This window comes from Phyllostomus hastatus, unplaced genomic scaffold (genome assembly GCF_019186645.2).
Source record: "Phyllostomus hastatus isolate PE091 unplaced genomic scaffold, TTU_PhHast_1.1 phas_contig_40, whole genome shotgun sequence".
NCBI classification, from domain to species: domain Eukaryota; kingdom Metazoa; phylum Chordata; class Mammalia; order Chiroptera; family Phyllostomidae; genus Phyllostomus; species Phyllostomus hastatus.
The window spans coordinates 573,020-644,763 of NW_025333872.1; the positions used below are offsets into that span (position 1 = coordinate 573,020).

General features: G+C 44.7%; 1 protein-coding gene across 3 annotated transcripts; it reads left to right on the plus strand.

Annotated features, from left to right (window-relative positions):
- Positions 1–18,473: 18,473 nt before the first annotated feature.
- BRPF3 (bromodomain and PHD finger containing 3) lies at positions 18,474–52,030 on the plus strand. Of its 3 annotated transcripts, none has more exons than XM_045843001.1 (13): positions 18,474–18,727; positions 21,611–23,091; positions 25,873–26,029; positions 28,379–28,510; positions 30,831–30,959; positions 31,254–31,566; positions 32,299–32,601; positions 34,209–34,715; positions 37,603–37,696; positions 41,184–41,281; positions 44,070–44,167; positions 48,234–48,388; positions 49,677–52,030. In XM_045843001.1, the coding sequence occupies exons 2-13, from the start codon at positions 21,641–21,643 to the stop codon at positions 49,858–49,860; spliced, it is 3,621 nt and encodes a 1,206-aa protein (XP_045698957.1). In that variant the 5' UTR covers positions 18,474–18,727; positions 21,611–21,640; the 3' UTR covers positions 49,861–52,030. The 3 variants fall into 3 exon arrangements, with proteins under 3 accessions (XP_045698957.1, XP_045698956.1, XP_045698958.1); XM_045843000.1 differs by having other exon boundaries at positions 18,591–18,727; positions 21,636–23,091; XM_045843002.1 differs by lacking the exon at positions 44,070–44,167 and having other exon boundaries at positions 18,596–18,727; positions 49,677–49,815.
- The last annotated feature ends 19,714 nt before the right edge of the window (positions 52,031–71,744 follow it).

The following is a 71,744-nucleotide window of genomic DNA, read 5'->3' on the forward strand; positions in this document are numbered from 1 at the left end:
GTAGGTCTCTCCAACGCACTCTCCAGTGAGGCTGGGAGTCTCTCCCTGCACCTTAACCCCAATAGGTGTTTTCAATCAGTGTCCCAAGGTTCTATTTCCCGGCGCTGGGGCCCTGGGCTGCACAGTCTGTCTCACTGCCCAATTTCACCTGCATGCGAATGTGGCCTGGACAGCCAGGTGCCTTGAACACAGTGCTTAACTTCACAGTCACCGCCTCGCTGGGTCTACCAGCCACCTGTGTGCTCGGGATGCCTTACGCGCCCGGTCCCACCACTCTTTGTGCCGACCCCTCACCCCCTGGCTGCCCAACTCCGCCCCTCCTACCAGTCTGGATGAATGTGTATATTTTAACTCCTTGGTTGTCTGACTTCCATACAGTTCAATTTTCTGTCAGATCTGGTTGTTATCTTGTTTCTAAATTGTTGCTGACCTTATTTTGGTTGTGCGAGAAGGCACAGTGTGTCTACCTACACCTCCATCTTGGCCAGAAGTCCCCAATAGAATTTTTTATTGTGATGGAAATTACATATATAAGTGAGTATATCTTCTAATGTGGTAGCTTCTAGTCATATGCAGCTGTTGAGCTCATAAAATGTGGCTAATACAACTGAAAGATTAAATTCTTAATTTAAATTTTAATTAATTAAATGGCCACGTACAGCCAGGGGCTACCACACTGGACAGCACAGGGTTAGAGGGAGCTGGCAGATGCAGAGGACAGGCAGGGGAACACTGGCCCACACAGAACGGGAACCCCTGAAGAAGAAAACCAAACCAATGGAACATCTAAGTATTTATGAATTAGTTCAAGATATATTACAGATATAAATGTTAAAATTTTCCAGAAATAAAAGAAGACTTGAATCTTCTTTTCAAGTCAAAGGACATAGTATGAACCAGGGAAAACTGATTCAAACATATCATAGTAAAAGTATTGGACCATAGAAATAAAGAGCTGATTAGGCAACCAGATATCTCAACCTAAAATAAAGTTATTTATGAAAGAAAAACAATCATGCTGCCTTCAAATTTCTTAACAGCAATAATCAGTGCCAGGAGAACGTAGGGCACTACCTGAAAGGTATTTAAGTAAAGACAGCGTAAGCCATGGGTTTATCCTCCAGGCAAGCTGGCTTTCAGGCATAAAGACTACAGACACACACAAACGAAGAGAATATGGTCCCCATGAGCTCTCTCCAAGAAAACATCTAAAGAAAGAATAAATTGATTGGACTAAGAAAAAATGAGAGGAGAAAGGAAAATACATTAAATTGGATAATTGCCTCATCTGTAACGTCTGGGGATCAAATATTACCATTCAAAGTTGACAAATCAAGTAATAGAAATAGAACCATATTGAACACTTCAAAGGTAAACACAAAGAAAGATCATTTTGTTTACTAATATCGGATTGTAGAAGAAAAGGAGGGTAATGGGAAGGAAGACAAAACACATTGATTGTAACATTAGTCACAGTAGGAAATTCATGCTATCTAAAGAAATAGAGAATGAAGGATGTTATATAAGATTACAATCATAAAAGGTAGCATTGGAACAAAAATAAAGGCCCTCCTAAGTATCAGAAGAGCTACACAACAGAAAGCAAAGCATGGTGAACACACTAAAAGACTTAAACAGCCCTGGACAGTGTTGCTCAGTGGGTTAGAGCATCATCCCATAAACCTCAAGGTCACGGGTTTCAATTCCCAGTCAGGGCACATTCCTAGTTTGTGGGTTTAGTCCCAGTCAGAGACTGAAACACTAAAAATGCACACAAGAGGCAACTGATTGATGTTTTGGGGAAAAATTTAAAAAAATAAAAGACAAAGAGAAAAATATAATATAAAATATGTGACAACTCAAACCAAATACACCTGTTATATCAGCTAATATAAATGAGCTTAAATCATCCATTAAAAGAAAATGACTTACCCAAACAATAATTCAGAAAGGTAAAATATTAAAAAAATATTAAAAGGTAAGTGTAAAAAAATAATATAGGTAAATTCACATTTTTAGAGAGTGGGGGTCTTGCTCTTAATGTCAAGAAGGTGGAATTCAGGCACTCCAAAATTAAATAAAGCAAAGAAGATTGCTCATAATTTTAAAAGGCATAATTCACAATAAAGATACAATTTTGAATATTGATGTAAATAAAGTGATACAGTGAAATGATACTATGTAGTACAGTGAAATTAATAAAGATATGTCAGGAGATATAAGAAGAAATGGAAAGAAATGTACTAGCAGGGTGATACCTTAATTTACTCTTCAGTACTTGTAAGATCACCTGGACAGAAACAAGGCTAAGACATACACACACACCCAGTACATGCACACACATATTTTATATTCTGATATTGAGAATATACTTTCTCTTGAAGGAGCCATGGGTACTTAACACACCCACACTCACACTCACCACACTTTACTGAATTCTCAAAAATAAAGAGAACATAGACTACATTCTTTGAATTCAAATATAAGAATTAACAAAAAAATAAGAAACAAAAGCTCTTTCTTCCCACCAACTTAGAAACATTCAGACAACCTTTCAAAGAGGAACTCAAAACTGATGTTGTAGAATTCCTAAAAAGCAATAATATAAAACTCTATGTTAGAACTTGTGGGATATATCTAAAGTACTGCTGAATGCAAGTACTAGTTGTCTGCTGCCGTGTGATGAATTCATAGCTTTAAATACTTCTGTCAGTAAAAAAGAATGAAAATAAATAAATTATGCATCCCAGTCAGAGACAGAAAATGAACAAAATAATAAATTAAGAAACAGAGAAGGAAAAATAAAAGTAAAAACAGGAATTAATAAGTTAGAAAACAAAAACAAAAGAGCCAATAAATAAATTTAAAAGTTGTTGGGGGAAAAATAAGACAATCCTAACTTAACCCAATGAAGAAAATATGGAAGAAAGAGCAAATACACAATATTTGAAATCACTATGGGGGGAGGGGGAGGAATCCCTTGAGAATAATTTTAAAATTACTTTAACTGTATGCAAGCAATTTTGAAAACCTAAATAAAATACATTATTTTTCAAAATTATAAAAAAAATATAATTTATTAAAACAAACTCTCAAATAGTAAGAAAATCAAAACATGACAGTTCTAAAAGAACACTCCTCCCCAGAAAAGCCAATCCCAGATTTCATAAGGGAATTCTACCACACCTTTAAAAAGCAGACAGATGTCTGGTGCTTCTTTCCCAAACATTTTTTGAACTATTTCAAGGCACTGAAACATGAAGAAAATGTCCAGATTATTTCTATAAATCAAATATAACATTAATGCCAAAAGCTGACAAGGAAGAAAGAAAATTATAGGCCAGTTTCATTTCTGAGAACTGATGAAAAAATGGCACTAGTTGTCTGCTGCCGTGTGATAAATTACCATAAACCGCGTGGACTGGTGTGACTCAGTTGGTCATCGTCCTGCAAACCAAAAGGTTGCAGGTTCTGTCCCCTGACAGAGCCTGGGGCTGCACACAAGAGACAACCAATGTTTCTCTCCCTTTCTCCCTCTTCCCCTCTCTCTGAAAATAAATAAAATCCTTTTAAAAATTACCATAAACATAGCAGCTTAAAACAATATACATTTATTATCTCACAGTTTCCATAGATCAGGAACAGTTTACCTGGGGCACAGTTTAGCTGGGTCCTCTTCCCGGAGTCCCACAGGACTACAGTCCAGGTTTCAGCCAGACTGCAATCTCGTCTGAAGCTCATATCCTCTCTCAGGCTCACATGGTTGTTGGCAGAACTCACTTCTCTGCAGCTGTAAAACTCAGGGCAGTGGACATCTTCAAAGCCAGCAGGTAAACTTCTCTTGAGTTCAAGGAAGGTCCTAAACCCTCTTTTAAGGGCTTGCCTGATCAGGTCAGGCTCATCCAAGGTAATCTCCCTTTCATTAAATCAAAGTCAACAGATTAGGAGTTTTAATTGTATCAGCAAAATCCCTTCTCCTTTGCCACTAACAGGACCTGCCCATATGCAATTACCATATGACTCAGAGATTGTGCTCCAGGGCATATATCCCAGAGAAATGAAGATGTGTGTTTACAAAGACCTGGACATGAATGTTCACAGCAGCATAATCCATAAAAGCCCCAAACTAGAAACAACTCAGAAACTAGATGTCCTTCAATAGGTGAATGGTTAAACAAACTGTGATATATCCACATTATGGATTATTGCTTAGCAATAATAAGGAACAAATTATTGAGGCAAAAATCTGGATGAATCTCCAAAGAATTACGCTTAGTGAAAAAAGCTAATCCCAAAAGGTTATACACTATATGATTCCATTCACATAACATCCTAGAGATGACAAAACAGCAGATCAGTGGCTGCCAGGACTGAAGAGGGCTACTAGGAAAGGAATTAGGTGTGACTCTGATAGGACCACAGGAGGGGTCCTCGTGTGACGGGATTGTTTTTTATCTTCACTGTGTCAATGTCAACATGATAGGGGCCACTTCTAAAATGTTGGAGAAAGGACCTGCAAGAATTTGCTCCTCCATAAAAACAATGAGATAATGAGTAAAAATTGGCAAAATCAATATTTCCTGAACTCTGGAAATTAACCAAAGGCTCCAAACAGCTAGAGGAGCATTTATTCATAAAGGAAAAAGGCTGAATCTCAGTAAACAGTGAACTTTGTGGCATTTTAACTGCTCCTGTTCTCACCCCTCTCTCCTCACCTCCGTGGTGCCTGGAGCCGGCAGGTGCAATCATGGCGCCATGGAAACCAGCAGCCTCGCTGTCATCACAGGCAAAGTGGGTGTGCAGCTTCTCAAAGGCCCTGTTCTTAAAGAATTGTCATTTGAACCGTCTGGCAGTTCCCGGTAAACAATCACTCTCAGGACTTGCATTTATTTGAACTACCTCAGAGCTCACTCACTGTGCATACCCTTTCCTGTGAGTATTTATTCAAAACAACCAGTGGCAAATGCTTAACATCACAGGTACCGTAGGTGATAACAACTGGATGAGGCAAAGAAAAGGGACAAAAAGCCAAAAAGCAAAAACTTTGAAATAACATGTCTATAGTGGTCTTTGAAAAGTTCTAACATATTCCTTAAAATCTAGAAGGTCATATACATGTGCAGGACTGTGGACACATAAAGTCTGAGAAGACTCTAATCTCTCTCACCACAGACAGACCTTAAAGATCTGCATAAGCAGGAAGTAAAAACTAAAGCAGAGCTGTCCACCATGTGTTATAGTCGCAAAGACATATCTAACACACACACACACCCTTGGCAAAGGCTGGGAGAGTTGATTTAAGGAATGTAAGGGAATATCTGTCCATTCATTATCTGCTCATCGAGCTAATAAAGCAGAGACTACAGTGTTGACACATGTCAATGCAGGCTGCAAAGTGAGTTCAGCAAAGTCACTTAACAAACAGCTACAGCAGCAGTAACAACAAACAGCAACATCAACAAACCCTGGGGAAACAATGGAAAAATAAACAAATAAGACAACACCAAACTAAAAAGGTTTTACACAGCAAAGGAAGGCAACAAAATGAAAATGCAACCTATGGATTGGGAGAAGATAAAGAGTCAATACCCAAAATTTATAAAGAACACATACAACTTAACACCAAAAGAGCAAACAACCCAATTTTAAAGAATGGGCAAAGGACCTGAATGGACACTTCTCCAAGTAGGGTGTACGGACAGTCAGTATATTGACATACGAAAAGATGCTCAATGTCACTACCCATCAGAGAGATGCAAATGAAAACCTCAGTGAGACACAGCTTACACCTGTCAGGAAGGCTATCATCAATAAATCAACAAAGAACAAGTGTTGGCGAGAATGTGGAGAAAGAAAACCTCATGCACTGTTGGCGGGAATGCAAAGTTGTACAGCCACTGTGGAAAGCAGATGAAGTTACCTCAAAAAATTAAAAATGTAACTGTCTTATGACTTAGCAATTCCACATCTGGGATTCATCTGAAGAAACCCAAAACACTAACTTGAAAAGATACATTCATCCCTATGTTCATTGCAGCACTATTAACAATAGCCAAGATATGGCAACAACCAAGTGCCACTGACAGAGGATTGGATAAAGAAGATGTGACACATATATATGACTGAATATTATTCTGCCATAAAAGAATGAAGTCACAGATGACATGATACTGTGTATAGAGAACCCTAAAGATTCCACCAAAAAAAACTATTAGAACTGATGAGTGAATTCAGTAAAGTAGCAGAATACAAAATAAATGTCCAGAACTCAGTTGTATTTTTATACACCAATAATGAACTATCAGAAAGGGAAACTAAGAAAACAATCCCATTTAGAGTCACATCAAAAGAAAAAACACCTAGGAATAAATTTAACCAATAGCATAGAAGACCTGTACTCAGAAAATTATAAGACGTCGAAGAAAGAATCTGAAGAGGATACAAATAAGTGGAAGCACACACTGTGTTCATGGAGAGGATGAACCACTATCATTAAAACGTCCACACAACCCAAAGCAATCTATAGAGTCAACACAATTCCTATTGAGATGTCAATGGAGTATTTCACAGAGCTAGAACTAATATTCAAAAAGTTTATATGGAACCACACAAGACCCCCAAACAGCTACAGCAATCCTAAGAAAGAAGAATAAAGTTGGAGAAAACATGGAACCTGATATCCAACTATACTACAAGGCCATAGCAATCAAAACACCATGGTGGTGGCATGAAAACAGACACACAGAGCAACTGAACAGAATACAGAGCCCAGAAATCCACGTCTTATGGTTAAATAATATTTGACAACAGAGAGAAGAACATACCTTGGGGTAAAGATAGTCTATTCAATAAATGATATTGGGAAAATTGGACAGATGTGCAAAAAAAGAAAAAGGAAAAATAGACCACCTTTTTATACCATACACAAGAATAAAAAATGGATTAAAGACTTGAATGCTAGATTTGAAACCATAAAACACCTACAAGATGTCATAGGCAATAAAATTCTATACATTTCTCATATATCACCTTGGGGAGGAACTAAAAGAAAATATAAACAAATGGGACTACATCAGACTAAAAAGTTTTTGCACAGCAAAGGAAACCATCAACGAAATGAAAAGACGACCTACTGAACGGGGGAACATATTTACCAATGAAACGTGGTAAGGGGTTAATATCCAAAATTTATAATTAGCTTATAAAACTCAACACCAAAAAATCCCCCAAAACAAATAGCCCAATTAAAAAATGGGCAAAGGATCTAAATAGACACTTCTCCAAAGAGGACACACAGGTAGATGGCCAATGACATATGAAAAGATGCTCAATGGGACTAATATTCAGGGAAATGCAAATTAAAGTCACAATGAGATATCACCCTACACCTGTCAGAATAGCTGTTATCAATAAATCGACAAAGAACAAGTGAGAATGCTTTCTGCTGGTGAGAATGCAGAAAGAAGAGAACCCTAGTGCACTGTTGGTGAAAATGAATACCAGTGCAGTTGCTGTGGAAAGCAGTACGGAGTTACCTTAAAAAATTTAAAAATAGAACTGCCTAATGACCCAGCAATTCCACTTCTTGGAATATATCTGAAGAAACCCAAAACACTAATTTGAAAGACTATCCACACCCCTATGTTCACTGCAGCATTATTTACAATAGCCAAGATTTAGAAACAGCACAAGTACCCATCAGTAGATGAGTAGATACAAAAGCTGTGGTACATTTACACAATGGAATATTAATCTGCTGTAAAAAAGTAGGATGCCTTACCTTTTGCAACCAAATGGACAGACCTTAAGAATATTATACCAAGTGAAATAAACCAGTCAGAGAAAGACAAGTACCATATGATTTCATTTAGATGTGGAACCTAGTGAATAAAATGAACTAACACACAAGACTGAAACAGACTCACAGGTACAGAGAACAGACTGGCAGCTGTCAGAGGAAAGGCGGTTTGGGGGTGCTGGGTGAAAAAGGTTGAAGGGATTAAACAAACAGACAAAAAAAAACTCAAAGACACAGACAACAGTGTGGTGATGGCCAGAGGGAAGGGGGGCAGGGGAGGTAGAAGAGGGTGAAGAGGGGATACATGGTGGTGGGAGGAGACTTGACTTGGGGTGGTGAACACATAATAAAATATACAGACGATGTATGATAGAATTGTACACCTGAAACCTACATAATTTTATTAACTAATGTCACCCCCAATAAATTCAATTAAAAAAGAATGAAATCTTACCATTTGCAACATTGATGGACCTAGAAGGCATTATGCTAAGTGAAATAAGTGAAACAAAGAAAGACAAATACCATATGATTTCACTTATATGTGAAATCTAAAGAACAAAATAAATGAACAAACAAAATAGAAACAGATTCATAGATACAGAGGACAAACTGATGGTTGCCAAACTAGGGGGAGGGAAGTGGGGGGCTAGGTGAGAAAGCTAAAGGGGTTAAAAAGCTAAAATTTTCAGTTACAAAACAGTCACAGGGATGTAAAGTACAGCCTAGGGAATATAGGCAATAATGTTGTGATAACCATGTACTATATAGTGCCAGGTGGGTATTAGACTTATTTGGGGTATCACTTCATAAGTTATACAAATGTCTAACTAATCACTTGCTCTGCACCTAAAACTAATATAAAATAACATTTGATGTCAACTGTTATTGAAAAAAACAAAACCCTGGGAAAACTTATGAGACATGGAAAAAATAAGAAAATGTGACATAGGCGGGGTGGGGTGAAGGAAGCAGTTAATAGAAACTGTCTCTCAGGAGCCCAGATGAATAGAATTTATTAGACTAAGACTTTAAATCAGCTAATACAAATATGTTCAAAGAAATGTTAAAAAGTAACAAATAGCCCAAAATGGAGTCTACATCCTACACCAGCATTCAAGACTTAATACTTAGCCTAATTGCAGTTTCAGCCTCTTCACGAAATGTAACTTTTAACCAGTCAACCTGGAATTACCTGGTCAGCATTAGAGACGTAATCCCTGATAAGGCCCCATCTGTGCCCCAGAGCCAGGTTACCTAAACCTGAAACACTCTACTTTCTGCTAGTAAACTTCCTTTTCATTCTTTCCTGACTTTAAAGATCTTTCCTTTGCTGTACCCCTTTGAAATATCTTTCTATTTGCTAGATGAGATGCTGCCTGATATATGACTCATTGAATAAAGCCAATTTAATCTTTAATATACATTAGTTGAATTTTTGTTATTTAAGAGAACTAAAGGGACATCATGTCTAAATAACCAAACGATTATTATTATTTCTTTTGTTTCACCAAATAGAGAATATGGTGAGTATGGGAACGTCTCACCAAACAGAGAATATCAATAGAGAGATAAAATTAGTGTTTTTTTTGAGAGATAAAATTATTAAAGAGAACCCAGTAAAAATTCTTTAGTTCAAAGGTATAGTAACTGAAATTTAAAAAATTGTACCAGAGAAGCACAACTGTAGATTCAAGCTGGCAGAGAGAAGAATTAGCAAACTTGACAAGTCACTTGAGATTCTTCAGTTTGAGGAATAGAGAGAGAAAAAAATGAGTAAAGAAAAATGAACAGACCCTCAGCGAACTGTGAAACACCACAAAGTGTACAACAACATACACATACACAGTGGAGGTTCCAGGAGGAGAGGAGAGAAAGGAACAGAAAGAATGTTTGAAGAAATAATCACCAAAAACTTCCCAAACTGGGTGAAAACCATTAATCGACACACTAAAGGAGTTCAACACACTCCAAATAAGATAAACTCAAAGAAATCCATACCTAGACACATCATAATCAAACTGTTGAAAGCCAAGTACAAAGAGAGAATCTCAAAAGCAACAAGAGAGAAATAACTCATCATGTATAAGGGATCCTCAGTCAGATGAATAGTTGAATTCTCATCAATGTCAATACCCTGGTTGTAGTACTTTCTATCATTTTGCAAGATGTTCCTACTGGGGGAAACTGGATAGAGTGTATATGGAATATCTTTGTATCATTTCTTAAAACTGCATGTGAATCTATAATTATCTTAAAACAGAAAAATTAATTAAACACATACTTCAAAAGCAGCACTTGGGTCCAAGATGAAATCATAATACTAGTGCAAAGTATTTAGAACCGAGCAATGATAAAAATACTATGTATCAAGACTTGAGAAACAAACAACAGTGGTAATTCAATGTAAACTTATAGACTTAAATGCTTATATTAGAAATGAATAAAGTCTGAAAATTAAAGAACTAAACACCCAACTTAAGTTAGAGAAGTAACAGAGTAAATTGAAAGACAGTGGAAGGAAGCAGATTAAAAGCTATTAGAACACCAATCAAGAAATAGAATAGGGAGGATCAACAAAGCCAAAAGCTAGTTATCTGTGGACGGGGTGTGGGGTGTGGGGGAAAGAAGAACTAGTAAAATTGAGAGGGGAGAAAAGAGAAGATATATTAGTCATGCAAAGGAGGATATAACTACAGATACAACAGAGATTTGAAAGATAATATTTTACAAAACTTAGATGAACAGATCCTAGAAAAATATAAATCAATAAATAAAGATCTCATATAATCCTATGCCCATTAAAGAAACTGAAGATAGTTAAAACTTCTTACAAAGAAACCATCAGGATTAAACAGTTTATTAGGTGAATGCTATCAACTTTTCAAGAAACAGTTTATTTCAATCTTATACAAACTCTTCCAGAAAACAGAAAAAGGGGAAATGTTCTTAAGTTATTGTGTGAGACTAAACCATAATTCCCAAAGCAAATCAACTACAGTCAGTCTCACTTGTGAGCCTTGATGCAAATATATTAAAGTATTAGCAAAGCAAATCAGTGATGTATAAAAGAGGCAATAAGTTGTGACAAAGTCAGGCTGATCCCAGGGATACAAGACTGGTTTAATATTAGAGAACCAATTCTCTAACAGTAAAGGAGAAAATCAATTGTCTTAATAGATGCAGAAAAAGCATTTAATGCAATTCAACTTTCATCATGATAAAACTTTTAAGAATGAAATGATCTTTCTTAATCTGTTAAAGGGTGTCTAAATACTCCTAAAGCAAACATCACTCTTAATAGGTAAATGTCAGAGGCATTCCCTTGAAACTGACTAACAAGGCAGGGATGTCTATCTACTATAACTACTTCTACCCAACATTGTGCTGAGGTAAGAAAGAAAGGAAAGGAGGGAGGAAGGGAAGAAGGAGCCTAATGTTTGAAAGGGGAGGATCAAAACTATTATTCACACCCTAACTGGTATGACTCAGTTAGTAGGGCATCAAACCTTAAAGCAAAAAGGTCACCAATCTGATTCCTGGTCAGGGCATATGCCTAGGTTGCAAGTTTGGTCCCCAGTTAGGGTGCTTATGAGAGGCAACAGATCAATGTTTCTCTCTCACATCAATGTTTCTCTCTCTTTCTCTCTCCCTTCCTCTCTCTCTCTAAAAATAAACAAAATATTTTTAAAATTATTCACAAATAATATAATTATCTACAGAGAAAGCCCTTAAGAAGCTATAAAATCCCCCAGCTGGTGTGGCTCAGTGGATTTAGCACCAGCCTGCAAACCAAAGGGTTACTGGTTCCATTCCCAGTCAGGGAACATGCCAGGGTTGCAGGCCAGGTCCCCAGTAGGGGGCACGTGAGAAGGAGCCACACATTGATGTTTCCCTCCCTCTCCTTTTCCTCCCCTTCCCTTCTGTCTAAAAATAAATACATAAAATCTTTTTTAAAAAAGAACCTATAAAATTGTTAGAAATAGGAAGTTTAGCAAGTTAGTTAAATATTAAATATGAATATGAAACAATAAATTATACTTCCAATATTAGCAACTAATAGAAAAAAATTTTAAATACTATTAACAGTATAGAACCTAGTGGCAATGACCTGGCTACATTATATTTGATTTTTAGATTCTCTAGAAGAAATCAAGAACTCAACATGCAGCCATCTTTATGGCTATGATTTATTACAGTGAAAGAATACAGAGCAAAATCAGCAAAGAGAAAAGTCACAGAGGGTGAAGTTTGGAGGAAATCAGGCCCAACCTTCCATGAATCCTCTCCCAGTGGAGTCACAGAACACACTTAATTCCCTCAGCAATGAGGTGTAACGGCACATGCGACATGTAGTCTACCAGAGGAGCTCATTAGGAACTATGCTTAGGGTTTTTATTGGGGGCTGGTACTTAGGCTCCCTCTGTCTAGCGTATACCCAAATTCCACCCTTCCAGAAGGAAAGCATGGTGTTCGACATAAACCATATTGTTTGCACAAGGCCCGGGAGCCACTCTTATCAGTTAGTGCAGTGAGAGCTTCCTGAAATTCAAGTTCCCAGATACCAGCCACAGGCCAACCTTGTAAGCAGGCACATCAAAGGTTAGCAGTCGGGTCCACTATGTTAACTCTTCCCTTTTGGCATTCTTTCTGCCATATTGAAATGGAAAGCGAATTTATCATAGTCACTTTTCATTCACTTAGTTCTGGAATAATACCATTTAACTTTAGAAATTTTTTATATTAACTTTTATGAAATTACCTAGTCTTAAAAAGTCAATAAAATCATGAGGTGTAGAAATAAAACAAGAGATCTCCTGTTTCATCCTAATTCAGCTCTCCCAATCTGAAAGCAACTATTACCAACTCTTCAGTAGTTTCTTCCAGCATTTCTTTCATGTCTAAATAACATGCATTTACTGCTAGCTCTTGATTTTTCAATTTTATCTATTATCTTTCAACTATAATGAGGATTTAATTTATATTGCTCACCACTTCATATTCCCAATATTGTTTTATCATAATTACTAGTTAAATATCTACTGTTTTTCATTTTTACGATTATATATTATAAATGTCTGCAAATGAGCCACATAGGTTCAACCAAAATTATACTTCTTTTTCATCTTTTTCAAGATGAATATGAAATAATAAATTATATTTCCAATATTAGCAACTAACAGAAAAATTTTTTCAAATACTGTTTACAGTATAGAACCTAGTGGCAATGACCTGGCTACATTATATTGGATTTTTAGCTTGCTCCTCCAGTCTTCTGTCAATCTGTGAGCCCTTCTTAAACCCTTCCAATAAATTCTCTTTTTCCCTGAGACAGCTAGAATTGGGTAATTGCCTTGCCTAGAATTAATAGCTGCTTGTTTTAATATTTTCATTTTCTTTGTATATATTATTAAATTCATCTGTAAACCCTCCATCAGTACTGAAAAACCTACTTTCATACAGTGAAATGTATCTGGTAATCTATCCAATCCAATTTTTTTTTAATATAAACTTGGCTCTCAGTATTCTGAAATGTTGAGGGAAGGGGAGGGGAAGGGGAGGGGAAGGGCCACTGAAGGGCCACTGAAGATTTTGATCTCATGAAAACATTTTTTTCAGTTCCCTACTGAAAGGATGAACGGGCTAAAAATGTTTTCATTGGATTTTTCTCTGATCCTCCTCTGGACCACCAGTTTCCAGCAATTTGTACCAGCTTCCCCCTTCCTCTTCTTCCATCCTGAGAAGGGAAATGGTGTGTCCGTACAGTATGTAGAGTTACATTTTAATTCCTATTTTCAGCTTGGTCTCTGCCCTTACTGGTGCCTGACATGCCCAAGTCCAAGATCTCCTTATTTCAATTTCTTGAGATGGTAAACTTCCAAGGAGTATTGAGGAGCTCTGACAAGATCCAACAGCTCTTTTACAGATTTTTCAGCCAATCCAACTTTCAGGAGTACCTGCAGCCTCCTACTTCTAAGCCTTTTTAGCTTTCTAATGTGAATCAGTTGGTTTTTATGGCTCTTTCTGCAGACTTGTTTTAGCTTTCTCTGATTTGTTCATCCATCTACTTTCATTCTCCAAAACTTTACTGACAATTCTTTGTTCTCGTGGATCTTTTTGTAAAAAAAAAATTCTTTACTAAATATTAGTGAAGTTTGGGTGATAAATGCATGCTTAATCCACATGTTTTAACCATCTGTCATCAAACTTTCCCCAAATGTCCCTCTCATTATAGACTACTACAGTGTAGAGTGTGGATTAAGTTTAAATCTGCCATCATTTCATTGCCTATTTGTTCCAGCTTTACAAGTTCCTTTTTCTTTCCTTGTCTTCTGATTTATTATTCCTTTTTTTGTGTTACAGCTTTTTTTCATTCTCTTAATGATCAGTCTAAAAATTACAATAGATATTCTCTTTTCATCAGCTTAATTGTAGTATAATTTACATAAAACAAATTACAGCTATCCAGTAGGTCAGTGACTTTTAACAAACATATTGACACCTGTGTTTCTCCATTCAAAACTAACTGACAGAACATTTCCACCATTCCAAAAAGTTCCCTCATGCCCCTTAAGTCAGTCCTCTCCAACTCCAGGCAACAACCAATCTATTCTCTGTCACTACATATTACTTTGCATTTTCAAGAATAAAAATGGAATTATAGATTATGTTACAGCAGGTTTTCTTGACTAATCAAAACCCAAAATTATCCCTACAACTTTACCCTTTTCCCAGAAAATACAAGGATCTTATTAATCCAAGAATTCTCTAATTATCCTCTAATCCACCACTTTTTAACTTTAATATGGATATTGTATTTGTCAGGGTTCTCCAAAGAAACATCTGTTATAGTTAAAATGTGTGGATTAAGCATGTGCATTTATTTCCCAAACTTCATTATCTATATAGTGTTTATTTTAGGAATTGATTCAAGCAATCATGGAGGCCAAGAAGTCCCATGACCTATTGTCTGGAAGCTGGAGGACGGGGAAGGCAGGTGGTAAAATTCAGTCCAAGTCTAAAGACCTGGGAACCAGAAGCACCAATGCCCAAGAGAGGAAAATGGATGTCCTTGCTCAAACAGAGAGCAAATTCGATCCTCCTCTACCTTTTTGTCCTATTCATGCCCTCAATGGACTGAGTGACGCCCATCCACATTGGTGAGGGACATCTTCTTTACTCAGTCTACCCATGCCAATGCTAATTTCTTCCTGAAACATGCTTACAGACACATCCAAAATGTTTTACCAGCTTTCTGGGTATCTCCTAGTCTGTTCAAGGTGAGATATAAAATTGACCATCATACATATGAATCACCTAGGGGGATCTTGTTAAAAATGCAGTTTTTTTGTTTTGGGAGGTGCTATTATTTTGTGTATTTTTTCTTTCTTTAGTAAAATTATATCAAATAGATGGCTACTTACAGGGTTGTTCTTTTGCTAAAACATGGAAATAACATTTGTTTATGGTGCCCTAACTTCATTCATGATTTAGAGTTTAGAATTTCATTGAAATGCTAATTGATAGTAGAAATAAAAAGACATCAACTCAGTTTGAGCAATTTATACTTGCCACACTGCCATATTTTGCCATGTATAATGTACAGTTTTTGCCCAAATTTTTGAGGGTAAAATAAGGATGTGCATTATGCTTGGGTAGTACTAATTCTGTCTCTATATAAATGTTTTTAATTCTTTTATTTATACTTATGTGTTAAAAGTGTAACTGTAGAAAGCAATAATGATATCCGTATACAAAATAATACCTTCTATAATACAAAAACCCCCCAAATATCTAAATATTAATAAATAAATAATTGAATTAAAAGAGCTTTTCCCTTGAAAGTTTGGGCCAAAAACATTAGTGCCCATTATACACAGCAAAAATATTGTATTTACTTTGAAGCATGTGGTATGTCTAACTACAATTCAAGTCCAAAGAGGTTAATGCAAGTCATACTAGACAGATAATTTAAACCATATTAATTTGTGCTCTCTTGCCTCACTAAAGCCTAGAGTGAGGAACTATGCAGGCCATTTACCTCTTCCAAAAATCATCAGGGACTACTGCCTCTCTCCCATTTTTTACCCACCATTTCCTGAATGTATCTAAAATGGTGTTACAGCTTTCTCTGCTGGTGTTTGGCCATCTAGCTGGGGGAGGGGGTTGTTTGTTTGTTTGTATTTTTGCCCCAAACCGTAGCCAACTCCCCCACATCTGCATCTGACCCCTCAGAGGTTTCTTGCCTTGGTAAACTAATAACATGTTGTAAAGAGTTGACAAAGATATCCTGGGATGCTGGGGGAAAAATGGAAGGGGAGGCTCTTTGTATTCACATTTCCATTTTTAAATCTAAGTGGTGAGAACATTCTCCTACTCCAATTAAGTTAGTTTCTACTTAGAAATGCAGGATTTTAAAACTACTATTTGGAATCAAAGGTCACTGCCTCTGTTTGTTGAACTTAATTACTGTATGGTTCAATGGAAAGGCCAGGGACTGGTGAATTTAAACTCTTTAAAAGTAGCCAAAGATTAAAGTGAATTAAATTTCGTGCCTCTGGGATTTTTGATACATGTCCCAAATTTGTTTTTATGAACATAATTGTCCCATGTTACATTTAAGATTACATCATAGTGAACTGGTTATTTGTGCTATTACACAAACAGAACACAATCCCAAATGTCAAAAATAAGTGAGATCAACTATAATGTTACCATTAAGAAACTGGAAGTTGCAAATGGAAGAGAAACACTTAGATTGAATGTCTTCTATGAAACCTTTAAACAGAAAAACCCAGAAATTAAATATATTAGGTAACAACACATTTTCAATAGCATTAAAATCATTATTTTATTTACTGTTACAAGTGGAAACCAATGCATTTTCTCAAGGTAATTAATGATACAAATGGAATTGTGCTAAATAAAATTTAAGAACATCCATCAAAAAATGTTACAAATCATAAGTATAAATGGTTTTATCTTACATTTTAAAAGAACAAGAAATGAAATTCAGTATCTTTGTTTCCATTCATCTTCAGTTTTTTGTTTTTCTTAACTAAAAGAAATTGTAAAAATCTTTTGCCCCTGGGACTTTTCCTTCCTCAATAAATCATCTTTTATTTCACACCATCCCTCCAAATGATTATTCCCCTTAGTCTTAGAAGACGACATTAATTCATACTATTTCATCTTCAGTTTTAAAATATTACCCTGCCCTTGCTTAGCTCCACAAGCCACTCCTAAAAAAAAAGTGGTTAACAGAAGTATTTTTGCTATCACTTTGTCAGAAGGTGCTACCCTGTAAAACAGGAAAACATCGTTGAATACAAATTAGTTTCCTTTTATCAAACTTGCAAATTCAAACACAATGTATTTAAATTCCTTGGGATAATGAGCATCTATACTTCAAAAGTAGCAGTACGTTTCAGTTTAAACATGTGGGAGACTTGGGTCCTAACACTTGATCCTCCTTCATCCTCTGATTCCAGAATCTGTATCCTTGATTTTCAGAACCAACCAAGAAGTTGTGAAAGTTTCACTAAGCTACACCACCAGCGTGGGCAGAGGAAACTCTCTCAAAATACGTCACTCATCTTCATACTTAAAGGCAGTTTATCCATACGTTCTCTATAAACATCATTAAATATTGGTGCTTGGGACTTCAGTCGTGCGAGGTAAACTTTCCAATTAAAAAGTGGGCGGCAAAGGAGCCGTCTTCTTTTGATTACATCTGAAAGCCTGAAGTTGTCATTTGTCAAGCATCTTTTAGAAAGCCAATTATTGCCTTAAATTAACGGACTCCTAGCCCAATCTGGTTTAAGGAGAGAATGTTTCTCGTGTCTACAGTGATAAAAACCAGTTACCAGACGTCCCTAAGTAGACTGACAAACTTTGATGTTTATTTACTCTTTTTAAACCCAGAGGGTAGAGGTGGCACAATGAAAAGTCAGGTCTGTTTCCTAGGGGTGTCTCGTGAGCAACAAGATGCTAACCTGTAGACAACAGAGGCAGATCTTTCCTAGTTGTCCGCACTGGGGGAGGGGATGGACGTCACTGAGACCTTTGTCCTCCGACCGAGCGGGAGGGTAGGGGGTGGGGGATGACTTTCTGGGAAAAGTGCAGGCACCTGCACCTCAAGAAACTACAGACCGGTTTTGACTTTACTGACTGCTCTGGCTTAACCTTTGAAGGGGCCCTCGAAATGCAAGGCGGCGGAGGGGGGGGGGGTTGTGCCCCAAACCTCAGTCAACACCCCGCGGGCATATGGGGAGGAGACTGCCCATTCTAGTTAGGGATCCCCGTCTTTCCCGACGAGACCCTAATGTCCCAGTCTCTCGTCTGGCTCGCCGACGCAGGGCTGGGCCTGAGTGACTCGGGGCTGCAGCGGGCGTAGACCCCGTTTCTGCTCCGCGCCCCTGCCGCGTCCGCATCGCCACCGTGAGGCCGAGCCGGGGACCGTGCCCCGTGGCGGCGGCGGCGGCGGCTCCGCGCTCCTCAGCGCCGCCCCGGCCGCCGCTGCGCCCGACACGGGCGGGGGGATATTTTCCCGTTTCCCCCTCTTTCGCGCTCTCGCTCCCGTTCAGCGGGAGAGCCCGCGGAGCCAGGGAGGGAGCGAGAGAAGGGGTGGAGGTGGCGGGGGGAGGCCGGAGGGGCGGATCCTGCCTGGGGGCTGATCCCTCCCTCCCTTCGGCCGGGCTCCGTGGCGGTAGCGGCGGCGGCGGCGGCTGCTCCATTCCCCCTCCTCCCCCGGGAGCGGTGGTGGCGGCCGGGCTGGGGCCCAGCGCGGGCCGGGAGGGGGCACGACTGTGCCCACGGAGGCCAGCGCGGGAGGCCGTGCTCCGCTCCCCGGGCCGCGCCGACCTGCTTGACCGCCGGCCTGTCCGCGCCCAGGGTCCCCCGAACGTTGGGGCCGGGCGGGCGGCTGAGGTAATGGGGGCGTCTGCGGGGCCGGACAGAGCGGGGGCGGGGGCAGCGGGGCCTACGGGACCAGGGACTGCGCGGGCTGGGGAGGGAAGCGGGGGGCTTTCCGAGCGGGGCGAGAGCAGTGCGAAAGCCTTCTCCCATAGCGCGAGTGGCGGCGGGGAAGAGGAAGGCGGGTGAGGGGGGAGCAGAAAAGCGAGGACCCCCTCCTGCAGCCGCCATCTTGTTTTTCCCCCCGGGCTCTGGAAGCTCAGCCGCCGAGCCCCGCCCCCGCCACGCTCTCCAATTGGTCATGCCTGAGGAGAGTTCCACCCCCTGAGTGTCCCTTAGCCCTCCGGGGTTTTTTAACGGGCAGGTGAGACGACCAATGGGCGCTCGCTTGTATGCCCCGCTGTTTCGCTTGTGCTAGCTTTCTGTCCGAGGGTCGGGCTTTGAGTCAGTCGGTGTGGCGCGCTCGCCCCTGCCCCTGAGGTGGAGGTATTATTTCCTTGCTCCTCTGAAGGGTCAAGATTCTTCTGGAAATGGTGCCCCTTTAAAGGGGCAAGAGGCTTGGCCGCGGTCCTCGTCTCATGAGTATCTCTTGTGGGGCGCAGGGGTACAGACTAATTGCAGAAACTCTTCTTTTTGGGGGTCCTGGGTGGTATGGGTCAGCGAGGTCTCAGGGAATGCGCAGTACACCTCTGGGGGGGTGTTCGAGTTATTGGGAGGTGTGTATGTGGGGAGGGTTGTATGGGATGAGAAACTCCCGCCAAAAAATAGACTGTAAGCTCCTTGTGGGTGAACTCATTTCATTTTCCTCAGCAGCAGCCCTTTTCCCTCTAGAGTATGACCACCAGTGTCTAGAGGCTTGGGCGGGACCAAAGAGGTCTCCCTAGCCACTTGCTGCTTGGTGGAGAGATACCTGAGCTGCCGGGGAGGGAGGAAGGATAGAGTTGCATTAACAAAGGGGCCACAGCCTCTCTGAACTATTTCACGCTAGAAGTGAGGTAGGTTTTCACACCTGTGTAAGGGTCTCCATACCCTTGAGGGGGAGGAGGCAATAAGGCAGTCTACTGTCACAGGCTACCCTCAAGGAGTTGGCCTTTATAAGATGTATAGTGGCCAAGGGCCTTGGGAACCTGGACAGAGTTGCTGTGATGATCGTTTCCTTTGGCTCCAAATAGGATGGGTGCCCTTCTGGCACTATTGCTCAGCCACTTTGTTTTTTTATTGTTTCAGTCACACTTCAGGATTGGAAGACCTTTTAAATGATCTTAATCATACCTTACTGACAAATAGCAATCTTTAAGAGGTAGATTTTATTGATTTCATTTTACTGATGGGAGTATAGACGCACAGAGAGTTTAAGTGACTCTTTAGGTCATTTAGGGCCAAGAATAAAACCTAGATTGCCCCAGAGGCTCTCTTTTGCCAGACCAGGGCATCTCTGTGGTGTTCTTTCCTCCTAGTAAGATGAGTTGAGTAGGTTAAAGATCTGGGTTTGAATTGGAGCTTTATCACTTGGGTGTAGTGACACCTTTCTGAACTTTTTATTTATTCATCTGTAAAATGGAGGTGATGATCATCATTGTCATCATCTCCGCTTTATAGATAGAGATGGTAGGCTTTTCAACCCAGGTGTCGAACTTTTTCTCCTTGAAATCCTCTTCCTGTTCATACCCTTTCAAGTCTCTACCCACACCTCAGGGCAACATATCCCCAAAGATCTTTCCTGGTAGTGATGGCCTAAGTGACTGCTTACCACAGATCCTTTGAGCTTGTCATAGTTCTGACCATCCAGAGAATGAGGTAGAAAACTTCTGGGCTTACTCTTTGCTGCATAAGACTAGACTAGATACAAGTATTTTGAAAAAAAGGGCCTTTTTGAAACAGAATACATTGAGAGTTTACCACAGGTATTGCCCCATTCACCTTGGCCTTAATAATGAGGGCCTCAGGTCAGCTTACAACTCCAGTGACACTTGGGGCCACTTCCAGAGCTTTTGCTTTGAGATGTACTAGCCAGTGTCTCCTGAATGCTGCTTTTTGCAGATAAAACCCTGAATACTATAGTCTGAAATCCTTAGACTGCATGAGATAGATAATTTGTGTGCTTTCACCCCTTTAGCCCTGGGCATGTTCAGGGGGATAGGGTTTCTGATCATGGTAAGATGGTTTGGAAGAAGACTCCAGACCTGTGAATTTGCGATCCTTTGATGGGACCACTCTTCATGTCCAGAGCTTAAAAATTGATGCTGTTCTTGTTTTCTTATCTGAAGCCTTAACCACCGCCCCCCTTTCCATAGTTAGCAGTCCCACAGCCTTATGTTTGTATCGTTTGGATCTATTTATTTGTCTGTCCCTTTAATCAGATATAACTAGAGGGCAGGTATCATGCATGTTTTATTTCTCCTTTCATTCAATTAGTACTTATACACTCAAGTTGAATTATTAGTTGAGAGGAGAAATACTTATACAATAAATATTTTAGTACTTATGGGAGCCAGGCACCATTCCAGGTGCTGGGGATATACTGAACAAGACAGGTACAAATCTCTCCCCTCATAGAGCTTATATTCTAGTAGAAGGAAGCAAACATACGTGATAAAGAATAAATTCCACAGCACAGTAAAAGATGGTGAGTGTTACAGTGAAAAATAAAGCAAGATAATAGATTGCTGGTAGGGTAAAAGGGATTTTCAATTTTAGATAAAGAGGTCAGGGAAGGTCTCACTGAGAAGTAGTGTTTGTGGAAAAACTTGTAGGAGGCAAAGGAGCAAGCCATGGGGACATCTGGGGGGCAGAATGTTCAGAGGGGACATTCAGTCCTATTTCTTGGTTGGCTGCTTGATCAGACGGAAGGGTGAATAAGTATATCCACTTCAATGTCTCCTGGCCTTTTCTCCTTAGGCCTGCCTGTTCCCTTGTTTCCCAGGTGCCATGAGGAAGCCTCAACAGAAATCACGGCAGAATGCCGAGGGCCGGCGTTCCCCATCCCCCTACAGTCTCAAGTGCTCACCTACCCGGGAGACCCTGACATATGCCCAGGCCCAACGGATTGTTGAGGTGGACATTGATGGACGCCTGCATCGTATCAGCATCTATGACCCACTGAAGATCATCACAGAGGATGAGCTGACTGCCCAGGATATCACTGAATGTAATAGTAACAAGGAAAATAGTGAGCAGCCTCAGTTCCCCGGCAAGTCCAAAAAACCCTCATCCAAGGGCAAGAAGAAGGATTCCTGTTCCAAGCATGCACCCGGCACTTCCTTCCACCTCCCACAGCCCAGCTTCCGCTTGGTGGACTCAGGCAGTCAGCCAGAAGCACCCCCATTGCCTGCTGCTTACTACCGTTACATTGAGAAACCACCTGAAGACCTGGATGCAGAGGTAGAGTATGACATGGATGAGGAGGACTTTGCCTGGTTGGACATGGTGAATGAGAAGCGGCGAGTAGATGGGCACAGTTTGGTGTCAGCAGATACTTTTGAGCTGCTGGTAGACCGGCTTGAGAAGGAGTCATACTTGGAGAGTCGTAGCAGTGGGGCCCAACAGTCACTCATTGATGAAGATGCCTTCTGTTGTGTGTGCCTGGATGACGAATGCCACAATAGCAATGTCATTCTTTTCTGTGACATCTGTAACCTAGCTGTACACCAGGAGTGCTATGGCGTCCCCTACATCCCTGAGGGTCAGTGGCTATGCCGCTGCTGCTTGCAGTCTCCCTCCCGGCCTGTGGATTGTGTCCTCTGCCCCAATAAAGGTGGTGCCTTCAAACAGACCAGCGATGGGCACTGGGCCCACGTGGTGTGTGCCATCTGGATCCCTGAAGTCTGTTTCGCTAACACCGTGTTCCTGGAGCCCATTGAGGGCATTGACAACATCCCACCTGCCCGTTGGAAACTGACCTGCTATATCTGCAAGCAGAAGGGGCTGGGTGCAGCCATCCAGTGCCATAAGATGAACTGCTACACAGCCTTCCATGTGACATGTGCACAGCGGGCTGGGCTTTTCTTGAAGATTGAGCCCATGCGTGAGACCAGCCTCAATGGCACCATCTTCACAGTGCGCAAGACTGCCTACTGTGAGGCCCACTCACCGCCAGGTGCTGTCACTGCTAGAAGGAAGGGTGACTCCCCTGAAAGCCTCAGTGAGGCTGGGGATGAGGAAGGGCTGAAGGAAGGCTGTGGGGTGGAGGAAGAGAAGGAAGAGGTGGAAGAAGAGGAGGAAGATGAAGGCCAGGGGGGAATAGGTGGCCCTGTTAAGGGAGTGCCTAAGAAGAACAAGATGACTTTGAAGCAAAAGATCAAGAAAGAGCCAGAAGAAGTGGGTCGAGACACACCCTCCACTGTCCCATTGGTCACCGTCCCACAGATACCCTCTTATAGGTGAGCCTGCCCAGGAAGGTACCCTAGAGACTCATGGTTTCTTCTTGGGCTGGTGTTGGCCCTGAGCCAGGCCTCCTTCCCCAAGCACTGTTGGTGAATGTCTGTTCTCTTGTGGGCCCTCAAATTTCTCCTTTGGACCCTGGGCTTGCCTAGTCCAGTTTGTAGTTTTGATTATGTCCTCAGAACAATGTATATCCTTTGGTTCAAGGTGAGACAAACACTCAAGTTGCTTAGAATCTCAGGCGACAGGATGTCTAAGGCAGTATCTTTCAACAGGGAGGGGTACAGGTGGCACTTTGGACAGGATAATTCTTCATTATTAGGACTGTCCCAGGTGTTTCTAGATGCTTAGCATCTGTGGTCTCTGTAAATGCCAGTTGAATCCCATCCTTCATTGCCTGGTTTTTGTGACACTTAAAATCCTCCCCACATATTTCCACAACTGGAAGTGATACAGCTACTTCCAGTTTACTGGGTCAGTATGGATTTCTGCTCTCCAGAAAGCTTGGTCCTGGGAATGATGGGGATTTTCAGGAGGGGTGGAGGTAGTGTGGGGAGCTCCTCTTAAAAAGCTTTTGGATTTAGGATCACTCAGTTCAGCTGTGTAACTAAGCTCACTGAGTGTGGAGAGACCAATGTACTTGTTAAACTACCAGGGAGGTAGCTGGAGCTGTTGGAGGGATGGGAGATTTTCTAGCAGAGGCTCATCTCAAGGGTGATATTCATGAAAAAGTATACAGTGTTAGAGCAGGAAGGAGCCTTGGAGATAATTTATCTAATGTAGTCCTTGCACCTTCTCCCACACCCCCAGATGAAGAAACCGTGGGCCACAGGAGGTAAAGTTGTTCACTCCTTTATTTATTCAATGAGATATTTATTGAGCACTTACTATATGCCAAGTCCTGTTCTAAGGGCTGGGACCAGGTGGAAAGTGGCAGACTCTAGACCACAAGCTGGAGCTCATGATGCCTGTAGGTTCTGTACCTGCTGTCTGTCTCACTTGATGAGAAGAATTGGGAGGAGTACTAGAGGGTAGTGAGAATGACTTCTATGAGGAAAATAGGCAACCAAACTTGTCAGTTGGGAAGAAGACACAAGAGTGTGGAAGGTTAGGGGAAAGAGGCTCTTGTTGCAAGCCATGGCTTGAGTTATAATTCTATCGACTAGAAATATATCTTCTAGTCACAGCACTGTTCCAGGCTACCCTCTTCCTTGAGATGAATGGGTGAATGCTTAGTCCCCTTCCACAGGGTGGTTGTGTCCTGGGATCAGACTTTTTGTTGTGTCTGCTCTCATAGATATTTCTTGCAGGCTGGCTAAGAACCAGACAGACCTACATTTGAATGTTGTTTTTATCACTACCGACCTTTGGCAAGTTACTTAACTTCTTTAAGACCTAGGATATTTATTTGTAAATGAACCTACTTCCTAGAGTTGTGAGAAATAAATAATACAAGTAAAGCACTTAGCACAGTGCCTGGCAAATAGTAAGCACTCAATAAATGGTGGCTGCTGCTGCTGCTATTTTATTATTGTTATTCTTTTTTCTATCTGCACAAATGCTATTGGGACCCTCCAGAGCCAAGAGGTTGTAGAGGGAGGGGGCTGCCTGCATCAGGGCAGGTGTGCTTGGCATGGGCGTTGGTGGGGGATCTGTTCTTCGGGGAAAAGTTTAGGCCCTGATTTTGTAAGCTTGGCTTTGGGGCAGGAATGTCTGACCCAGGAAAGGTGCAAGGCCTAGGTGAGTGATATCAAGTCCAATATGCCCATCCTTCTTAGGTCTTACCTTCTTGTTCAGCCATGCTTATCTTCCTTTCAGTGGAGTGGGATGAAGACAAAGCAGTGGAAACACCACAGGAGCTCTGAGGCCTTGCTTACCTGGTGGATAACCAATTATGGAACACAGCATGGTATAGCAAAGAGATTGTGGATTCGGATCCCACCCTAGCTCCATCATCTTATTAACTGCATTAGGAACTTTGACATTTATTCAACCTCTGTTCCTAAGCTGCCTTTCCATCTTTTGTAACATGGGAATCATGTTACCCATCTTTCAGTATGGGTGTTAGGATAGAGATTGTAGGCTTTCGTGAATTCTCTTTCTGCCCCTTTCCCTTCCCTCCACTTGTTACTGGCTTAAACTCTAAACTTAAGACTTCTCTTTTAGGGTAGTTTAGCCAGCCAAGTTTTCAGATTCTCCATCCTCTTATACCTTTAGATCCATATAAATATACAGTTTGGTTAAACATTAGACATTTTTAGGCTGCTGAGGTTTTTAATGAAAAACCAGAGGTAAGACAACTCAAGGGGTTGCACTTGGGCTCAGGAAGGAGTAGCCTGCTGTACTTCTACTAGTTTTCCTTCTAGCTTGGCCATGGACTAACTCCCTCGTCTGGTGGGACCCACAGCCACAGGAAATAGAGACCACATTGCCCATAGCTTACTCAAGTTCCTGTTCTCTTTTGCTACCTTTATCAAGAGAAGGCTAGGGTTTTTGGGCTACAGGCCTGTTTCTTAGGAGTTCAGGACTGCAGGAAGCAGGGTTTCTGGGAGAGGGTCATTTTGGAGGTTTAGGGTTATGATGCAGGAGGTGGAAATTCAGGTGAATCTGAGCTGCTTAACTTGGCTGTCCTTTTCAAGCCTTTCTCTGAGGTGAGGCATTTGGCCACTTTATTCTGTGTTTCTTTATAAGCTTCAGAAATGAAGTAGGGTCTGGAGAGGAGGCTATAATCTGCGTTACCCACTGATCCTGCATTTCACTTCCCTGTGCCTCTACTCAAGGTTGAACAAGATCTGTAGTGGTCTCTCCTTTCAGAGGAAAACCCAGTTTATGCAGCGGCTTCACAACTATTGGCTGTTGAAGCGGCAGGCACGGAATGGTGTCCCCCTCATCCGGCGCTTGCACTCCCACCTGCAGTCCCAAAGAAACGCTGAACAGGTAGGTGACATGGTGATTTGGAGGTGGAGGGGTAAAGGAGGTGGAGAGTAGAGGAGAAGGAATGATGGCTGGGGCTCCCCCTTCCCTCAGCCCTCTGTGTATCCTTTGCCTTTATGTGATCACCTCTCTAGGTGGTCTCTCCCAGGAACAAACTCCAGCACTATAGAGCTCTTCAGACCAGACAGCAGCTCCTTCTGGATGGGAGAAGTTTGACTTTGGAGCATATTTCAGGGGATAGTGGAGAGCAAGCCCAACTTTCTGTATATATGGAGAAACCTTTAGATGTGGCAGAAAGGAAGAATTAGGATGAATGAGAGCCAGGCAGTCACATGGCACAAATTAGGAAAAGTTGCACTTTCGTCAAGACACTATATGCCATCTGCCAAAAAACTTTTCATAGAAAAAGCAAGATTTACCATCTAAGCTGTAGTGCATAGCCTGCTCAATTGTCATGGCCTTTTAGCCACTAGCAACTGAAGTTGCTATATATTTAGTGTTTTCTGCAAGCGTAGAGGCCTCCTGAGAAACTTTTAACATTTTGTTCTCTTTCCCTCTTCACTTGCTCCATTACTTCTGCCTTTAAATGTTCCCACACTGCTACTCCAGAGATGAAGCAGCCCTTCACATGACTGTGGTGCCCTCTGCATTCTGTCTGATTCCACTTTTGCCTTTTGTAACTAGAGTCCTGAGGTGCACGTTTATATCCGATCCCTCCTCAAAATGATCCACATACTCCCCTGGAACATCAGTGACCTCCTCCCAGCCCAGCAAGTCTTTTCTCAGATTCTCACTTTAGTGACTGTTAGGCCACATTTGACACCTGTCTTAGACGTTCTCTGTGACACCATTTCCCACCTCCTCTACGCCACAGACTGCATCCATCCCTGTGCCCATCCACTTCTTACTCCTTGATGGTAACATTTCCAGGGGCTTAGCTGCCTGCCTGTCTGCTTGGAGAACTTGTCTGCTCACATAGTTGTAAATAACTGTGGCAGTCACTCCAGGTTTCTCGTCTTGTCCTCACCCTTGTTTTCTGCCCTTAGTCCCTCTAGGGCACAGGAACTATAGATGTCCATGTAGATGTTATTTCCTATAACTCAGGTATTAGAAGCTGATTTCATTATCTTCCTCTTAGTAAATATATTTCCTCATTATTGTCATGAAACCACCCTTCTGACCTCAGATGTTCCCTACCTTATAGTTACTCCTGACTTTTCCCTCTATAATGAGCCACATTTAATCACCCCCTAAACTCTTTGGGAGATTTATCAGTATATAGCCCTTTGTCTCTATTCTCCTGCTACACTGTTCATCTATGTACCTTGTATTATCAGTTTCAGCAGTAGCTTTCTAGGTGGTCACCAATCTCTAATTCTGTCTTTGCTCTACAACTGGTAATGACTTACGTTCCATTTTCCATCCTGTCACTTCCTTTTCCAGAATATATTTCCTCTCTCCAGGCAGGCCATGTCCAGGCTTCAGGCTATCTTTCCTGGCATTTGAGGCTTCTTGTCAGCTGGATCCTGGATCTTCCTTGGCTTTTGTGGTTTTTCCAGTTCCTCTGCTCTGGCCAGCCCGTTTTTTTTACCAAGCAAAGAATCACTAATTCTGCCTCCATGCTTTTGCTCTGTGTTTCCTTCAGTTCCAAAAGAGACCCTCCTTACTGCTTTAGTCATGTATGTTCATCACTATGTGAAAACCTAGAAAGATTGCCTCCCCCAGGAAGCCTTCCCTGACCTAACCTCAACCCACTCAGACCCTCTCTATTTTATATTCTCTCAGCATTTTATATTTAGTCTATCTGATCAGTTTTTGTTGTCTTTTTGCTACTGTGCCTTTGTGTGTCAAATCCTGAGCCTCTTCCTTCCCCTTATTACACTATAACTTCTTCTAGGTCTGGAATCATGTATGTGGTGGTAGTGTTCTAAAGTCAGTTAGTACAATTTTTAGTGAGAACACTTTGTTTTCTAGCCCAAAGTCAAAGCTCTAGGCCCTAGAATCTAGGGTGAAATTCTTTCCACCCTGAGATGTGTATTAGTTTCCTTCTGAAATTCTTTCCAGCCTTGAGGGGCACAGCTGCTCTCTGGTGTCCCCAAAGGTAGGTGAAACAGTCCCAGTTCTCACCCCAACAATTATTGTGCTACAGTGAAGAGACATTATTACGAGGTCAGGGAAGCACACAGGAGGAAGGAATGGGGTGGAGAGGGTGTGGGAGGCCTTTGAGGAACACGGTTCAAGGAAGGGGTTGGGACTCTTACTTGCGAAGGCCTCATGAGGTTTGAATTGGGAGAGGACTTTGAGTAGGAAGAAGGCCTCTAGCTCCTCCTTCCTTTCTCTTCCCTGCTGCAGCGAGAACAGGATGAGAAAACGAGTGCAGTGAAGGAAGAGCTGAAATACTGGCAGAAGCTCCGGCATGACCTGGAGCGAGCCCGGCTGCTGATTGAGCTGATTCGGAAGAGAGAGAAGCTCAAGCGGGAGCAGGTGAGGAGGAGCTCTGAGCCCCATGGCTCTTGTTCAAGAACTTTTTCTCCCACTTTGAGTGTGTTACCAGGAGACCTGGAGCCCCTGCCTGGTGTAAACTTTCTGCCCTTCTTGCTGCAAGGCTGCCTCCTCTGTTGTGCTGCTGATAGCTTCTCATTGGGAGTTCAACTTCTGGTGACCTCAAGCACAACCTTAATATATACTTGGGCCAATCACTGGAGTTTCTTACCTGGACTCTCAAGGGGAGCCTGGCCTTAAGTATTTTGAAAAGCTTCTGAGGCCATTCTGATAGACGTCATCTCTGGCCTGGGAGCTTCTGCGGGTGCTCACTAGGCCCTTAAACACTTATGGTCTTGATCATTTAAATTTTCCAACCTCTATTCAAGGGTATTTTAAGCCTCTAAGTGTGTGGAATGTTGAGGTTGGTAGTTAATATGAACTATGGCACCAGACTGCCTGGGTTTTAAATCCTGACTCTGCCACTTATTACTTGGGTGACATTGAGTAAGTTACTAAATCTCCTTACACCTCAGTGAAATGAAAGTAATGATAGAACCTACCTCATGAGGTTGTTGTGAGGATTAGATGACTTACATATTTAAAGAGCATAGAACAGTGCCTCACATAGATTAGGGGCCGTAGAGTCAGCTGCTGTCATCATCATTATTGATATTCTTTGCCTCCCTGAAGTGTCTACTGCAGTGCTCTGCACATGGCAAAGAGCAAATACTATTGAATGAATGATAAGCCCAAGCTGTTTTCTCTGGTCCAGGTCTAGTAGCTATTACTTTCAGGCTTCATAGGCCTGGGTTAAAGATGTTCTTTCTCTCTTTCTCCAAACTCCCACTTCACTGTTCAGCCCCAGCGCAAGGCCTGAGTTTCCACCTCTGAGACTGGGCAGCTCTTGCCATACCTAGGTGGATGGCCACGGAGGATATCTCAGGACCTTCTCCATGGATTCAAACTGTCTGCTATACCAGGCCTGGTTCTGTAGCTGAGCTTTTTTCCTGCCTCTGGTTCATAGAAATGAAAGGGAAAAGGAAGCAAGCAGACCTGTTTTGATAGAGCCAAGAGGCAAGACTTTTCATAGTCTGATCTATGGCTTCCCAACCTTTGCACAATAGGCACACATAGAAAATAACATTTCCCAGCATACTACTGTAAATACGTGAGGCTGCTTGCTGCTTGGGGGGTAAGCTTGGAGGCCCCAGTCACTCCAGGCCAACCCAGACTTCCAAAGGCCAGTGGGATCAATATCTCAGCACGGTAGGTGGGAATTTGGGCTCAAGGCACATTTTATGTCATCACTGTGCTCCTTGGGCGAGTTCAAACTCCTGCAGATCTGGATTCAAATCTTGTCTCTGTTCTTTTCTAGCCAAGTGACCTTTGGTTAGTAAGGACTCATCATATTCCTCCCAAACCTCAGGTTTCAGATTTATAAAATGGGGATAAGTTGCTCCTTCAGGGTTATTGTGATAACTAACATAAATATTGAGGCAGTGTAGCAAAGCCATCAAAAGCACACACTGTAGAATCAGGCTGCCTGGGACGAGTCCCAGCTCTGTCCCTTATTAGCTTGTGACCTTGGGCCAGTCAGTCTCAGTTTCCTCTTTGTAAAATATCTCATCTGCACCTAACTCATATATTCACTTATGTTACGTAAAATGCTTAGAATGTTACTTGGCACTTAGAAAGGACCATAAAAGTATTAATTATTCTTATAGTTGACTCTTGAAAATTATGAGCATTAGTGGCTCTGGCCCCCTACTTAATTTAAAATCCACATATAACTTTTGACTCCTGAAAGATTTAACTACTAATTTCTTACTGTTGACCAGAAGCTTACTGCTAATATAAATAGTTGATTGGCATATTTTGTATATTATACGTATTATGTGCTGTATTCTTACGATAAAGTAAGCTAGAGAAAAGGAAATGTTAAAATCATAAGGAAAATAAAATACATTTACAGCATTTATTGGAAAAAAACAATGTATGGATGGACTTGCTCAGTTCAAACCTGTGCTATTCAATTGTCAACTGTATAATTATCGTTACGCCAAATTTTGGTGTGGTGTTTGGTACATAGGAAACATCCACATAGTGGTAGCTGTTAGTTTCTTTATTTCTAGGCTATAAGTTAAGTGTTAGCTTCTTATAAACTGGTCAACTTAATAATAGCATGTGAAAATTTAATTATAAAAAATTTTTATAAAATTTGTTACACAAAAAGTCCAGTTGTCAAGAAAAAGTTCAGTGCCTCTTTGTGGCAAGATGGGGGGAGGCGGGTGTGTCCTGATTTCTGCCCACCTCCCCACAGATCAAGGTCCAGCAGGCCGCCATGGAGCTAGAGCTGATGCCATTCAATGTTCTGCTGAGGACAACACTGGACTTGCTGCAGGAGAAGGATCCTGCACACATCTTCGCTGAACCTGTCAACCTGAGTGAGGCAAGTCCCTCTACCCCACTTCCTAAGTGGTGAGCCCCTCCTAAACTGGCAACAGGATCTGAGTAGGCCAGGAGGGTGTTGGGTGACAGAGTGTACAAAACCTGGGGGTGTCTGGTAAGGCTAGCACACTTGCCCATGGCAGGGGTCAGCAGGCCAGGGTGGGCCAGGGCTCTGAGGCTCTGAGCTAGCCCAGAATGGCCAAACCACAAAACGGGGAGGCAAAAGTGCCTGTGAAGGGTGCATCTGTTTGGCTAGTAAATGGTTGTTGTAAATGTACAGGTTTTATATGTTTAGGTTCCAGATTACCTGGAATTCATATCCAAGCCAATGGATTTTTCTACTATGAGGAGGAAGCTGGAATCCCATCTGTACTGCACCTTGGAGGAATTTGAGGAGGACTTTAACCTTATAGTTACCAACTGCATGAAGTATAATGCTAAAGACACAATTTTCCACCGAGCAGCTGTCCGCCTGCGGGACCTGGGAGGGGCCATCCTGCGGCACGCCCGGCGGCAGGCAGAGAACATCGGCTATGACCCCGAGAGGGGCACCCACCTGCCCGAGTCACCCAAATTGGAGGACTTTTACCGCTTCTCCTGGGAAGATGGTGAGAAGCCTGGGTGGGTGGAGAGGAGAGGGGCCAGAAAGAGGCACAAGGACAGATCCCAGAGTGCCAGAAATCCGGGTGGGTCTTGGGGCCATAGGGTAGACTCTAGGAGCAAAGCTTGGGGTAGGCACAGGCTGGAATACACCTGCTTGTGGCTGGGACAGTTCCAAGGATTGAAGTTTAACTAATTCACTGAGCACTTCCTGAATGGTAGACAAGGGAGATCAGGTACTAGCTGTCTGCTTGAAAAGCTAAGGCCTCAACTGGGGTCTTCCTCTCCTGGACCCTTCTGTATGGCATTGGAGCCATGGGGGAGGGAAGTGCAATGCTGCTGTATGTCATATTCAGATGGAAGAGTGCAGGTACAGGACTAAAAAATGGAATTGCCTCTGAGCCCCGCTCTCTGCCTGCCCCTACGCTCTCCTTCTTGATAGCAGCAGCCAAACAGTCACTGAGGCCAGGGGATTGCCAAAGTGCCTCGTGCCTTCTCCATGGAGCCCATAGATGTGACTGTGGACTGCTCCCTGCAGATGTTTTCCAGATTCTGATTTTGTCCCTGTGGCTGCCTTGTGAGCAGCAGTGGTGCCAGGGCCAAGGCCCCAGAGTGATGTTGGTGGAAGCCAATGGCCCAGGCATTCCAGAATATTTTGCATCTGAAGGGTTCAGCCCCTTCCCCTTGCCCTGGGCTGAGCAGGTCCTTCAGTCCCTTCTGTGCTTCCTTCTCCCTGGCAGTGGACAACATCCTCATCCCAGAGAACCGGGCCCATTTGTCCCCGGAGGTGCAGCTGAAGGAGCTGCTGGAGAAATTGGACCTGGTGAGTGCCATGAGGTCCAGTGGGGCCCGGACTCGCCGTGTCCGCATGCTGCGCCGGGAGATCAATGCTCTTCGGCAGAAGCTGGCCCAGCCGCTGCCACCACAGCCACCCTCAGTGAACAAGACTGTGTCCAATGGAGAGCTGCCAGCAGGGCTTCAGGGGGATGAGGCTGTGCTGGATCAGGCCCCGCAGGAGGAGCCAGAAGATGATGGGGACAGAGGTGAGAGACAGGCATGGGCAGGCAGGGTAAAGGAGCAAGAATTAAGCTGAAATCCCATAATAGAAGCATCTTTCCTTGAATCTAGGTCTGACCTTTGTGGGCAAGCGGAAGCCATCAGAGGGGTCACACACTCTTCCATGTATACCCAAGGATGATATTCAAAATACTTAACAATCAGTAGAGACCACAGTTTATCAGTCAGAATAGATGTTGACTGTTGTATTGGAGCGTACCTCTGGTGGCCACTGATGGAGATATTTAGTCACTGGGTTGTGGGCAGGCAGGTCAGGGAGTGTCAGATGCTGGGGCCCAGCAGCTGTTATTAACCAGTAAAGAAGTATTTCTGTATTTTGTACCTGATAATGGTTATGTTGCACATACCAGTTAAATATCAACTCACCTTATACCATTATATAGAGAGGCTTTTAGAGCAGCTCTGGTTGTGGTGTGGGGGATAGAAAAGAGAGACTCTAAAGACAGTCCGGGCTCTCAGACTACTTCATGGCTTTGAGCCTAGCTGGCCAAGTCTATAGGCTCATCCCAAGCAGAAAGTCCAAATTAAAAAAAGACAGCTGGGGAAGTAACTCTCAGAGACTCAGGCTTGAAATCTGAGCTGTTTCCCATTCTTTCCACTTCACTGGGGACAGAATTGTCCCATCTACCTGTCCTTGGATCTGAGCCTGTGTCTGGGGTGGGCCTGTCATCCATACATTCAAAAAGTTGGGAATTATTTCCAGAGGGAAATGTGCAGCAAATGGCCCATTTTATTTTAGGTTGGAAGAGAATGGGGACATGGCTGAGAGGACATATTTGGCTCCAGAGGGCTTTGTGTTCATTGTGATTCTTCCTGACTCCCCATGGGGAGTCCTCATGCCCCTAGTGTCCCCACTCCCGGGCTGTGGCAGCACAGTCACGCCCAGTGGCCCAACTGCAACAGCTGCTCCTGGAGGGTTTCAAACAAAGGTCTCAGGATTCAGATTAGGGAAGTCTTGGCTGTGGTTTAGAAGTCTCAGTTTTAAAAGTTTCAAGGTGGTAGGTAAATGGACATGTTTGGGAACCACCAATTTAACTTGGCCTCCTTTTTCCCTATCTGTAAACTTATTCTTTCTGCTTGTCCCATTTGCTTCACTTGGGTGACATAAAACAAAATACATTGAAAGATGGAAAAACACTGGAGCCTAATGAGAATTGTAGACCCCCAATCTGTGTAGCTGAGACTTACCTAATTATTGATTAAACAGGGGGCTTTCGACTCTCTCGGATATAGAGTAATGGTCTGTAGCCTTCGCTTCATCAGACTCACCTAGTCAGCTTAAAGAAAATACCCCACCTTTAGAAGTTTGGTTTCACTTGGTCTGGAATGGGACCTTGGCATTGAAATTTTTAAGAAACTTACTAGGTGATCTTAATTCATATTCAGGGTTGAGGACTACTAGAGTCAATAACACTGAGACCCACATTCTCTTTGCCTCAGACTGAGACCTGGGATGCTTCTCAAACCTTGTAATAGCCAGTCCTTTTGGTTCTTGGCTGTAAGTGTCAGTATCTGGCATGTAGGGACAGACTTTTTCTAAAATGTTCAAGCAGGTTCTCTTTTTCTCTAACAGATGACTCCAAACTGCCTCCCCCACCAACCCTGGAGCCCACTGGGCCTGCACCTTCCTTGTCTGAGCAAGAATCCCCTCCAGATCCCCCCACTCTAAAACCAATCAATGATAGCAAAACTCCAAGCCGATTCCTAAAACCCAGAAAGGTGGAAGAAGATGAGCTTTTGGAAAAGTCACCTCTGCAGCTAGGGAACGAGCCCTTGCAACACCTGTTCAGTGACAGTGGCATCAACAGATTGTCCCTCCTGGCCTCCGATACCCCGGCTGGTGCCCCACTCAGTAGTGTGGGCCGCCGCACCTCAGTCCTCTTCAAGAAGGCCAAGAATGGGGTTAAGCTGCAGAGGAGCCCAGATGGGGCTCTGGAGAATGGTGAGGACCATGGTGCAGTGGGCTCTCCTGCCTCTCCTGCCAGCATCGAGGATGAGCAGCACTCCCGGAAGCGGCCAAGGAGCAGGAGCTGTAGTGAGAGTGAAGGGGAGAGGTCCCCCCAGCAGGAGGAAGAAACAGGTGACCCCGCCTGTGACTTCTCTTACTACATCTCATCTGCTTCTCTGCTTTGCTTTGCCAGCCAGAACCTTCTCCCATTGGCCACCTCCCTAACGGTCTCTGTGGATGCCAATAGTAGCACCGAGTACTCCCTAGCTCACAGTTGGGCCTGGCACATGATGAGTAGTGGCCTGGGAAGATAGGCTGTGAGCACGTATTTTGAGATTGTTAATTTGTGTCTGGGGCTCTTTTTTGCCCTGAGGAGCATGCAAAGCTGTATATCGTATAATGGGTCCTATCTTTATTTTAGCTCATGTATTCATCAGATATTTGTATCTGACATTATTTTAGGTACTGGGCAAAAATCTCCTCCCTTGGAGGGGACGTAGACTAAAAGCAAGTGAGTGAATTGTATCTCATATTAGAAGTTATGGAGAAAAGTCCAGCAGGAAGGAGGATAGGGGATCCTGGGGTGGATTAGAGAAGGTGGCCAGGGGAGGCCTTCTGAGGAGGTGACATTTGACTAAAGATCTGGAGGGGTTGAAGGTGTGCGCTATTTGGGTATCGGGGAGAGGAATGTTCCAAAGAGACAGACAAAGATAGACTAGCAGGTACATAGGCCCTGGCAGTGGGAACATGTCTGCCTGTCTGAGGAACAGCGAGGGAACCACGGTGGCTTCAGGAGAGTGATCCAGGGGGTCATAGGAGATGAGGTCCCAGAGTAGGTGATGGGGTCTTGATCATTAAAGAACACTTACTACATGTTTAGCACCAGCCAGTCACTGGTGGGGGGTGTTAATAAGTCATGATCAGTTCCAGCTCCAGAAGGGTTCACAGGCTAGTGGGAAGGCTGGTGGTCTCCTGAGGTGCAGACGTGTCACGGTGCTGGACAGTATGTGGCTGTATGTCAGGTAACACTGCTGGAGATGTTCAGGGAATATGAGCTGGAGGAGTTGGGAAGGCTTCATGAAGAGGTGATGCCTAAGCTGGTCCCGAGGGGTGAAGGCAGAATAAAAAGGAGTGGACAGTACAAAGGGATCACTGCCAGGTGCATGGAAACAAGGACAGAGTCCCTATAAGGGACACTTTGGAGAAGGGCTTTTGGAGCATCAGGAGCCAAGTCTGGATGGTGAGATGGGCCTGAATAGGCAGGGCCCTCATTGCCAGACAAAGTAGTTGAGTCTCAGTGGGATACAGAAGGCTAGTTTACGTACGGAGAGCTGGAGAGGGCCTACTGTGGCTGTTGCTCCTTATGTACCTCTTATGTCCTTTTATGCGGTGGCTGTGGGCTGGGTGGTCAGCACATGCTTTTTCTCCTTTTCTCTCTTCTTAACATTTGTCCAGCACTATCTTCCCTTCCCGTCTGGCCCAGCTCCCCTGTATTAGGGCATTATGTTACTATACAGTCAAGAGCTTGAGGCCTGCACTTAGGCAGACCTCAGTTCAAATTCCGTCTTCTTAGCAGCTTTGTAGCAAATTAATTAGCTGGTGCACATTAAACAGACTCTTTGGCCCTGTTTCCTGATTTCTTATATGGGGCTAGTGATACCTATTTTGCAGGGCTCTGAGGATTGGAAATAGTCTATATAAGGTATTTGGCATGTAGTGGTGGATGGTAAGAGTTATTGTCATTCTCTCAGCCATATCAAGCACAACCAGACAACACTGAGAACACTGTGCAATGAAAGGCCCCACTACTAGGAAACTGGACATCAGGCTCATCCAGCTTGAGAGGGCCCACTGCTAGGGGATGCAGCTAGAATCTAGTCCTCTGTAGTCCAGCTGCCTGGTACTCAGGTATACTTCTGCACAGCCTTCGTTGAATCTCACATAAGCAGGTGATGGTTCTCTACAGATGAGGCACCTAAGGCACAGCTGGCTTGGTGATTTAAATTGAGGTCACAGTGTTAGAGGCAGAGTTGGGTCAGAGTCTGGATATCCTGGCTCAGACATCTGTTCTTACAGGTGTGACTTGCCTCACAGTTTTCTGGCCAAGGTGAGTTAGAGCTCTTGACTCAGCTCTCAGACTTGTAGGACTGCAGGTTGTGGTTAAGAATTGGGTAGACAGACAGAAGAGCTGAAGCCTTCACGGCAGATGAGCGTCACATCCCTGGGATGAGCAGGGAATCTTCATTTGCCTCCAAAGGGCTCCCTTCTGTAAACAGACCTCCTCTCATTCACACTTAATGTAATAGCATCCTCCATGAGTAAGACCATGTTATCTTCACAAAAGGGGAGGTCAAAACTTAAAGAGGAAAAGCGACCTGTATTTTAGATCTCAGTCGAGAACCCAGGGAATTCTCACTCCCCATCCCAAGAAGGTCTCGTCTGCTTTTCTGCTGAAAAGTACCCCCTTCTCAAGTCTGATGAGCCCTGCTCCATATCTCAGGGTGTGGTTGACATAGCCCTTATCCTGCTTCAACCTCCCCTGACACCATCCCAAAAGAATGATGCTGGCTGTTGCCAGCTGTGCGGTGGATAGGGTGTGTGAGTGTTTATCTGAAGAGGCCAGGCGGGTGGGCTCCCCAAGAGGCAGAGGAGACTCCCTGATAATTGAGGCTTGAAATGAGAAGCAGATCCAGGGACTTGTGAGCCAGCCAGAGTGGGAAAGTCTTGTTATTTCCCTTTGTAGCTAGATGACAATAACTGAAGTGAGCTGTGTGCTGTATTTTTCTTACAGTAAAACCAGAGGAAGGGAAGGAAAATGCAGTGTCTGCTCAGTGCCTCAGCCAACATTTCCCCCAAACCTGTATCAGATTCCACCACCCAAGATCCATTTTCTGTAGGGAAGGCACAGCCATTCTCACCACCCCTCCTTGCTGCACCCTCCGAGGCAGCTCACACGCTGCAGTGGGGGTCAGGGGGAGGGGGTTCCTGCACTCAGGCTCACTCTATGTATCCTTGGCAGGCGTAACCAACGGCTTTGGAAAACACACCGAAAGCGGGTCTGACTCGGAATGTAGTTTGGGTCTCAGTGGTGGATTGGCATTCGAAGCTTGCAGGTAAGAACACTTGTCCCCAGGGCTTTGTTGGCAGCTTCCCCACCTCTCCCTTTATTCTCCACTCAGCTACAGATTGAACCTCCTTCAGCTTATCTCAGATTTTTTTCTTCCCTCAGCCCTATTTCCTGAGGCCTCTGCTCCGTAACTCCAGTAGCTCTTAAGAAAAAGCATGACCTTTGACTCAGGCCTGCTCTGACCAGGAGGGGAGGAGTGATGCTGATGCTTTACAGGGATTGTGAAGCTGAACTTGGCTCTAGAGGGTGGGGCCAGCCGCATCTGTTGCCCAGAGAGGTTAACATTTGAACCAGTCCCCTACCCACCCCTAGACCCACGCGGATAACTCAGCTCATTGCAAACACCATGTCACCCTTTGCCTTTGGAGGCATCGTAGCTGTGGCTCCTTCAGAGGTGTGGTGTGAGAATAAGAAATAAGCCGACAGGAAATTTGGAATTCCTTTTTATTAGACATATGCCCCAGCTCTTTTACCATCATTGAGCTAGGAAGGGATGAGTTTCTTTTCCCATTCTTTTACCTGAAGGGAGGATTTCTGATACCAGAACCTTAAAGTGTCTTCCAAGTCCAAGAGTTTATTGGATTTCTGTCTTGTGAACTCTGCAAGAACCAGGAAGTGTGGCACTCTTGGAAATGAGAGACATTTGGTGCCACAAAGAAAAAGAAGAGTTAACTGAAGACTGACCTCATGGTCCCTCCACATGACTGCTGAGTGGACTCTGGGTTAAGAGTAGGGGCAATGGTCCCAGGGCAGTGAGCACCAAAAGGCAATGCTATCTGTGTTTGAACCACCTCCAGAGCAGACCACACCACACCAGAGTGGGTGTGTGTTCTGTTAGGTGTCTGTTCTATCCTGGCTGCTGGGCTCCTGGTAGGGCCCTGGGAGGTGACCAGCTACCCCTTGGGTCTGGACTGGACCTTGCTGTGGCATGTCCTGTCTCTCAATGGTTCCTTTGAGGTTTCCCTCCCCAATAAGCCTCAAAATTGCCCCATCTTATTTACTTTCTCCCATGTGGCAGCCTCTTAAGATATAGGGGGAGTAGATGACAAAACACAGTTACCAGGCATAGAGAAGAGGCAGAGCTTTCAGAACCTTACAAGATGCTTCTAGCCTGCTCCTGGGTTGGAGTTCCTGAGTCCCTTCAAAGATAATGGTGCCTGGAAATCCAGTTCATTGAGGGTAGGGTAGGAGTGGGCTACCAAACTGTCTCCTTCTATACCTTGACTAAAGGTCAGAGGTGTGTTGGGCTCCCCTCTCTGTAAAGGGCATTCTTCCCAGCTCTGAGCCACAAGAAGCAAGCCAGGCCAGCTCTAGTCAGCCTGCCATTTCAGGCTTTAGTTTTGTCTTTGTGCAGCACTCCAGTCCAGTGCCACTGATTTTGGGGCCCCTAACCCAACTCGGAAATAGTGCCCTTGGAAGGCATTTCCTCTTTAACTCAGTGGCTCTCAGTGGAATTTCAAGGTTTAAAGCAGGGGCTCCGACTGCCAGGATTTTTTTTCTTTTTCTTTTTTGTTTTCTATTCTGCAGTGATAAATACATAAAGGACCATTTTACTTATTGATTTGATCGGAATCATATAATCCCAGAATTAGAAAGAACCCTGAAGGAACTTATGGTCACTAACCCCACCCCCTTCTCCACATACATGCCCCTTGGTTTATCTGTTCTGATGATTTTCTGAGAGGTTAGGGTTACACCGTCTTTCTGTGGGTTATTCCTTCAATTACTAATTGAGCACCTATGAGTCAGGCACTGTTCTAAGCACTGAGAAGGTGTCTCTTCTCATGGAGCTTATCTTCTAGAGGGTGCTGAGTGTTAAACCAGTGGAGAGAATGATTACAGGTTGGGTTGTCTGTGTAGGCCTGGATAACTTGGAGAGAGGCTGAAATGCAGGCCACAATCAAGTCACTTGTGCTTTTTTCTATGAAACAGGAAAACACAGACCTAGTTTTGGTGTTGCATCCCATTTTATTGAGCTTGTCCTTCTCAGAGCTCATCATTTGATAGTACAACATTGGTAGTTTATTAATTTAAAGTGACACATTAAAATTTACTGCCCTTCATATAATATTTATTATAGAACTGACATTTACTGAGTGTTTGGTATGTGCAATACTGAGTGCCTCCTGTGTATTAATCCATCAGATCCTCACAGCAACACGGGGGCACAGCCTCAAAGAGGCTGATCTAACTTACTCAAGGTCACAGAACTACTGAATAAAGAGCCAGGTTCTGAACCCAGGTAGTCTGGCTCTGTATTTTAATCTCAACCACTTTACTGGACCCTCTTTTGTTATATTTGAAGATGTCTTCCCAGATCCATAATGGGAACTAAGAGAGGCTTTCCTAGTAAAACTATTAGTATCTTATATTTTGATAAGGCCCAGAATCTCTAAGTGACAGGTTTTTGTAGGGTCAGTGGAAACTGAACCTAAATATGAACTGAGTGTTCTCTGTGTTTCCAAGCAGGCCCTAATTTTGACTAGCAGGGAAAAAGCTCTCAACCTACTAGTTATTAAAGGATTGTGATTCATTGATTTCTGGTTGTGCCAGTTTTCTGTGTAAGCCCATGATGAAGTCAGTTATGATTCGTAAAACTGGAGTACCCTGCTCTCCAACCAGTCCTAAACCTGGCCTCCTGTTACACCACCAGAGGTTTCTTAAGCATTTCTGTTCTTCTGAAAATTACTGTCTGTCTTTTAATTATTTTTTTGTTGAAAAATTATATACTGGAAAGTTTGAGTGAAAAGAAAGCCTTAGCCACATCATTGTCACCCAGAGACTCCCAACTATGTTTGTACATTAGAATTGCATGGGGAGCTATCTAAATATACTGATGCCTGGATGGGTGCGGATTACACCATTACTCTGGCATTACTGTTCTAATTTTTTCTTATTATCTTTTAGTCTTCATCTAATATATTTTTTTACTTCTTTGCAGTAGCCATATTAAAAAGAACCCTATCTCTGTCTAAGAAAAATTCACACACATAAAGTGGAAGTGAGAAGTGGATTTTTTTAAAGACATGTCTTTTATAGAAAATTTGGGAGTCAGATTTTTGTACTTCTAAAAACAAATTGGTTTCCAAAGAACAAGCAGTGTGAGCCACAGAGCAAAGAATTCTGGGCAGATGTGAGATGGGTCCTCCTCATGGCCCCACTGTTTAAACTCTGAAAGGATTGACAAGTGCCTGGGTGACCTTTCCTCTGAATGAAGTCCAGGGTTCCCAAGCAGGGGAACAGGCATCTCTTCTCAGTTTCAGTCCTTCCACATGGATGAAACGGTTCCTCAAAGCCTCATGGGAACTTTCTGAAGTATATCATAGCTTAATGTGAGTTTTGAGGGGAAGGTGAGAAACCATTTGCCTTGAAGGGTTTATGCAGCTCTACTACTAACAGCCATGGGGCAGCAGGAGTAGGGGTTTTAGTCATTGAAATTGCTCATTTTTTCTCCCCCCTTACTCTGTGTGTAGTGGTCTGATGCCCCCCAAACGCAGCCGTGGGAAGCCAGCCCTGTCTCGAGTGCCCTTCCTAGAAGGGGTAAACGGAGACTCTGACTACAGTGGCTCAGGTGAGGAGTGGTATACAGGTGGATTTGCGGGGTGGGAGGGTAGGGTGGCAGGCCTGCTAAAGAACCAGTTCTGTGGTCTGGCTAGACCCGGAGCCCCTCCTTGGGCACTGGACAGGGAGATGGTCTTCCTTCCCAGGTCATTCATACTCTTTTTTCATCCCTAATTCGTCTTAAATTGGAATTGGTAATATGTGCACATGGTAACAAAAATTAGAAAGGTACAAAAAGGTTGCATAATGAAAAACCAGTCCTCTTCTCCCTAGGGCAGCCACTGTTGGCAGTTTCTTTTGTGTCTTTCTGGACATAACCCTTACATAGACAAGCCAAACTTCATGTGTGTGTGTAGGAGAGTGACTAAGGAAGCCTAATATACATGTGTTCCTCCCACCTTTGTTTCTTTCCCATTAGTAATATATCTTAGAGATCATTCCATGCTTTTCATCATCTGCCTAATGTAGGAGTGCCGTCCTTTGCTTAGCCAGCCCTCTCTACAGATGGACATTTCAGTTGCTTTCACCGATTTGTTACAATCAGTGCGCAGTGAGCAACCTTGTACATAGGCCATTTTGTATCCGTGGGGGTTGTATCTATAGAAGTGGAGTTGCAGTACTGAAGGAAGTGTGCATTTGTAATCTCTATAGATACGGCTGGTCTTCCCTCACTGGGGTCATCAGTAATAGCCCATATCACTGAATCTCACCCATGGCTCTGTCATTTCACATGATCCAGGGCTTTCTGCCCTTTCCTCATGACACATACTCCAGCTAGTCCAGGCAGTGAAATATATGGGTCTTTTCTCCTTAGACCAAGGGGCAAAGGGCAGGGCGGGGCCAAAGGAGAGGCCTGAGTGGTGCTCAGGACCAGCAGGTGCAGAGCGTGCTATTCCCTGAGCGACTGTGCAGCCCACTGTGGCAGGTGTGCGCTGGGTGCCCATCTTTGAGGCTTTCGTCTGACACACAGGCTTCAGGGCTTTTCTTCTCCTCTTTCCTTTCCCAACAGTGTTACCTTCCCTTAGCACCACTTCTTTTCTTGTGTGTGTGTTGAATGCAAGCCTGCCTGTCTCACTACTGTCTGTCAGTGCCCAGGAGGCAAGGCCCATGTCTACATACAAAATTGAGAGTGGATTGGCACGTGCTTTGCACTTCAGTTGGTGACATTTTGACATTTTGTTCTTATTTTTAAAACAACATACTTATTAAAATGATGCTGAAGGACATTGACCTCCCACTGTTCCGTCAACTTAACACAGTTGTCTTCATTTCTGTGTTGCCTTCTGTTGATTTCAGACATGCTTTTAAGAAAATGCTAACCTAAAACACGTGTCCTTTTGTATTTTTAGTGTTATCTCATACTTTCTTCATATTGATATAATCTTTATGTATCTCTATTGTTAGAACAGTGCATTACAATGAACCTTTCTATAGTTAGACACTTATTTCTGACTTTAACATTGTCTGTAGTAAACCCATATGTTTGACCAAAATCTTTTTTTGTTTGTTTGTTTTTAAAGTTATTTTCTTCAACTAAGTTCCTAGGGAAGGAATTTACTCAAACAGATGGTTCATACTTTTTTTTTGTATGGCTCTTGAAATTTACACCAAATCACATTCTGGAAGGATAGGCCCGATCTGCAGTGGCCTCAGCAGTGCCCGACTGCAGGCTCCCTGCAGTCAGCCTCTCCGGCACTGGAGTTTGTCTTTTTGTTGTTACTGCTATTGACTCAGTAGGTAGAAACAATACCTTACAATTAATAGTACATTTTAAAAAAATTATAAATGAAGGTGGTAATGTTTCCTTAGAAACATAATTTCCATTCTGTGAGATTTTGGCATTTTTCCTTGGTTGAGTGTGGTCACCTCCCAGTACCCAGTTTATAGATGCGGGGAAGGGAACAGAGGTTCCACTGTGTGCTCAGAAGCTTTTGTGTGCCAGTCCGTGTGTGCTAGTGCATTGGGTGCAGAACAAAGGAAACTGAAGAGACCTGCCTGCCCCAGGCGGGACACTGGGTGTGAGGTTTGATTAAGGTTGGCAGGGGGAGGTCCTGCACACCTGTTTGGTTCTGCTGAGTGCTGTTCATCCAGGTGACCTGGATGGCCAGGTATGGCTGTGTCAGAAAAGAACTCATTTAGCAAGTGGTTTAATGGGATGTCTGTCCCAGGCATCTTGTTCCGTGATGCCTCCATCATGAGGACCCCCCACTTGAGGAGGCCTCAAGGGCAGTCTGTGGCTTTGCCCAAGCTGGACAATGGTTCTTTTACCAAGGACCCTGGTAATGAAGCAGTGGTGTTTTCCAAGGAACGCTACCCAGGGATCAGCAAGGTATAGCCTGTTGCCTGTTTATGTAGGGCCCATGAGCTAAGAATGGTTTTTATACTTTCAGGTGAAAAAATTTTTTTAAAAAGAATCATATTTTGTAACGTGAAAACTATAAGAAATTCAAATTTCATTGTCCAAAAATAAAGTTTTATTGGGACACAGCCATCTCATTCATTTACAGACTACCTATGGCTGTTTTCTTGCTGTAAAGCAGAGTTGAGTAGTTGCAACAGCAACCATGTAGTCCATAGACCTGAAATATTTACTCTTTGGCCCTTTGCAGAACAAGTTTGCCAACCTCTAATCTAGTCTAAGAACTTCTAAGGAAGGCGCAGGGAAGAGGAAGGGTGGAGGGCATGTTCCTGACTCATTCTTAGGCTGCCCCAGTGAAATGGAGGCCACAGGCAGAGGACTCCTGGGCACCATTCCAAGCCCCCTTTGGGCACTGTCTCCTCCCCTCCCCCACCCCCAGGCAGAAGCCTCCTGATGCCCTTTGAAGATCGTGGAGACCTGGAGCCCCTGGAGCTGGTGTGGGCCAAGTGCCGAGGCTATCCCTCCTACCCTGCCTTGGTGAGTCTGCCTCAGATGCCACCCTCCTCCCTCCCTGGGCGGTCCTGGCCCTTGCCTTGCCCCAGGGGCTTATTGGATTGAATCAGGCCTTCTGAGTGCGATGGGTGTCAGGGTGCCTTCAGCTGCAGAAGGGAGGGAGGTTTTAGCCCAGTCTTGGGTGGGTCAGACCTGCAAGGCTCCCAGGTTGGGGAGACAGAGACTAGGGTTTTTAGGGATTTATTTGCTAATGCATAAAAGTAATATGTGCTCATTATAGAGAATTTTAAAAGCTGGTAATCATGCTTAGATATTTTATTAAACATTTGTCATGCTAAGGTTTTGAAATACTCAGGAAGGTATGATTATTTTTTCATTTTGTAGGGGAAAGAAACTGATGATCCATTTGTTACCTGTGTCATCTAGCTATTAAGCAGCAGGGCTAAAATTTGAGCCAGGGCTTAAAATATGTGATGCCTGTATTCTGAACCACTGAGTTCAAAATCATCCACAGTCCCATCTATTCAGAAATGACCTCGGAATATATCCATTCAGCCTTTTTTTGTTTAATGCATAGATATGCATATGCATGAGACCACGCTCTGTTTAACCTCCCTTTCACTTAACAGCATACCATATACGTGCATGTCTTATGCCATTACACATTCTTCATCAACATAACTTTAATGCCTGCATTATCTTTAGTTGTATGCATGTACCTACCTTATTTTAACCATTCCCTCCTTGCTCACTTAAATTGTTTTGAATTTTTCTCTATGATAAATAGCCAGCAATAAACATCATTGTAGCTTTGCCTTTGTGTACATCCCTGATTACTTCTTTACAGAGAATTCTGAAGAGTGTGTTCTTAAGGCAAAGTCTATACAAAATTCTGATACAAATTGCCAGGTTGCCCTTTAGAAAGTTCTGATTTATTGTCCCACTAGCAGTACCTAAAAATTCCATTTTTACCACATTGATTGTTATTTCTTAGAGCACTTTCTGTATTGGGGAGATCTGATCCTGGAAGATGCTGATTCTAACGTTTGGGGCGTGTCCGAATCACCCAAGGGAATTTTTTAAACAATGCAGATACTGAGGCTCCATTTTAGAACTAACCAATTAGCCTCTCTAAGGCCAGACTAACATGTGAACACTTTATTAAAAGCTCCCCAGATGATCTGGGGCCAGGTTTGAGAACCACCCCACCAACTTCGTGCACGCACACAGAGCCCTGGGCTGCCCCCAGCTCATTTGTGTCTGTGGCCCTTTCGAGCAGCCTCTAAGGCAAAGGAGGGCAAGAACTCTGATCCTTTTTGGACAGGTGAGGAAACCACAGCTCCAAAGGTTATACAACATGCTGGAGCCATACTGGAACCCAGGCTGCCTGCCTCACGTCTTCCTCAGCGGGGGCAGGCAGCAGAATCCACACTGTCATCCAGCTGCTGAGGAGGCTGGGCCCAGGCTGTCCTCCCAGGGTTCTGAGCCCTGCTGTCCCTGAGACTCCCAGCTGAGTCTTCGAAGAAATGACTAAGGCTCTGCAGGTTTTGGTTGTTGTTTTTTTTAACTCACTGCAAGAAAAGCCTCTAAAACTAGTGTCTTTTTTTCTTTCTGATTATCTTCTTAATGACACATTTTCCTTCATGATTAAAGAAATTCAACCACCACCTGAAAACCCAATTACCTGAATACAACCTGTGTTTTTATTTTGGTTTGTGTTCTTCCTGTGCTTACTTAAATATGTGCAGTAGACCCTTGAATAATGGGTTTGAACTGCAGGGTCCACTTGCTCTCAGATTTTTTCAGTAATTCACAGTTGGCCCTCCATATCCCCAGGATTTCCGTCTGCAGATGCAGAGGGTTAGCTGCATAAGGGATTTGAGTATCCACGAATTCTGGTAACTACAGGAGTTCTGGAACCAACCCCCCAGGGATACCAAGGGATGACTCTAGTTAAGTTTTTAGTTTTTAACTACACACAGGGTCAGCACCCCAACCGCCATGGTCAAGGGTCAACTGTACTCGCATCCATAGTGAATATACAGTTTTTAAATTTGAGGGGGGTGGTTCTTTTTTTTTATGTTTTTTGTTTTTTTATAAAAGTATGTAGCTGTAGTAGTTTTGGAAAAATAGAGAAAAGCAGCATAAATCCCCATATTCTAACATGCTAACTGTAAGCATTTTGTATTGTTCCTTCTGTTTTTTGTTTACATATTACAGCTGTAATAGGGTATGTACACATTTAGTGTATATTAAAGTTGATCACAACCTTTATTTCCATGTTGTTTTACATATGCATAACATTTGAGTGAATGGACCATTACTATTTTGGGACACATTTGTCTCTGTCTTCTTTTTTTTTTTTTAGATTTTATGTATTTAATTTTAGAGAGAGGAAGGAAGGGAGAAAGAGAGGGAGAGAAGCATCAATGATGTGTGGTTGCCTCTCACGTGCCCCTCACTGGAGACCTGGCCTGCAACCCGGGCACGTGCCCTGACTGGGAATCAAACCGGCGACCCTTTGGTTCTCAGGCTGGCGCTCCATCCACTGAGCCATACCAGCCATGGTTCTATCCTCCTTACGAAGGGAGGAGAACTCTCCTTAAGTGGCAGGACCTTGCTTCTGCCCTGAGGGACATTTTTCACTATCCAACCTTCCATAAACCAGCACAGCTTAGTCAAGAGGAAACATATCAGAGTAGCCCAGAGTCTTGTTTGGAAATTAAGGAACCTCAGCAGGGCTTGTATATTGGTTTTCAATAGAACCCTTTGCTCAGACCCAGCGGGGACAGACAGGCTAGGAGGTAGAGTTTTGATGAATCACACAGCTGGGGGCAGAGTAGATGTGGTTCTTCCTGGGAGTAAACCGTTAACCAGAGTACCTGCTTTCAACTGCTTGTCTTGAGAGGGATGTAGAGAGGCTGGCAGACACCCAAAAGTAACTAAAAGAGTGGTTTATTGTGAGAAGAGGCCCCCTGGGACAGGGTCTGGAAATTAAAATTGCTCCATCTCTGGAGAAAGCTGCTTCCTCAGTAGGTTTCCTCATCTCTCTGGCCTTAGCACACAGCAATGATCAGCCAGCTGCGCTGGAGGAGGGGCTGTGGAGGAGGCAGTGGGCAGCAGACGCCCGCTCGGGTTCAGGTGCTTGGTTTTCGTCCCAGCGGTGGCCTCAGGCAGCTACATCCTCTTTCTGTGTTTGGCATTTTCCTCTGTCAGCTAATAACCTGTCAACTTCTCAACATCACCAAGAGCATGAAATAAGATGATGTGTGAATAATTAGGAGCTTTGGTAGCTTTGTCAGTGCTCCACAGAGCAGGAGAATTGTTGTTTATGCCACTGAGCATTTCACTGAGCCCTTGCCCTGATGGAACATGCAACCTTGAGGATTCATTCCTCCAGTGGCCCCTGTTTCAGCCACATCTGTCTTCCCTCTCCAGCACCCCTCCAAGCTCAGTCTTCTACCTTCTCTCTTATCTTACTGTGGAGGTGTCACAAGTGTATCTGGCCCACACACCAGGAAGAGTTATAGTGAGACAAGAAGGTGGTGGGTAACCAGAGGCTCTGTTAGGTTAGAACTGAAGGGATGGGCCCTCTTGCTGATGCAGAACCTCTGCATAGCCATGGTGTCTGGGAAGGCCCCTGGGCATTTGAAGTGAATTGCAAGAGTTCTGAAGGAAAAACATGGCCTCCACTCCTCTCCCCTAAGGGACACTCGGAGAAGGGAGTTTGCCTGTCTGACCTGGACATCAGAGACACCCCACTCAGTTCTGGCTCCCCCGTGCTGGCTTCCCGTTACTTCTCTCTCAGCTCTGGGCTCTGACAGTTTGTGGAGCAAGCTTTTCTCTCATCTGAAGGACTGGTTGGGCAGAGCCAGAGGATTAGAACAATGAGCTGGGGAAATGGCCAAAATTTCCACTTTGGGTTACCGAGGGTCGTGGAAGAAGTCCACCTCTCCATCACTTGGTTGTGGGCCCAACCAAGACCCTGTGTGGCTTTGGTGTGTGGTGGTTTAGTGGTAAATCCTGGGGCGGGCTGCCCTGATCATCCCATTAGCTGCCAGTTGAGTGTTGCCTCCTTTCCTACCTCCAGATCATCGATCCCAAGATGCCCCGGGAGGGCCTCCTGCACAATGGCGTCCCCATCCCTGTCCCCCCGCTGGATGTGCTGAAGCTGGGAGAGCAGAAACAGGCCGAGGCTGGAGAGAAGCTCTTCCTTGTCCTCTTTTTTGACAACAAGCGCACCTGGTGAGTGGGCGCTGCTGCTGGGAAAGGTGTGCCAGGCTGCAGGCTGAGGGGCCTGACCAGGAGGCCGTGCAGATTCCGACATGCTGGGGAGATGCACAGAGGGACTGTAGACTCACTCAGTCACCCTGCCTCCACCTAGTGAAGGTGGGGTGTTACCTAACAGCGGCTGGCCTGCACTTGCCACCTTAATGGTAACTGAGATCAGATTCCCTGGGAAACACCCTGACGTGGAAGTTTGATTCAGGAGGCTTACTAGGGAGAGCTGTGGGGACAAGGGATGCAGCCGTGGGAGAAGAAAATGTTGAACTGCACTGCTCTCGAAACAAGCCTCAGCTGATCTTATGGGGAGCTCTAGAGCTGGGTGGCTTGTTAGCCTTGTCAAAAGTTGGGGCTGTGCCTTTGTATCCCCACATCAACTACTCACTGAATGCTGGCTGCCCCTGGGGTGCAGGGTGACCTTGGGCCAAGCAGTTCCCTTGGTGGAGGGTGTACTGTCAGCTGCCAGTACATCCAGTGGCTGTAGAAACGAGTGTCTCAGTCCCGGGGCCAGGTTCTGCACCGGGCAGGGGTCACTGTAAGGGGCTTGCTTGCTCATTGTGAGCACCGTGAGGCTTGTCTCAGCACCGGCAGGAGGGTTCTTTTACCTTTGCTTCTGTAGAATAAGGAAGTAGGACTAGCCAGTAAAAATGATAATAATGATAATAGCCACCATGTATTAAGTATTCACTCTGTGCCTTTAATGCAAATTACTTTACATTGTATTGTCTCATTTAAATATTCATTGATCTCCCCTCCCCCAATCCATTTTTCAGATGAGCAAGCTGAGGCTCAGAAAGCCAAGACCCTGTAGTCAGAACTGGCATACAAACTAAGATCTGACTCTGAAGACTGACATATTAGATTCACCTGGGTGTATTTTAAGAAAAACAACAGGTTCAGGCCCCCCAGGGACCAGTTCATTGATGCCTGGCATCAGCCCCACTTCTAGCCATAGCCGCCTCATTCTGCAAAGCAGGGGCAGGCTCAGAGCCCCTGATGATCTCAACCAGCCCCAGAGGGCAGCACAGGGACCTGTCTTGACTCCTGGGCCTTGACAACCCCCTAAGCAAGGTGAACACCCTGAGGCCCAGAGAAGGACCTGACCACAGAAACAGGTCCCTTGGTGGCCACCTGTGTGATGTGTCCCAGTCCGCCTCCCTCTGTATGTCCTCAGCAAGCAGGCCCCGAGGAACACCCTGATGGGACCAATGCACCACTGCCCAGGCCTCTAACTGTGCTTGTATTTTAGGCAGTGGCTTCCGCGGGACAAAGTCCTGCCCCTGGGCGTGGAAGATACCGTGGACAAGCTCAAGATGCTGGAAGGTCGCAAGACTAGCATCCGCAAGTCGGTGCAGGTGGCCTATGACCGAGCAATGATCCACCTGAGCCGTGTCCGGGGGCCCCACTCCTTTGTCACCTCCAGCTACCTGTAAGGTGGGGCTGGCCTGTGTCCGCCTGCCCTGCCTCCATCCCCAGGGCGCAGAGAGCTTCTCTGTGCGGCAGCTTTCCCTTCCTTTTATAGCGGGCCAGGGACTGACTGGGCTGAGCCCTTTCCGAGGGCACGGCCCCAGTTTGGATGTACTGGATGGTTCCCCTGGCGGGCTCCTGTGTGCCAAAAACTCCCATCTGAGCTCCCTCAGGGGCTGGTCCACTGAAGAACCAGTGAGAAGTAGAAATAGCTGTGAGGCCCAGCAAGGAGATGGTCCTGGGCCCTTTCTCAAGGGTGTGCCTAGCCCTCTCCACCTCCTCCCGGTTAACTACACCTCAGGGCGAGCGAGGCTCTGACATTGACCCCAGAGGTGCTGTGGATACACTAGGGTCCCACAGGGAATCTCACTGAGTTTACCCGTTCTCTCCATCCATCACCCACTCTCACACCTCCTCCCCGTCCCATCTTCTGCACCTCTGCCCAGTCTTTCCCAAGTTCCTTTCCCTGCTTTTTCTTGTGCCAAACTGACAGAAACCATCACCAAATCAGTTTTTTTGTTTTTGTTTCATTCCCCTTGAGGCCAGCTGCTATGCCAGGTGGGTGCCTCCCCCTGGCTCCTCAGGGCCCAGAACAGAGGCCAGCCTACCACTTGGGTGACCCCGCCACCAGCACACCCCCGTCCCCTTGCTCTTCCTCCTCCCACTGACCTTCACATCCGCAGATGCCCAGCGGAAACCAGGCTGTGAGAGCTTGCCCCCTTGGATTGAGGCAGCTGCCCTCCTGCCCTCTTCCTGTCTCGCCAAGAGGCAGGCCAAGGCTGGGTGGGCTCCGGCAGGCCAGGCTGGATGAGTGAGTGTGTCTGCCCACTTGGATGTTGAGGGTTGTTGGGGTGGAGTTGGGTCTGTCCCTTCATTCTTCTCCGCCCCTTGTGGGCTCTTCCTTCCCTGCAGCAGCAGCCTGTGGTCCCCTGCCCACCACCGTGGATGGCGCGGTGCCTGTAGTCCAGCTCCTCCCTGCCCTGTGCTCTGCCCGCGCAGCCTCTGCTGCTCTGCTTCCCAGCTCCAGGGAAGCCTGCGCTTTTACTTCTGACCCTCTGTCCCCTGCCCTCTCTTTCCTCAACCCCCTCCACACCATCACCTTCTCAAAAACAGAAGGAAAAAAAACTGTGAAACGGGGACTGCTGACTGATAAACCACGACTTTCAGAGGCTTCGGAGTCTGTTCTCTGGATGTTTCTTTTCACCTCTTAAGCACCAAAGTCGCAGGGCCAGGTTGCAGGCCACTGATTGCCATGTTGATTTTTAACCTGATGTTCTTTTTAATTGTTTTAAATTTTTCATAGAGGAGTTTAGGACAAAATGAAGTCACTGGGGAGATCACTGCCACTTTTACACATCCAAGTTTTTTAAAATACAAGCAACCAACCAACCACCACAACTTCTTATACATTTGGGACACGAGCCAGAGCTTTAAAGGGAACCAACGAAACTCTCTATCACACAAAGGATGGGGTTTTGGATTTTGTACAGTACTGAAAACAATACAGCATATGGCTAGGGAAGGATATGGTGTATATAATTGTAAAATATTGTTCTAAATTATTCAGGCCTATAGTTTCCATTACAGGAGTCCTCCATTGTGTGGCTGAGTATTTTAAGTGCACACAGTGTGGTTTGTTTAAAGGAGCCAGTGCACCCTCTCCCCAGGTAGTCAGTGGGCTGTGGACTCTGTGACCTTTGTCTCAACCTGTGTTGTAAGATCTCGGGGCTCTCTCTGTTTCCCTTTCTGTGTCTGTCTCTTAACTCTGACACTTTCACTTTCTTAGTCTTTCTCCTCTCTCCCTCTCCCTCTCTCTCTTTCTCTCTCTCAATCTCTCAGTCTCTCTCTGAGTCTCATTTTTAAAACTGCTCTTTTAGAACAGGAAATGGCTCAGATCCTGCTGTGGCATGGGGCCTACGTGTCTCAGTCGCGTCTGCTGTGAAGCACACGATGCTCTATTTATTGTAGAAAGTGACTTTATTTGCTTTCTAGAATTGTTTATAACAGATGGTATAAGAGAGGTAATAAACAGAAAAATCTATGCTTGTAAAGAATACAAAAGTTAATTTTACCTACTATAAAATGACTGTCTGAAATTATTTTCTCTCTGAGAAATAAATGTTCTAATGGGCAGCAGCTGCTGTGTCGTGTTTGGTGTCATCTGTGGGGGCCTGGCCCTCTCTTCGTAATTCCTACAGCCCCCTCCTTCCTCGGGAGGCCAGGGGCTGTTAAGAATGAGGTTGTCTAGCCATTGCAGGCTCCCAGCTGAAGAGAGCGCTGTCGACCCCCAGGCCAAGTATGAGGGTGGACTCTGACGTTGTTTACCCCCAAATGGCACCACCTGCTGGGAGCTGTGGAAGGTCCGGCCTAGCTCCTGTGCCTCAGCCTCCCTGGGGCTCTGTTCCTTTAGGAGCATCTGCTTGTTTAGTGGGAGAAGTGACGCTTCGGACATCTCCAGCGCCTGTTGACCACACTTGGGGAATTTGACTCTAGGGTGCTCACACCTCCTTTGCCATTGTCTCTTTCCATTAGGGATCCTGGAGCCTATTGGGTCTTCATTTTGCAGATGAGGAAACCTACCAAGACTAAAAGACATGTCTAAGGTCAGCAAGCCAAGAAATGGTGGCAGAAACCTGGGACAAGGATCTGGCCAAGGCTTTTCTCATAAGCTACACACATTGCAAGGTTGTGCTGGCTTATTCTGTACCTGTCCCCCCTCCCTCAGTGTCTGTGCCTCCAGCATTTCCGGAGAGGCACGTCTTGGGGAACAGAAGCAGGGGGAGAGTTCGCAGGGACGAGCTGCTAGTGACTGGGCCCAGGGCAACTCCCTCCCACTCTCAGGTCCTGCCTGGCTCCTGTGCTTGTCTCGGACACGGGTCTCCTGGTCACCTCCACAGGAGATTCTGTCACTGGAGTCACTAAAGTGTTAACATTCTCAAGTAGTTATATCATTAACGAGTTCAGGCCCTGGCTGGGTAACTTGGTTAGGGCATTGTCCCAATACACCATGGTTGCAGGTCCATCCCGGGTCAGTGCACACAAAAATCAGCAAATGAATGCATAAATAAGTGGAACAGCAAATCCATGTTTCTTTCCCTCTCTCTCAAATCAATTAAGAAAAGAAAACTCCATTGTACTGACAGTCCTTGTATTACACATTGAGTATGCAAAGCTATGCCCCCAGCACACAGATCAGAGATGACTCTGAATGAGGCAGGTGTGAGGCTCCCCAATGGGAGGAGTTTGGGAGAGGGGCATCATGTTTGGTTGGGGGAATAACCAAAACTCTCAGTAGAATGAAGCAATTAGTTCAAGCCTCAAAAAACCAGGTTAAAAATTCCTATTTATAAATTTAAATTTTGAATTGCAAAGGGTTAGCCTAAAAAGCATTTTGAAAACAAAAGAAAAATGACTGGATGGGCAGGATTTTAGCAGGCAAGGGGAGAGAAGACGATGTAAATCCATGAAGTGGCCGAAGCAAAGGCAGGGCTCAGGGAGATGATGCTGCATATTCCAACGACCACCACCTGTTCGTTAGACTGAAAGCCCTGTCGCTCTGGCTGTGTGACCTTAGGCAAGGTCTTCCACACCTCCGAGTCTCTCAGAGACTGACTTCAGGGAGGGCCCTAAGGCCAGGGTGAGGCATGAGTGCATTGCAGGCAGCAGCATTCATTGAAGGACTGGAACAGGGAAGAGGCTTGGCAAATAATCAGATACCAGAGTCAAAACAAAGCAATGTTAAGACAGGGTCTCTGGGTGTTTGGAGGGATCAGCAGTGGGCTTGGTGGGAGGAGGAAGAGTTTAGTTTTTGATGAGTTTGCCTACAGGACATCCGAGAAAAGGCCCCAGCAAGCAGATGGTACCAGGCTGGGCTTGAGAGGAAGGTAGGAGCAGATGGCAGAAATGGGGGACACTGGAGCCCCCGCAAAGGCAGTTATCAGAATGTCCAAAGAGAGAGTGGGAAGGATGGACCTGAGGAAAGCACCTTACATTTGGAGTCAGAGGATGGAGACAGTGCCTGCAGAGGGGCTGGTCCCCGGGGCCTCGCACAGAATGTCAAGCTTTAAGGATCCAGGCGCACCTACTCATCTCACAGAGGGGCAGGGCAGATGTGCAGCATCACAGAGCAGGAAGGGCTGGTGCGCAGGCCCACGACTCAGCCCTCGAGCTGAGCAGAAGTGCCCTTAGGGAATTTATCAATGCTGTGATTGAAATTTATGTACTTGAGTCTGAAATATGATACTGGAGCATGGGTGGGGGTGCTCTGACTCAGAATAGAAAATCTCATTTTTCTAACAAGTTTAAAAATACCATGAAAAGCATTTGCCAAAACTCTGGTCAGCTTGGCCACTTCCGTTAATGTGTCAGTGTCCACTAACACCTGAGTGTGAACTTGCCTTCCAGATGGATTCTCCTGACCTGGCTGGGCTGTGAGCTTTGACTTCCAGAAAAGAGGGGTGAGTGGTAAAACTGCCAGGCTCCAGTCAGGGGCAGGGACGGGGGCGGGGGGCAGTGGAGAGGAGACGGGATGCCTGCCCAGCTACCCTGGGTCTGCAGGCCTCCCACTGTGTCTACAGGGCAGCCACAGCCAGCCTGGCCTTTCCCAGCACTGGAATGGGGAAGGAGGTCTTTGGAGAAGAGAAATGGTTTCTCCAAAAGAGAGCACAGAAGTTTCTGCCTCTCTGTGTGGTGGGGAAGTGGGGCCAGTGAGGTGTCTGTTGGTCTGCTGGGCCTGAGCTGGAGGGAGCACTGACTTGACCTTGGCATTCAGGGTGCCCTTCTGCTTGCCCTTTCCCTTCAAGGGTGGCAGAGGGCACTAGGGATGGAAAGAAAAGAAATTATATATATTAGTATTCTCTACAATTTTAATATTTTTAAGAGGACTGGGACTCACAGGCATACAGAGTAGAAAAAGCTAACTTTTTATAGTTATACTGTAATAATACTATTATTATAATACTATATAGTATTATATGTAGGGATATTATATAGTATTATAATACTGTAGTTAATAACACTGTACAAAATATTGCACATTTGAAAGTGTCTCAGAAAGCAGTAAATCTTACACTCATCACAGGAAAAAGTCTGTAACTACGTGAGGTGATGGATGCTGACTAAATTTATTGTGGTCATCATTTTGCAATATGTACAAAAATAATTATGTTGCACACCTGAAACTAATAAAATGTTGTTTGTCAACTATACCTCAACTTTTTTAAAAAAGCTAACTGTCTCCACATTTCAGCAGAGTGCTTATGTTATTATTTCAGAGGGCACTGTGTATCTTGGGCACGCTGGCTGAAGTGGCAGGTATCCGTGTAACTGCCTCACTTCTGAAGCAGGGTCTGCGTGCCTTCCTCTTCCTTTCTGCTGAGCATGGGCCCCCTTCAGGGACACAGAGGCAAGACTGGGGTTGCTGAGCAAGGGTGCAGGATACAAGGGGGCCCAGGGGAGGGCCACTTCCCAGCTTTAATAAAAGTCCAGAAAGACTCCCAAAGCATTTTATCTGAACTGGTCATGAGAGAATATAAAATTTGTTCTTTGCTACCTAATTTGGGAAATCTTGTTAAGAAGGGCAAAGGAGAAACTAAGATTATCCAACCACCCAGAAATAACTATTCCCACCATATTAATGTAATTCCTTATAGTCTCATTTTTTCCAGGTACAGTGTGTATTTTAGTTTCTTGTGCGGGCAGCTGAGGATCAGCTGTTCTGAGAGGCTGTTGGTGGCCTGGAATCTCTGCAGAAATGTTTGGTACGACTGGAGCTCAAGGCCCGACACCACCCCTGCCCGAGTTTGGCTCATCCTCACTAGCTGTGTATGGTGAACTGGGGCATGCCCACCTTTGCCAGTTTTGTTGTTGCTGGGGTTTTTTTTTTCACCCTGCTTTGTTTTATTAAAGTCTTGATAGTCTCCAGCAGTTGGAACTGAAATGCAGACTGGCACAGCCACTGTGGAAAACAGTATGGAATTTCCTCAGAAAACTAAAAATGGATCTACCTTTTGATCCAGCAATTCCGCTGCTGGGATTATACACTAAGAACACTGAAGCACCAGTCCGAAAGAACCTATGCACCTCAATGTTCATAGCAGCACAATTTACACTAGCCAAATGCTAGAAGCAACCTAAGTGCCCATCAGCAAGTGAGTGGATCAAAAAACTATGGCACATTTACACAATGGAATTCTACGAGCAGAGAGAGAGAAGGAGCTTATACCCTTTGCGACAGCATGGATGGAACCAGAGAGCATTATGCTAAGTGAAATAAGCCAGGCGATGAGGGACAAATACCATATGATTTCACCTTTAACTGGAACATAATCAACAAAAGAAAAAAGCAAATGAAATATAACTGGAGTCATTGAAAATAAGAACAATCTAACAATAGCCGGGGGAGGGGAGGGGACAGTGGGGAGAAGGGTTTTCAGGAACTACTGTAAAGGACACATGGACAAAACCAAGGAGGAGAGTGGAAGCAAGGGAGGGAAGTGGGGGTGGGGGGATGGGGGGGTGAGAGGTGAGGAGAAAATACAGACAACTGTAATTTAACAACAATAAAATAATTTTAAAAAAGAAAAGAAAGAGCTATATATCTCCATCCCAAGAACTTTGCTATTGGGAGTGTATTTCCATGGAAATAAGCCGTGTAGCTTGAGAAGCTACAGGGCTCGGCCCTCAGGTGCAGCCTCCAGCACATGGCGGGAAAGGTCACTCCAAAGTGCACACCACACTCTTCTGAGGACTGCCAAGCAGTTTGCCGTTGCTGGCACAGTTTACACCCCACAGCCAGTTATGAGAGTCTGGCTGCTCCACATCCTCGTCAACACTTAGTATAGTCAGCCCACGGTGTTTGCTCCACCCCTGCTCGTTGAACAGCTTCCACGAATCTCCATTTATACAGCAAGGTCTCTCTCTTCCTTTATAACATTCCTTGCTCCTGAGGGAAGTTAGAAGCCACCAAGGTACTTTTCAGCTGGGGAGACCCACTGAGGGGGTAGATGAGGTGGGAGGGCTGTCCCTGTCCTGGCCATGCGGCACCGGCCCCTCAGCACTGGCCTCCATGCCACAGTGCCAGCAGGGCCCTGCATTGGCTCCTTGGGGAATAAGGCAGCTCTTAGTTCAGAGTAACACCACTCTCCCAGCCCCTCCTCCTCAGCTCTGGCCATCGGACTTGGGGTTCTGAGCCCAGCCTTAGGGGCCCACTTTCTTCTCCAGTCCAAGCTGCCACTTCATCCTCTTGTGCCTATGCACCCTAAGCACAAGCAGGGCAGAAAGCACCCCCTGCACATTGGGTCCACATCCTTCCTCGCCCACTGGCTGATACCTGAAATTCCATTAGCACTTCATGCCTTGACCTCTCAAGGCCATGATCCTTGGGGAGCTGCCTGTGATCCTGCTTTCCTTTGACTTATTGATATTCCAGTGTAAATAAAGAACACGGGAGCAGGTTTTGATGAGGCAGCATAGCGAGTAACCCTGAGTCCTTGAGGATTAAAAAGGAGATGAAAGGACCCATTTGCTATTGGCTGACTTGGGTGACAGAGACACATTTCAGTCATCGAGGATGAAGGCTCAGAAGACTCTGAAGCAACTTCAAAGGAATTGCTCCGGTCACTAGTGGGGCGAAGGTCTGAGATAAGAAGGCAAGGTCAGGAAAAGAGACCAAGGGAGCCCAGTCTGGGAGCAAAGCTGTGGAAATAAAAGATTACAGAGTCAGAGTTCATGTCGGCAACTCTGAAGCCGGCCCCATCCTCAGGTGCAAGGGCAGGGTCTGGGTCTGGGCCCGTGAGGACACAGGCTTTCCCGTATGGCTGGTGGGGCTCCTGGCTCCACGTGGGTCTGGGCAAAGCTGGGTTTTGGCGGCCAGAGCCCAGCCAGCCCTCCTGTCCCTCCCTCCCTCCCTCCATCCCTCCCTCCCTCCCTTCCTCCCTCCCTCCTTTCCCCTTTTCATTCCTCTCCCTGTCTCCCTCTCAGTCTCTGTCTCTCAAAATTTTATTTTTAATTTCAATTGCTTATGTGATTTAAATTTTTAAAAATTCAGGAACATCTCCCTCCTTGTCCCCAGCCTCTCAGTTTCCTCCCACAGGCAACCAGTTTTACCACTTGCACATGTAACTTCCCAGAGCTACTGCAGTCCCAGAAGAGGAGGCCTTCCTGCCCTGGCTGCTGCCACGGAGTCCGTGAGAAAGCTCGTGATGAGGGCCAGAGACAGAGCGGTTCTGAAGTTTCCCCTTGACTGCACCACCTTGTAGAAGATGGAATTATGGGCGCTGCTAATCCTGAGCAGGTTCTGCAGGAGACAAGTGAGTGGAAAAGCTGGGGTGTCTGTGAAGGGGTTGTAACCATCGAAGGAGCAAAAGCAGATCACTGTCACTTCTGAGGGGCCTTTTTCCAAGAGGTATTTGATATATCTCGCTAAACTATCTGAAGAAGAATAAGCTATGTGATTGGTAGCACGCAGTTGTTAACAGCAGAGAGTTATGAATTGCATTACTTACAGATTAACCAGGATGAAGAAGATGAAGATTAAAACTCATTTATCTGGTTCTGGCCAAGATGGAGGCATAGGTAGAGACCCTTTGCTTCCTCGCACAACCAAAAGGAGGATAACAACCAATATGAAATCAATAAACAACCAAAAGTGCCAGAAAATCAAACTGCATGGAACTCCGACAACAAAGGAATTAAAGAAAAAATCAAACAGAACAACCAGACCCATCAGGCAGCAGACCGAGCTTTCTGACTCAGAAAAACCGTGGTGACACGGCATGCCATGGGATCGGGGCTGGGTGCCGAGCTGGTGGGCTGCACATGATGGGCTGACTTAAGGGGACTCAGAGGTGGCTGTGGGCTACAGTGGTTGCGGCCATAGGAGAAGCTCCCAGTCTCCAATGAGAGCCCCTTGAAAAGTGCGCTAGATACAAGGTGAGCCGCACTGTTCCCCCTCTGGCCCCTCCCCCACAGGCAGCGCCACAGTGCAGCAAGGAGGGTTGCCCTGCCCCGGTGACTACCTAAGGCCCTGCCCCCTTACAACTTATCAGCTGCACCTAGACAAAAAAATATGGCCCAAATGAAAGAACAGAGCAAAACCTCAGAGAGCTAAGTGAGGAGGAGAGAACCAACATATCTGATGGACGATTTAAAGCCCTGATAATCAAAATGCTCACAGATCTGATTGAGCTTGGTCAAAAAATGAAAAAACAAATGAAGGATACCCAAAGTGAAATAAAGCAAAATATTCAGGGAACAACAGTTGTTGCGGGCCACCCTGCCTGGTCTCAGGAAGCTGTAACCCCCCGTGACTTAGGCTGAGTGAAAGACCTCCAGACCAGGAGCCGCTGAAGGAGACAAAACGTATTTCCCTGGCATGAACGGCAGTCAATGACAGGTAACAATTCTCTTGGATAGAGAATGAATCTAAGACAGATGCGTTCACGAAGGAATGACAGGGACAAAACTCATGGGGCTGTGGAAATAACGGGGTGATCGACATCAATCACCAATTTTGCCAATGCCTGAGTCCTTGAGAAATCCAAGTCTCCCAGCTGCCTTTGTCTCCTCTGCCCACCTCAGGCCCATTGGAAGTAACAGGGGCGGTACAGTCCAGACCAGAAACGACGGACTCCCAGGTTAATCAGGCCTAAGACATAGAATATGAAAGACCCTGTGAAATCTGCTTGCTGGAGGATGCTCTTTAGTTAGAATGTAAAGTCACAGGCAGGAAACAGAACTAAGCATTAAGTCCTGTAGTCTTTTTAAATGATAAAACGCTAAAACCTCTGACTTATGATCCCAGTAGGAAATCTGCCAGCACCTTTCAAAAGCTAACTACTTGTAATTTGCGAACTGTATTGATATTCAAGAATAAAACTCTGCTTGTGCAGGAGGACAGCGTGCTCCCCACATGAGGAGTGGCCATGGCGCCCTCCGGGAGAGAGGGTGGCCTAGGTGCTCCCCACGTGAGGAGTGGCTCTGCTGTCCTGATCCCCCCACAGGACCTGGTTGTCTCATGCATGTTTTTCTCGTGTTTTGACAAACCATCCGCAGCATTCTGTGCTCACTGCAGGCAGGTGGGCACGCAACAGTGATGGGAAGGAAACCAGGATTCAAGCAAATGATCTGGAACAAAAGGAAAAAATAAACATCCATCCAGAACAAATGAAGAAATAAGAATTCAAAAAAGTGAAGAGATTTACAAACCTCTGGGACAACCTGAAGTGTTCCAATATCTGAATTATAGGGGTGCCAGAAAAAAGAAGAGAAAGACCAAGAAATTAAAAACTTATTTGAACAAATAATGAAGGAAAATTTCCCCAATCTGGCAAAGGAAATAGACTTCCAGAAAGTCCAGGAAGCTCAGAGAGTTCCAAAGAAGTTGGACCCAAGGAGAAACACACCAAGGCACATCATCATTGAGTTACCCAAGATTAAAGATAAAGAGAGAATCCTAAAAGAAGCAAGAGGAAAGGAGAGAATTGCCTATAAAGGAGTTCCCATTAGACTATCAGCTGATTTCTTAAAAGAAACCTTGCAGGCAAGAAGGGTCTGGAAAGAAGTATTTGAAGTCATGAAAGGCAAGGACCTACATCCAACATTACTCTATTCAGCAAAGCTTTCATTTAGAGTGGAAGGACAGTTAAAGTGTTTCCCAGATAAGGTCAAGTGAAAGGAGTTCATCATCATTAAGCCCTTATTATATGAAACATTAAAGGGACTTATCTAAGAAAAAAAGATTAAAAGTATGAACAGTAAAATGACAACAAACTCACACCTATCAACAAATGAACCTAAAAGAAAAGAAAAACGATGAAAACAAAAACTAAACAAACAACCAGACAGGAACAGAATCAGAGAAATGACATCACATGGAGGGAGTTCAGTAGGGAGGGGAAAGGGAGGAATAGGGGGGAAAAGTACAGGGAAGAAGCAGCATGGTTAGTAGGCATAAGGTAGACAGGGAGAGAGAAAAAATTGTATGGAAAACAGAAGACTCAGAGAACTTATATGTACAACCCATGGACTTGAACTAAGGGGGTCGGGAATGCTGGAGGGTTGGGGGGCAGGGTGGAGGGGCAATAGAGGGGGAGAAATTGGGGAAACTAATAGCATAATCAATAAAAAATATTTCAAAACTCATTTATCTGGCATACTTTGTATGTTTTTTTAACGATGATGATTTGGAACTCCAACTTTACTTTTTTTATTGATTCTAGAGAGAGGGGAAGGGGAAGAGAGAGGGAAAGAATCATTGATGTGAGAGAAACATTGATCAGTTGCCTCTCATACATGCTCCAACCGAGGACTGAATTTGCAACGCGGGCATGTGTCCTGACCAGGAATCAAACTGGCAACCTTTGGGTTTACAGGATGACGCCCAACCAGATGAGCCACACCAGCCAGGGCTGTGTTGTATGCGTTGACTAAAACTTAGCAACCATTGAAAACCCAGCACTGGTGTGTGCATGCTTATGTGTGTGTCCCCTTTCCATACGAATGGTAACATACCGTTCACACAAGTCTAGGCCTCATTTTTAAAAGTTTGTTTATTAAATACTGAGCAGATAGATACAAAAATAGTAGCTATACAACATATATAAATTCTTTTAAAAATCACAATGCAGTAAGCCACCTGGTACCCACCACCTGTCCCAGGCAAAGGAGCAGAGCTTTGAAAATCCTCTCTGTGGCCCTCCGCCACCCCAGGTCTTCTTCCCCTAAATACTACCCTGAACGTTATGGTTACCATGCCCTTGTTTTATTTATGTTTATGTCACCACTGTATAAATGTTGTGTGGTTTCTCAGCTTTTTCAATTTTGAAGAGAAGAAAGTATGTATTGCATGGAGTCTTCTATCACTTCCTTGTCTCCCCCTCCCAGCCACGGGTCCTGAGACTCAGTCGTGCTGGGACACACGACTGCGGAGAGTTCCTTTCCACTCCAGTCCGGAGTTCCTGGTATTAAGATAACACAATTAATTACTATTTAAGGACATGTGTGTTGCTTCCAATATTTTGCTTCTAGAAACAGCACTGGTGTGAGTGTTCTTTTCAATTACAGTTGATGTTCAATGTTAGTTTCAGATGTATAGTGGTTAGACATTTATATAACTTACCAAGTGTTTCCCTCGGTAAATCTAGTGCCCACCAGGCACCACACAGAGTTATCACAATATTATTGACTACATTGCCTGTGCTGGACTTCACATCCCTGGGACTACTCTGTAACTGCCAGCTGGTGCTCCTAATCCCTTCATCTCTCACCCAGTCCCCTGAGCCCCCTCCCATCTGGCAACCATCGTTCTATTGTCTGTGTCTATGAGCCTGTGTCTATTTTGATTGTTCAATTATTTTTATTTTTGTTTTTTAGATTCTACATATAAGTGAAATCATATGGTATTTGTCTTTCTTTGTCTGACATTCCATCCACATTTTTCAAATGGTAATACTTCATTCTTTTTATGGCCAAATAATATTCCATTGTGTGTATGTGCCGTGTCTTCTTTATCCAGTCATCTGCTGCCCAGCACTTAGGGTTTCCCCAGGCGTTTGCAGGGTCTGAGGGAACACACATTGCCAACCAGTGTGTTTGAGAGCTCTCTGCGCCACTTCCTCACCAACACTTGAAGTACCAGTTTTTAAAATTTCCCGAACTGATACATGTGAAATTGTAATTCCTGGTGATTTAAAATTTCATTTCCCTGATTATACACATCGCATTTTTACTTAAAACATATTTTGATGATTGTTGCATATCAGAATGATGAGAAACTTCCTCCCCTTTTCCCTTCAGTTTTATCGAGAAATAACTGACATATGTCACTGTGTATATTTTTAAAATATATTTTTATTGATTATGCTATTACAGTTGTCCCACTTCCCCCACTTTATTCCCCTCCACCCTGCATACCTCTCCCACCCACATTCCCCCCCTTTAGTTTATGTCCATGTGTCATACATATAAGTTCTTTGGCTTCTACATTTCCCATACTATTCTTACCCTCCTCCTGTCTATTTTCTACATACCATCTATGCTACTTATTCTCTGTACCTTTTCCCCCTCTCCCCTGCTCCCACTCCCCCACTGATAACCTTCCATGTGATCTCCATTTCTGTGGTTCTGTTCCTGTTCTAGTTGTTGCTTAGTTTGCTTTTGTTTTTTCTTTTAGGTGTGGTTGTTAATAATTGGGAGTTTGCTGTCATTTTACTGTTCATAGTTTTGTTCTTCCTCTTTTTCTTAGATAAGTCCCTTTAACATTTCATATAATAAGGGCTTGGTGATGATGAGCTCCTTTAACTTGACCTTATCTGGGAAGCACTTTATTTGCCCTTCCATTCTAAATGATAGCTTTTCCGGATACAGTCATCTTGGATGTAGGTCCTTGCCTTTCATGACTTCAAATACTTCTTTCCAGACCCTTCTTGCCTGCAAGGTTTCTTTTGAGAAATCACCTAACAGTCTTATGGGCAGTCCTTTGTATGTAATTCTCTCCTTTTCTCTTGCTTCTTTTAGGATTCTCTCTTTATCTTTAATCTTGGCTATTGTAATTATGATGTGCCTTGGTGTGTTCTCCTTGGGTCCAACTTCTTTGGAACTCTCTGAGCTTCCTGGACTTTCTGGAAATCTATTTCCTTTGCCAGACTGGGGAAGTTCTCCTTCATTATTTGTTCAAATACGTTTTCAATTCCTTGCTCTTCCCCTTCTCCCTCTGGCACCCCTATGATTTGGATGCTGGAACATTTAAAGATGTCCTGGAGGTTCCTAAGCCTGTCCTCATTTTTTTTAATTCTTGTTTCTTCATTCTTTTCTGGTTGAATGTTTCTTTTTTCCTTGTGCTCCAAGCCATTGATTTGAGTCCTGGTTTCCTTCCCATCACTGTTGGTGTCCTGTACATTAGTGTTATTTGACTTTTTTTTACCTTCATTCTTTGGTCTATGGTCTCTGATTTGTGACCATATTCAACCAATTCTGTGAGCATCCCGATTACCAGTGTTTTTAACTGTGTACCTGATAGGCTGGCTATCTCTTCGTCACTTAGTTGTATTTTTTTCTGGAGCTTTGATCTGTTCTTTCATTTGGGCCATTTTTTTTTATCTCAGCACACCTGTTACATAGTAAGGGGAGGGAGCCATAGGTTTTCATCAGGCCAGGTCAATCTGTGTGGCTGTGTTTTGACACCGTATGTAGGGGAGGGATCCCAAGAGGGAACAATGGTGCTTGCTCCACTCTCTGCCAGCTTTCAGTCACTTCCCCGCTACCCACAGTCAAATTGGGCCCTTCTGGTGCTAATTCCCAGGTGGGTGGGTTTGTGTACATTCTAAGACCCTGTGGGTCTCCCCAGCAAACTCTCCTGTGAGGCTGGGAGTTCCTCCTACTGCTGCCTGTATGCCCACAGGTATTCTCAGTGGGGGCTTTGCAGCTTTTTTTACCCTTGCTGGGACCCTGGGTTGCACAGTCTGTCTCACTCCCAGATGATTCTCCTGGTTTATCTGCATGCGAATGTGGGACTGCCCAGTCCACCAGCCACTGCCTCACCCAGTCCACCTTGCTGCGAGTCCTCTGTGCCCCAGCTGCCAGTCTGGATGAACGTTTCTTCTTTAATTCCTTGGTTGTTGGACTTGCATACAGTTAGATTTTCTGTCAGTTCTCATTGTCTTCTGTTTTTAAAGTTGTCCTTTTGGTTGTGCGAGGAGGCACAATGTGTCTACCTATGTCTCCATCTTGGCCAGAAGTCTCATTGTATAATTTAAGGAGTACAGTATGACGATTTGATTTATGTATATTGTGGAATGATTACCACAATAGGTTCAGCTAATATCAATCTTTCCATATAGATGCAATATAAAGAAAAAAGAAAAAATATTTTCTTTGTGATAAACACTCTTAGAATTTACTCTTAACTTTCCTGTATTTTCTACAGCAGTATTAGTTATAGTCACTATATTATACTATATTTCTAGTACTATTTTTTATCTCATATCTGGAAGTCTGTACCTTTTGACCACCATCCTCCAGTTTCCCCTCCCACGCCCTTCCTCTACTAACTACAAGTTTGATCTCTTTTTCTTTTTTTAAAGTTCTTATTTATTTATTTTGAGAGAGAGAGAGAGAGAGAGAGAGAGAGAGAGAGAGAGAGAGAGAGACATCAATGTGTGGTTGCTGGGGGTTATGGCCTGCAACCCAGGAATATACCCTGGCTGGGAATCGAACCTGCGACACTTCGGTTCGCAGCCCGCGCTCAATCCACTGAGCTACGCCAGCCAGGGCCTGATCTCTTTTTCTATGTGCTTTGTTTTTGTTTTTAGAAATCACATATAGAGAGATCATACAGTATTTCTCTTTCTGTCTTATTTCACTTAGCATAATGCCTTCAAGTTTCATCCATGTTATTGCAAATCATAGGATTTCCTCATGTTTTTTAATTGCCAAATAATATTCCGTGTGTGTGTATCACACCCTTTTTATCATTCATCCATTGATGAACACTTAGGATGTTTCCATGTCTTGGTTGTTGTAAACAGGGTCACTATGAACATGGGATTGCAGGTCTCTTTTTGAGTTGGTGCTTTTATTTCCTTTGGATACATTCCCAGGAGTGGGATTGCAGGATCATAGGGTCACTCTGTTTTAATTTTTTGAGGATCCTTTATACTGTTTTCCACAGTGGCGGCACCAATTTACCAAACCAAACAACATGCACTAGGGTTTCTTTTTTTCTGCATCTTTGCCAGCATTTGTCGTCTCTAGTATATTTTAAACATATTTTATTTATTTATTTTTAGAGAGCGGAGAAAGGAGGGAGAAAGAGAGGGAGAGGAAAATCAATGCATGGTTGCCTCTCACTTGTCCCCTACTGGGGACCTGGTCCATGACCCAGGCATGTGCCCTGACTGGGAATTGAACCAGTGACCCTTTCGTTCGCAGGCCAGTACTCAACTCACTGAGCCAGGATCTCTTGTATTTTTAATGATGGCCATTATAACAAGTGTGAGGTGATATCTCATCATGGTTTTAATTTGCATTTCCCTAATGGCTAATGATATGGAGTATCTTTTCATGCACCTGTTGGCCTTTCATATATCTTCTTTGGAGAAAAGTGTGTTCAGGTCCTTTGCCCATGGATAGTGCTTCTCTTTCACAGTGTACTCCTCCCATCTTGGGCTGGGAGGGTTCCATCAGATGCAAATCTGACTGATTTAACCAGTTCCTTACTGGTAGATATTGAGTTGTCTCTAGTCTTTTACAGGCAATTCTGCAATGCACAGCTTTGTATCCAGATAGTAAGTATGTCTGTTCCTGGGGGAATCTATAGACAGGTTTCTCGCACAGGGACATCCAGAGAGGTTTAGATGAAAATGAGAGACAGTCTTTGCTCCCTTCTGGCCCTGCACCTGTATATATTCAGCAAATTCTCTTAATTCCTTGAGTCCCCCAAGGCGGGAACTGGATCTGCCTGCCTGTTTCCACACACCATGTTTTCCCCCTCCCTTCCCTCTGCACCAACCCAGAACCAACCTGTGACCCCTACACTTCTATCCCCAAAGAACATGGGGGTGGAGGGCAGGCGTGCTCCCTGCCCTGACACCTCCTTCTACCACCAGCCCCATCTCCACATTAGTATTCCCAGAGGGGCTGGCTGGGCCTGGTCCTGAAGGAGGGAAAGAAGCTGACTGCTGCCCTCAGAGAGTGTCTAGTCTGGGACAGAGTGACACAGACCCAAAGCCAACCAGAATGACTAGTACAGATCCCAGTCCAGCACCTACTAGCTGTCCAGTCAGGGCAAACCCCCATGTCCCTGAGCCTTGCTTCTTTAAAAAATGGAGACAGTTCCATTTTTAGTTTTTTGAGGAAAACTAAAGGGTTAGGGTTAATTGAGGAAATTTGATACTGTTTTCCACACTGCATTCCCACCAACAGTGCACTAGGAATCCCTTTTCTCCACACCCTCACCAGCACTTGTTGTTTGTTGATTTATTAATGATGGCCATTCTGACCGGTGTGAGGTGATATCTCATTGTGGTTTTAATTTGCATCTCTCCAATGGCTAGTGGTGCTGAGCATCCTTTCATATGTCTCTGGGCCCTCTGTATGTCCTCCTTGGAGAAGTGTCTGTTCAGGTCCTTTGCCTATTTTTTAATTGGATTGTTTGTCTTCCTGGAGTAGAGTCGTGTGAGTTCTTTATACATTTTGGAGACGAAACCCTTGTCTGAGGTATCATTGGCAAATATATTTTCCCATACGGTTGGTTCCCTCTTCATTTTGCTAATGTTTTCTTCAGCTGTGCACAAGCTTTTTAATTTGATGAAGTCCCATTTGTTGATTCTTTCCTTTATATCCCTTGCTCTAGGGGAATATTGGTGAAGATATTGTTGCATGGGATATCTGAAATTTTCTTGTCTGTGTTCTCCTCTAGGACTTTTATGGTGTTGTGACTTATATTATACCCTAATAATCCTGAAACACCAATCCATAAGAACCTATGCACCCCAATGTTCATAGCAGCACAATTAACAATACCCAAGTGCTGGAAGCAACCTAGGTGCCCATCAGTAAATCAGTGTAAAAAAAAATGATGGTACATTTACACAATGGAATTCTATGCAACAGAAAGAAAGAAGGAGCTCCTACCCTTTCTAACAGCATGGATGGAACTGGAGAGCATTATGCTAAGAGAAATAAGCCAGGCAGTGAAAGAGAAATACCATATGACCTCACCTATAAGTGGAACCTAATCAACAAAACAAGCAAGCAAAATACAACCGGAGACAAGGAAGTAAAGAACAAACCATCTGTAACCAGAAGGGAGGAGAGAGGGAGATAATGGGGCAAAGAGGGAAAGGGTCATCAAGAAACATGAGTAAAGGACCCATGGACAAAGACAATGGTGGGGAGGATTGAATGTGGGACTTGGGGTGGGTAGGGCAGGGGAGGGTAATGGCAGAAATGGGGACAACTACACAGAAATAAAAAAAAGGGGGAAGAAAAAATGTTACATAAATTAACAGGCAATTCTTACAACTCATTTACAAAATAATCCTAATCTCAATAAAAACTGTATGCTCTGCTCAATTAAAAAAAACAGGACTGAAACATTCCTCTGGGGCTTGGAGTACAGGGGCCGGTATTTTCAAAGCACCTCACACTCATGCACTTGAATGTCATAACTTTCCTTGTTCTGGAGAATCCTTTTAGTTCAAGGACACCATGAAGGTGCTGTGATAGATGCAGATTCAGGGTCTGCGAGCACCTGGAGGAAGGGGAGGGACGCCCAAACTGGAGAGCTTCCTAGGGGAGCAGATATTTGAGCTGCGTCTGTCTAGACAGGCATCGTTTAAGCAAGTGGGCAATCTCTCCTGAGATCCCGGAAATCAGAAGTGTGGAGGGGAAGGTACAAATGCTGCCATGTGCCTGAGGACTAGTGAGTAGTTTGGGGAGAGACATAGAAGGTAAAGGGGGTGGGACTGAGCGACAGACAGGTGGCTGCAGCCCCATTTGGAGGCCTAAATGGGCAAAATGAGGTCCTAGGGTGGACCCAGCAATCTGGTTTTCACCAGCAATTCCAAACACGCACACTCATGTTTGAGAATTGCTGTTTTCAACAGAGTGAGGAGGCGCAGACAGGGTGGAGAGATGTGGGGTCAGTGGAGCTGGACCTGGTTACAGGAGGACCCAGCAGCTGGCCTGCATGCAGGGCTTTTCCTCTGGGAAGAAGTATGAGAAGAGCATTGTATTGCATTTGACACAGGACACCACCCCCACTCTTCTTTGACCTGGTGTTGAAGGTGCACGGACTCCCAAGGCTGGATGTGGGGGGCGGCACAATGCACATGAAAGGGAAAGGCAAACTGCATACACTCTCTGGGAAGTTTGGGAGCTGATCTGGAGCGTGGGGAGCCCTGGCTGGTTAAGTGGCTATAGCAACCATTTTCCATCTAGTGCACTAGACTCACTGGACTCAATCTTCCCACAGGTCAGGTGGGTTGGAGCTGTCATCATATTGTCATGCCCCTTTCACGCAGAAACTGAGCCTCAGAGATGCTGAGTAACTTGTGCAAGGTCACACAGCTGGGAAGTGGTGGGTCTGGGAGTCATGTCCAGCCACCTGATTCTGGAGCCCACACAGTGTTCCTCCCTCCCTCTCCCACTCCCCACCCCGTAGCTATCGCAGTTACATGTCTCAGACCAAAAGGTGCAAACAGATACTCGTGACATTCCTCTTCTTACCCTTGCATCCCAGTTTCCCTTCCTAGAGAGGAAACAAATAAGACTTGTTTCTTATAACTAACTCTAGACTGTTCTATGCACATACAAATACATACATTCTACAGATATTCTCCCCTGCTCTTCCAGACAACATATGGTAGCACCCTATAGTCCTGTTTTGTGCCCCATTTTTTTCTTTCTTCATTCAGTGTTTCTGGTCGGTGTTTCCCTGTCAGTTCACAAAGGGCTTTTTTTTTTTCATTCTTTCTGGCCCATCTCTCTTTGGCAGTGAATCAGAGCTTCCGAACCTATGCAGCTATAAACCATTCCGAACAGCCAGGGCCTCACCTCATGGTGCATGAGCAGAAACATCTGTTGAAAAACTGCGGGCCACACTCCGCACCATTCATTATATCTTCCCCAAATCTATTCATAAATTTAATGGTAAAAATACTTATACCTTCTGTAGTCCAACCCCCACCCCCAGCACCTTCTCCCATAGACTCTGGTTATCTGGTAAATGATCTGTCTTCTGGGTACTGCTCTGGGAGGGCGCAGGCTGTATTTCAAACCACAGCAGGTAGACACCCAAACCAATGAGTTGTACACACTCTTCCCATGATTTGCCATTTACCTTCACAGGACATTTCCTCATTTGGTGCTCAAAACCACTTTGTGTCAGCCTGGCAGAATTGTCCCCACTTTACAGATGGGCAAACTGAGGCTCAGAGACACCCTGCCTTGCCTTCGGCCATAGTTGGCCATGGCCTTGCATGCTGAGGAAGAGGGGAAACCCAGGGCTCCTGACTGTCAGCACAGCCCTGCTCCCCTTGGGCCACACTGCCTCCCAGCGGCTGTTGAAATGCAATGAACAGAAATGCAATTTACTTTCTGGTTGATTTTCCATACACAGAAATACTAATGGCACGTGGCCTTCAAAGCCTGTTTTTGCCAACAAAGATTAGACTATCTGGCCAACATTTTTTGAGTCCTTACACAGTCTAGTCTCTACATGTATTAGCTCATTTGCTTCTCAGAAACAGGAGGGGTAGGTGCTGTTACTATGCCCATGGTGCAGATGAGGGTAAATGACTAATAAATAGCAGGGCTGGGATTTAAACCCACATTCTTAACACCCCTACACATTGCTTTCGATACATGATACTAATAAATTATCGTTACGATATTATTTCAAGCCTCCTGAAATAGTGGCTATCTCCTTGGTATTTCAGGGATGACAGGAAGTTCCTTCACCCTTACAAAGCTTAGTGCTGTGTGATTGCACAAGAAGCGCTACGTGCCCTTGGCTGGCAGCCTTGATCTTGATGAAACAACATACTCCCAGGTATTTCGCAACCCAAATGCTCAGGCCTGCTTTACCTGACATAAGCAATTCCTTCTCTTTCTGTAGTTCTTATAAAAACAAAAGTTTTCCCCCAAATGCATCATTACATCGCACTATTAAATGTGTCTTCACAATCCTCACGCTCACTGCTGCCCCTGCTTTACAGATTCCGAGAGGGCCTCAGCTCCCACCTCTCTGCACTCCCGAGCTCATCCTGCCACCATGCTGGGTGCTTTTGCCACGTGCTTGCCCAGCCCACCATGCCCTGGCCTCCCTGTTCCTTGTCCTCCTCTCCCATGATCTCATCTCCCCTGGATCAGCAGCTCCGCCCCACATTCAAGCTCCAGGCCCTCCAAGGATACCAAGTTCAAACTTCATTATGGCTTGTTCCTTCAAGCCTACACTCCATGGGCCTCACAGTCTGCAGACCTCACTGCCCCCTTCAAATCCCTCCTCCCCTCCTAACCCAGTCTCAACTCCACGGTCAGTTATTACAACTCCTTTCCTGTCTACACCCTCCCCCCTCACACCTTGAGCTTGCTAGATCATGTCACTGCACAAACCCCAAGCAGTTAACTCCATCTCTCCGCTACTCCACCTGCTCTGCTGTACATCCATTTGTTTATTCTGCTTCATTCTGCCTCTGCCCTCCCCCCCTCCACGGTGTCAGCCCCACGAGGCGGGGTCTGGGTCTTCTGTCCACCCTGAGAGGAGTGCCTGGTGCACAGTGGGTACGTATTTGGTGAATGTGCATGTTTGTTGAATGAATTTCAGAGCATGGGAAAAGGTCTGAGAGCAAGTTTACAATACTATCTGGGGGAAAGGTAAAAGACGAAAGTCACATTTTGTCCAAGGGGGGCCAGAGGAGGGTCAGAGGGCAGGACAAGGAGCACAAGCCTGGGGACTCCTCAAGTCTGCCCCAGGAGAGGCTGCTATTCCCTCCTAACTGGCTCTCTTTGGTCTGCGGGGTGGGGACTTGAAAGAGTTCTTTGTCCTGAAACCCAAATTCCAGGATTCTGAACTTTAGCTGAACTTGGTGGTCTTGGTAACTTAAGCTTCTGAGATGATGTTTGGGTGGCTGTGATTAGCAAGAACATCTAAGGCCAGGAGTGACCTGACCAGCCACCCCTCCCACCCCCAAACTTTACAAGCAGGAATTGAAGCTGAGACAGGACACGTGGGCACTGACGGCAGAGCCGGGACTGGAGCGCAGGGCTCCTGCCCCGAAGTCCGGGGTCCTCTGCTGCTGCCTGCTATACCACCTCCCTCTGCCGTCACAGGCAGTCACTTGCCCAATTG

Bases quoted from the DNA above. Each gene is read 5' to 3' on its own strand.
- BRPF3 (XM_045843001.1), top strand. From the start codon at position 21,641: ATGAGGAAGCCTCAACAGAAATCACGGCAGAATGCCGAGGGCCGGCGT. The intron at 30,960-31,253 runs GCAAGTCCCTCT...TTATATGTTTAG, and splicing joins AACCTGTCAACCTGAGTGAG to GTTCCAGATTACCTGGAATT. The intron at 34,716-37,602 runs GTGACCCCGCCT...TATCCTTGGCAG, and splicing joins CCAGCAGGAGGAAGAAACAG to GCGTAACCAACGGCTTTGGA.